This window comes from Dipteris shenzhenensis, chromosome 23, assembly GCF_047967505.1.
Source record: "Dipteris shenzhenensis isolate YYH24624 ecotype China chromosome 23, Dip_SZ_1.0, whole genome shotgun sequence".
Lineage (NCBI taxonomy): Eukaryota > Viridiplantae > Streptophyta > Polypodiopsida > Gleicheniales > Dipteridaceae > Dipteris > Dipteris shenzhenensis.
In genome coordinates, this window is record NC_141618.1 from 17,361,541 (window position 1) to 17,433,629 (window position 72,089).

Below are 72,089 nucleotides of genomic sequence, written 5' to 3' on the forward strand. Positions count from 1 at the left end.
TGGCACAGAGAAAGCATCTCTTTTTGCATGAACACAGTCACTGCAGACATAATTGCTGCATGGAATACATTTTTGCACCCATGAACTTGACACAATTGAAGAAAAGTTAAATCCCAAGGCATGTTATTGCTTCGACAACAATTGACAATTTCTCTTATCAGCTTAGTACAACAATCAAGCATACAAGCGTTGTGATGAAATGACCAAGGCATCTCTAGATACATCTTTTATCCTTCTTCTTTCTTTTTACTTAATTGATTTTCTTAAGTTGCACATGATGAGGTCACTATGAAAGAGAGGCTCTACTGCGGGGAATCTCTTTTGAACCACAAAGTTATCAGACCGATGATTGAATGGGCAGCAAAAGAAAGTTGATTGGGGCTCAACCAAGCAAGCAAAGATTTGGAAGGACAAAGGAGATATGTATATATATTCCCATATTTTTATTTTCCCATATTCTCATTTTTCTTACTCTCAAGAAGTACTCATATAGAGACAAGAAAGAATGGTATAGCAACGGAAGGGAAAATTTGAATCTGAAGAAGATTGATAGATCATATTAAAATATCATGAAAAGGAGAATAAAACATGATAGCCTATAAGGATATAGGATAATCTAGGTGAACTAAGAGTTTTTTATGATTAAATAAGCATGTATGTGCATTGATATGGATGAGAAGACGTATATCACGTGGTATGTATGAAATAATAAATATAGTCACTTAGAGGATTTTAACTCTAAGCTCTCTTTCAATCTCATGTTCCAATATGAACTTCTCTCCCTTTCAATCTCATGTTTCAATATGAAGCTCTCTCTCTCACTTCCTCTCTTGTTGTTATGTACACACTTCATTCGCTCAACATAGGAGAAAACAAGAGTCGACATAATGCACATATACCATTGTGCACAAAGCACATATTATATCATGAGGAAGGATGGAGGAGATTCAATGCAATTCTGCGATGGGCTATCCTTTTAGAGATAATGCCCTATACGTGTACCTTTTCCATACTTTAAAACGTGGGTTGCCACATAACCCTTGCCTCTTCATGGAGGTTAGTGGCAACTTAATCGGAAAAAGACCATGGCGCTTGTTGAACATACATGTTCCTACATCAACAATGTTAAAAGGCCAAATCAGGAGGGAAAGACCTCACATTGTAGACCATTAACACATATGCTCTTGCATCAGCAATGCTGAAGAGCCAAAGCAAGAGGCAAAGACCTCAGATTGTAGACCATTAACAACATTACTGGAATAGTTGAGGCTATAAGCAGGGTAGAGCACCCAAAGCAATAGCCTATAATACAAGCACATTGTGTAGAGACAATAATGTAAGGTTGCACCTCAAATCTATAGCCAGAGTTGAGATGACTTCAGATTACCCACCCCATCTTGCCATGGTGCAAACCCATCTTGATAAGTTTGCACCTCAAATCCGTAGGTAGAGCTAAGATCAATTCAGATTACCCAACCCATTGCTGGAGATATCATAGCCAAAGAGTGTGTTGTTGTGGTGTGTTGGTGTGTAGTACTAGGTGATCTAGTACTAGTTCCTGTGTGTGAGTCATGTGCGAGTGCCACGTGACATTATGGGACATATCCCATATGCACTAGGTGCTAGTTGCGAGTGAGTAGCCTATATAAGCCTTATACTTCTCATGATTATATATAAGATGGCTTTTCATTATGTTTTTATTCATGTATCATTTCCTCACACCCTAACCTTCTCTCCCTCTCTCTCCACCATGTTTCTCATCGTATCAGAGCAGGTTCACCCTACCATAGCACTCTGCCATGTCATCGTCTTCTTCACCTAACACTAACTCTGTTCAGTTGCCTCTTCTATGTAGCCTATTCACTTCCGCCTCTAGCTATCTCTTCCTTTCAGCTTATTTTGCCTCTATTCTGCCTTTGCTATAGCTAACCACCTCTTCTTTTCTGCTCTTTGTACCTGCCTACAGCTTCTCCATAGCCTGCCTCTTTCATAACCATCTCTGTTCCTATCTTTTAGAGTAGTACCCGGGCTTTGACAGCCCCTTGGAGGTACTAGTTGGTACCTAGTAGCCACAAATGCCTGCACAAATGTGGATATTCAATCCATCTTGCAGCCTTCAAGCTTAGCTATGGCAGATTCCAATTTTGTCAGTTTCATAGCAGCATCACGACTCATCATTTGCGTGGGTTGTGATTTAGACAAGCTACTCTCCAACCTATGACGGAACCTTGAATTATATCTCGATTCTTACCCGCATAGAAGGGAGAGTCGATGGAATGAGCTTAACATGTCAAAGTGGGCATGGCAAAGGAGCGAAGAGAAGACTAGTTCGTTAGAACTCTAGAAACAAAGGCTACATACCATTCGAATGGAGGGTCCAGAAGCTACTTATTAAGGTGTTGGCACTGCTTTCTTCCTCACCTTCACATTCATTCTCCTCGGCAATTATTGCATTCACAATTTCCTCTCTATGGTAATCATGACTTTACCTTTGTCGATTTCCTTCGTCTCTTTTCTCCGTTTATTCACAGTTAGCCACACGAAGGTTGTTGGTCTGGACCGGGTCATCAACGCACGTAGGTGAAAGGTCACCACTGGGACAACAATCTCTAGGCGAAGTTCTATGAGCAGAAAGGCACGTAATACAAGCACTCCATTTACGATGCTGCCTCTACCTTTGCCTCTTCCCAGCTTCAACATAGAGATCCACATTTGAAATATGTGGCCTCTCCAATCCATAAGCACTCTCTTCAGGGACTTATTTGCCTACATGATCAGGATGTAATTAATACAAAGAGATATGGGTAAAACAAGATGATTGCTGTTGTGCTGGTCTTGAAGACTCACAGCCTATGGAAAGCCAATTTAACATTCTTCATTTGAGTGTTGTGACACTGCCAAGACTTGTAGCATTGTCTGGGAGGAAGAATGTATGCCACACGCATTCTATTAATACTGTGGTTGAGCAACATGACAAAGTAGTGTCGCCCTCACTACTTCATCCAAGGATATTTATGTCACATCTATTGGACTTGAAGAGCAAGCTTTATCAGTTCTATTGAGGAGGAAGATGATGCTTAGTTCTATACATTGTGTTTGTGTTGAGTCAAATAAAGGTTCTCAGCCTTGAGTTGTCCCTCTAAAGTGAATGTATTTGGAGTCAATAAGAGGTACTCTACCCTGGGTTGTCCCCCAAAAATGATTGTATGGTGTTTTACTTTGGTTTGATGGTTTTGACTACCCAGTTCAGAGTAAGGGGGGGTGACGAGTGATGGTTTGCCTTTGCTGGTCACAAGTTGATTGAGAAGTCACTATCACACGGGAAGTGTTGGATGGTTGGACTTGCCCTTTGCAATATTGCAGTAGAGGGGGATTGTTTGACTCTTTGCGTGTTGGGTCTCACACTCTTTGCTCTGAAAGGGGGTGTTGGAGATATCATAGTAGTCAAAGAGTGTGTTGGTGTGTAGTACTAGGTGATCTAGTACTAGTTCATGTGTGTGAGTCATGTGTGAGTGCCACGTGTCATTATGGGATGTATCCCATATGCACTAGGTGCTAGTGTGTGAGTGAGTAGCCTATATAAGGCTTGTACTTCTCATGATTATATATAAAGATAGCCTTTCATTATGTTTTCATTCATGTATCATTTCCTCACACCCTTCTCTCCCTCTCCCCCCACCATGTTTCTAACACCCATCTCGCCAATGGTGGCCTTCTATGGCAACAATCTGATAGTCAAGCGTAAATTGCAGGGTAAAGGTGGCATAGTCGGGTCCTTATAGACCGCCAAAAGCCGCTCGAAGAGTGCCCATTGTTGGGGCACTTAAAAGATGGGACAAACGAGTTGTCATGGGCAGAGCCTTTACAGATGCACTGCCTGCCCAAGCATGCATAAAAAATTTGAAGAGCCCATTTATTGGATTCATATAACAGGAAAGCAACCCATTGGGGCCAAACTGGGATGGATAGATTTTAGGCTTGAAATGGCAACCAAGTAGAACACAAGGAGAAGAGTGTGATAGGAGGTGTGTAAAGCCCTAGTGCCCAACATTGCAAAGGCATTGCTCTCGTTACACTTTTTTTCAAAAGTATTCTTATGCCACGTCCTTGCCACTCATCCCATGCCCATGCCCATTCTAATGTTGCTCTTGTGTGAGCTATCTCTCTCTCTCTCTCTCTCTCTCTCTCTCTTCCGCAAGGTGAATTCATGAGCATCCTCCTCTTCTATCGAATAGGTACCCCCATATTGAATTGGGGGGCAATACTCTAAAGGTGGCATAATAGCCACATGGCAAGATACAAGGAAGCTGACACGTGCCAAGAGGAGACGGAGCCAAGTGGATCGATGGTGGATCTTGAGAGCTCAATGTATATTTCACCTAATATAAGGATCCTCTTTGTGCACAAACAGGGCAATTCCTATTACTGGGAACAGCATCGGGAAGATGATTCTTCTCCTTTCAGCTCTCGCCTTCCCCTTTGTTGCTGCTTTTTCGATCAGTTGGGTGCATGATTGGATCTGGACGCCCTTCTGCCTCGTCCAAACCTGTAAAAGACAGGGCATTTCCGGCTTCTCTGCTTTTACCGTATGCTCCTCATCTTCTTACTCACCTTTTGCGCGCTCATATGCCGTACTCTGGCATTACACGAAAGAAATATTTACCTTTGTGTTGCTTCCTTCATAGCTGGCTAGCTGGTAATTTCGTTGTGATTTTGTAGAGGTTCTAGAGGCTATATCTAGACTGGTCTGGATCATTCGTAAGTTCGCCATTGTGCAAGTGCTTACTTGTATATAGATGTGACGCTGATTTTCATAAATTCTAATTAAGAAAATCCTACGTGGGGTGAAAACCACTCCCTATTGAAAAACAATGGAGGCCACCATAAGCTCTGGAAACCAAGACCTTACAACCTTCAAGATACCTAATAAATACAGGCATGGATAGAGTAGAAGGGGGTTATCGAATGAGGTGAACAAAAGTCTTTTGAAATCGATCCCAGAGGGGCGGGCATGTTATTGAACACTTCATGCAACGTTACGGCTAAGCCTAAAGCAATGAATTAAATATTTCTTGCCGAAATAGACGCAGTTGCTCTGGATATGGAGTTCCATAAAGCATGCAACTCGGAGTTTATACTGAGATGAAGGTCGATACTGGAGAAATGGAATCGTTTCGTCCTTTTTGGTTAGTAGCCCTGGTTAAGGAGCGGAGGGCTGGCCTCCAAGGAGTTGTTGCTCTTGCCGAGGTATTTCTTGGTTAATGTTGTTTTCAAAGGTTGATGCTCTGCTTGATAGGTACATTTTGGGACTGTCATAAGACGCAAAATCTTCTGTTTTTCAGACTAGACAAGCGAAATATAGAAGCAATATTGAAGCCACTTTATACCATGTGGGATTCTTCGTAAGCTCAATATGATTAGTCAAACAGTCTTGAATACAAGGGTGGTGTAAATCCTCTTGGAAGTTGTTTATTCCCAGAGCTATTTACCCTTGAGAATTAAGACAATGTTCTGAAAGAAACATTATTTTCTTATCTCCTTGAATTGAGGCATGTTTAGGATGTCCGATCTGTGATAATAGCAGATGTTTTGGTCAACCAGCAGTACTACAAGGTCATTACTTGTGTGGATACTTTGAGAATGTTATCAAACATTTTCAAATTTATTGAGCTTCAGTGGTACAAGTTCATGGCTTGTTATCAACCGTTTTCAAAATTTAGTGAGCCCCATTCCTCCTCCACAACTATTTTTGGAATCAAGTTACCCTTCCTCAGACAAGGATAAGGAACCATTTTCAAAGCATGACGAACAACAACAAATGAAGAAGATAATGTCGAAACCTGTACCAAGGTATGGAACAACGTGATAATTACAATCAGTGCACAAGGTGGATTGAGTGAGTGATATTTTGGAAAGGAACCATATCTTTGTGAACAAGATGTGGCTTTACTGGGTTGGGATGGTATGGCCCACCAATCTAACTGTATCATTGTAGGGCGGTAGTGTTTTGGAGATGTCCACACGGAGTCCCGATTTGATAAGGGCAGTTATATATCGCAAAAACTCACAAGTGAGTGCAGTTAATAGGATATGGTTTAGAATAACTGGAGTTTTGCTAGAGGAACGATTTTGGATGGATTCACCTAGAGACATACTTTTGGACACACTAGTTCTTCCTTATCAAATTGTTGTGGCATTGGTTATTATTGAGAACTAGATTTGCAATTTGGAAAGAGGGCTTATATAGTTGCTGCTGTAGAATGACCAAAGAAAACTGTCTTTTTTGAGCTTGTCCAGGGTCGGAAGTTCAGATGATAGCTTGTGCATACTTTTTTTTTCTTGAAATAAATTCTATTAAGAAAAATAAGTTATGACCAGAGAAACTGGGCATGCTTTTTCAAAGTAAATAACGTAGCTAGTCAGACCAGAAACTATTGTGAGTTTCTCCCCATGAGGCTTCATGTCGTTGGGAGAGCCCTTTACATCTTGTTTCTTTTACTCCTTCAATTCTCATGGAACATATTTCCTCTGAGTCTCTCCTCTATTCATCGAAAGGTCATGCCATATGTTGCCTTGCAGTTATTGGCTTCTCTTCAACCTTGAACGTGTGAAGATTTGTTAAGGCCCTCTCTAGGAAAATCTTGGGATAACTGTTTGGGGCCGGGGAGCTGCAAGGGACCCCTAAACTGGCTTAGGCTGACCTGCTTTTTTATACTTGGCTGCTTTCTTTGTCATCTATCGGGAACTGAGTCTTTTTACCTCTAGCTTTCCTGAAAGTAGTCTTCTCCATGCACCCCTACATGTATTCGTTGGAGTTCTCTGTACCTGTTTTTGGCAAGTCATTAGCTCTATGCTTTGCGGCCTAAGCTTTTTGTTTGCCGAGCTTACCTTGGTTCTGACTTTTTAACCCTAGGCTCCTCATTGTCTTTTCTGATCTTTTGGTTCTTTCCTCACACTCCAATTGTGGGCGAGACCCAACTGATGCATTGTTAACACTTGTGCTGTCACATTGGTTATCTTGGATAAGAAGAAGAGAGGATAGGAGACAATTTGATGGGAGTATAGGACTTACCAAATTGGGACACTATATAAACGTACTAGTCAAATATTGGAATTGGAGAACACAGTAACTAGTGACATAGTCGGTGACCAAAGCTTGAAGTTGACTAGATGCTTCAGGATGAGCAATTTCTTTACTAGGAAACTGGGTGTGAGCTTGGTTGATTGTCGGGCATCCACTAAGCATAGATGATAATGGAGAATATCTCAAGGACATATGTCTATATGAAGAGGATCTTTTGAACTATGTGCTGCTTGAATGGCAAAGCTTTGGGAAAACGCAGGTCCAAAGAACTAAGAAGCAGCATGGTCAAATATTGAGGTGGATAAAAGTGGCCTGGAGGTGGTATTTTGGTAAAAAAAGAGCAAGACGGTGGAAGAGCGGGAGACAACAGATGTCCACAATGCCGAATGGCATGTACAAACAGGTGAATTCAGCAACCTAACAGAGTGAGGATGGAATGCAATCATCATACATTGGTGGGGCATATATTGGTGGGCTGGTGCTCTTTGCTTGCAAGCTCTAGAAGACTTTGATTGCTTTTATTGGGATTAAATTCGGTATAATCCTCAGAAACCACTCCTATTTGAAGCAAACGTAGCTATATAAGCCCATCTTCTAAAGAGGGAAGGGCAACAATGCTCCGATATTGATGTGGGAAGTGGCTTTCAGAAAAAAGACGCAAAATGGGAATGTAGCTTCATAGGGGAGTGCAAAAAGGCGTGCGGCGTCATAACCAAAAAAGCTGAAAACCTGAGAAACTTAAAGGTACCAATAAGATAGTTGCCATCTTTGTAAGCCTTGTCCGAAAGCTACTGAGCCATTTCTTCCCTTTAAAATGAGGGAGCATCTTACAGGAGGCAAAGAGAGAGACTAGGTGCCTTTTCACATACTAGACACTAAAGCATTACAGGTAGACCAAATCTCCATAAGAATGGGAGCCCTAAGCGCCATAGCCACTAGTGAGGAAAGAGTAAAGGCATTCCCAATAAGGCATCCGTACACCTAATCTGTGGAACACCTATGGTTGACTACCCCATACACTCCAGAGCTTCACCCGGATTCAAGTCTCCGGTAATATTCTCCAGGTCTGGATTTTTTCCTCCACAATCAGGTACTTCGGGACTCCAATTGGGCCCGCCAACTCTATATGTACTAGGGTGCAGTCACGAAAATCCCAAGGATGTAAAAGTGTAGATTAAAGGGGCCAGGATGCTGGGCACTCCAAATACCATCAAATCCTTCTCGAGTCTTTTTTCTTTGCAAATGGACCAGGCACTATGCCAAAATTTGCTCAAGGAAGATAGGTAAGCCGGAGAAAATGCCAATGAGTTTCGCTGAAGTCCTCACACTCTAGTAGTTAAGAGCAGTTACCGATGTCCCCATGATGGAGGTGACAATCTTAGGCTCACAAATCAACGCTGCAGCAATCCTAGACAGGCTAGAAGAAGTGTTCACTGCAGTAAGGAAAACGAGACTGACGGAAGGTGCATACTTGTGGAGAAACAAGGGTGCAGGTTGGAACGATGTCTGCAGACAATGCAAAACCTGGCTGTGCAGTAAATTAGTAAGGAAACCCCAATATATGAATGAAATATAGCATGTTTGAAGTGCTGGTTGTTAAGGAAAAGAGAGATAAATTACTGTAATGAATTCGCTGGGAAGCAAACTGGATGAAGATATTTCGCAGGTGCCTGTAGGGGTGTCCATGGGTGGTTGGATTGCTCAAACAGGTTTGGGGGGACTACATAAACTTATGCGAATGAAATATAGCATGAAGTGCTGGTTGTCAGGGAAAAGAGAGATAAATTGCTGTACTGAATTCAATCAGCAAACTGGATGAAGATATTTTGCAGCTACCTGTAGGGGTGCCGTGGGTGGTTGGATTGCTGAAACAGGTTCTAATTGATTGTTTGTCGTGAAGCATGTTGAAACCCCCTATTCAATAGTATATGCCATTCAATTTCCACATCTTTAAGAATAAAATCCACACTGTTGTTTGCACTATCAATAATTCCATCAACACACGACCAAGAAAATCAAACACAATCACATATTGCACAACTGGCAGTGCCTTCATCATCAAGGGCATTGCTGTTGGATTGTTTGAAAAGATTGGAGAACACGTTAGATAAAGGTTTCAATGTGCTTTCCTTCGATGAGCAAAACACTAGGCACGTGCTCACAATTTAGACACAGTACGACCAAGACTTAACCTCAATATTGATTGGACAAGACTAGGAGGCCTACTGAAGTTGTTCCACTTTTCCAGAAACAGATGATGAGAGTGTACATCACTTGGACAAAAGAGCACGAGGAGGAACTACTATTACTAATGGAGAAAAACAAAATTATTTTCGGAAGAGAATTTGCGTTAGCATACAACGGCCACTCTCAGCACAATAGATACACATTACAATGGATAATGAAAAAAATTTATAGCTTGCAACGACGAGGACGACGAGAACATCAACAATTGGAAGAAATGCAAGACCTATTTTTCTTTCGTGAACATACACACAAAGTGACTAAAGAATTAATGCCATGCAGCAATAAGGACCAGATGGCACTGAGTGGAAGCCTTGGTCTGAATCGCTGCTACTGATGACATTTTTTAGTTCTTCGTTCCATGAAGCTTTGAGGTTTAGGATCGTCCTTACCATGGAAGGGGGATGAGCATTTTTCGAGCAAAATCTTTCGAGCGTCTGAGCGAAGGGAAAAAAAAGCTTCCAACTATATAAAAATATGGCAAAAATAGATCTGAACAAAACATAGTTTCCCTTAGAAATATGCAAAGTACTATAGCAATGCCCATTTTATACAAAAATCTTTACATAAATCTTTGAGAATGGTGAGTAACATAATGGGATGACTTTTGAAGAAACCCACATGTAGAGTAGACTTCTTTATGAAAATTCCCTTATGATCCTTCTTACAACTTTTACTTAATAGGAGGTGACATTGAAAACCCTTTCATGAAAGGGTTTACCCAAAGAAACCTCATTGAAGCAAGCCATCAAGATAGTCTCGCCAGCGAAACCCCTTTGAAGTAGGCCTTCCATGGACAGTACTTTTAAAAGTGGCATAACTTTCACATCGAATGTCCAAATATAGTCGGAAAACCCCATTTGAGAACATCTATGGGGTTATATAAAATATTGCATATATAGTATTAAATATTAAATCTATTTTATAAGAGTGATATATAAGCCCAAGTTTAGTAATTTAAATTTCTTTAGAAACATATCCATAAATATCTTGTTATTTATGCTATTAAAACACTAGAAAGCTCTTATCATATTGATATAAATGTGTTTAATAAGTGATTATATATCCTCGAAGTCTATCCTTCACATACGCAGCAGCACCTCCCACCAACAGCCCCCTTGACCAGGACTCTCCAGTAGCTCCTATGAGAGATCCCCCCAGCTCGTCCGGTCTTCCCCCTCCTTCTAGCCGTCGCCTTCATCCAAAAGAGCCTCTCCTTCATGTGAAGCTTCTAAACCAGATCTCCCTCCGTTCATGTGTCCATCCTCCCGAGTGCCCACGTACTCCTTCCGGAATCCTCCTACAAGCTGTCCTCTCCGCGTACGTGACTTCCTGCCAGCTTGTCGACGAGAAGCCTCCTTTCTTTTTCACGTAGCATGCATGGCCTCCTTTGATTAAAGCCACGTCATGCATTTCCTTTTTCACCACTCTTCCCCCTTCCCTTCAAACTTTATACCAAGGGAACTAGTGCCTATATCCAACCTTAGGCACCAATGCACATAACCTGCTAACCAGCATTTAATGCTCAGTTCCCCGCAGACTATCACACAACCATGAAGCCAATCCTGACACACTGGAAGCAAGGCATTTCAACAAAAAACTCATGCTTTCTTGCACATATGGCATTGGACAACCATGAAGAACACATGTCATTCCTCAGCAAAACACCATCACACTGCTCTGGATTGCCTGCTGCAACCACACTGCACTTCATTATCTCCCAGAGTCCCTGTAGAAGTGTCTACCATCTCCAAAGTATATCATCAATGTGGAGTCCGTCATGAGGGTGTTCACAGCTCATTTCCACTACCAACTAGCTATGTACATAGCTATGCACTCACCCATCAACATGCAACAAGTGAAAAATATTTTTTCATTATAGTTCTGGCCCATTGTATAAACATATGATGTTACACGTGCACGATTTACCCACACACGTACACATACATGAACATCCATTCAAATAAGAGTCTCTATATAGTTAATGACAATGTAGATATAGACATACAAGAGAATGCATGAGTGTGTCCATCTACATACATAGATTTTTTACATGTGTGCATGCAGGCATACACCTGCATGCGTGCCTACATGCACGGTCATTTGCACCTGCTATTTAAATTCTACCGGACTCCTCAATGTCTGCAACTAAAACAGTCAACACATGTTATTACGGAGATTGGAAGTTATGTTGTTAAGAGTCTCTCTCTCTCTCTCTCTCTCTCTCTCTCTCTCCATGTCCTCCTCCGCACGTGCGCATCCACTCACGCCCCGCCCCACCCCACTTGATTTCTCCTCTTCCCTCTTTCTTGCACTGCTGTCAGTGTTCTCTGAACTGGAGACATGTATGGCTATATGGCTATGTAAATGGAAGATAGACATTTCATGGTCAACACTACTGAAAAAGGTTTTATACTTTGAGGCAATATTTTTTGGAACATTGCTATCATCAATATAGATGGCCGAATATTACAGGCCTAATGAGTTTATAGCTCACTTGGTGAAATTTGGCTTTTGGCAACTACTAAGTGTGGGACATTGTTATATTGTATGAATGCAATTTTTTCTGTTTGAATTATAACAAAAAGCAGAAAGTCATTACATGGTGAGGCAAAGAGTGCAGTGCACATCACTCCCTACATTTTATTGGATATTCTCTAAATTCCTTTGTATGATGGGGAATATCAAAGGCACACAGGAATTTGTTTTGATGGCTATCATTCGATTTTGGTGGTGTTATGTTTGTAGGCATCACACTTGGCCAAAAATGATTTTGCGTTGAGCTGGAACTTGCTTAACAGCATTCAAAAGCATGGGAAAACCTTTTACATCAGGTTTGGAAAATTTGTCAGATTAATAGTCCTTGATCCCGTCTTCATCCAGCAACTTCTTGCTCAAAATGCAGACTATTATGCAAAGCCTTCATTTGTCACTGCACTGGACATCCTGGGTACTGGTCTCTTTAGTGCAAGTGGCAAAGGGTGGGAAACCCAGAGGCAGGTTTTGGGTCAGTCGTTTCTTTTGAAAGAGCTGAAGGTATTCCCAAGTGTATACTCTATGTTGTCATTTTCTAGGACGCGTTCTGCTATTTTCTGCAGATTATTTTTTGCATTATTCAGAAAACTTGTGCTTTGGTATGAACGAAAACACAAAGTCTACATGAATATGACTAGAATCGACAGTTGCAGGTATGGGGCTGTCTTCTTGAGAGAATGTATTACGTACTGCTTGTGGCAAATAACATTAGGAAGCTATGAATCATGGAAAAGTGACATTTTAAAACTTGTTGCAATTTTGTATTGTACCCCCACTGATTTTACTTCTTTGGCAGAATCATTTTGAAGTTGTGAAGAAGGCTACAAAAGATGAATTGGAAAGTTGGGATGTATGCCTACATTTGCAGAAATCTAAAATAGACATCCACAAAAGGTTTCTCGGTTTGACAGTGACATTAATTGGCCATATAGCATTCGGTGAGACCATAGAACGGACTGTTGCAGAAGATATTTTTGGAAGATTTGCTCGGTATCTGTCCAATTATAGAAGCTTGCTTTGCAATGCATGCTTCGGTTTTCCTGGATACAGGTTGGTTGATGATTTCCCTACTTCGAAATTTTCTAATTCCATGACTTGAATCTTGATTTATCAATTCCCCCCCCCCCAAAAAAAGAAATCCATGTTACAGACGAGGATGTACAAACAAAGAGTCTATACCTGTGCAAGCGCTGGTTAAAGTCTGGATCAACTGGGCCAGAACAACATATGAAAATGGAAAAATATAGGAAACATCGCCTTGGTTATCTAGCATCACCCAAGAAGGTCAAAGCAAACTGAAGAAGGTGTAACATCAAAACCTAGGTGCAAAACGACCAGGCTTGGAGAGTAGTGTGCCACTTGATACTTGGCTCTGGTGACTGGATTTCAAACTAAATGACAGCAAGACACTTCCGGACAATGATGTCTATTTACAGATCCCCTATTTAAGGTTTCAGTGTGTTTCTTCCAATTATTTAGATAGACTACCTGAGAGCAAGACACGTCAGGAACTTGTAGACCTTTCGGTCTTCCACAGACTTTAATTTTCTTTCTTTCTTTCTTTTCTTTCTTTCCTGGCTTCTCTTGAGGACTTTCAGTAGGTGGATGTTGGATAACTAGACCTACCGTAAGGGAAGGAGCAATGCAACTCCAAGGTGACTAAGTATAAATGCAAGACTTATCTGAGTAGTTTTCTTTATTGATAATAGGCCCCCAGGGGGATCTAGACCTTCAATTCTCGGTTTTTGTGACCCTCAGGACTCAGCTTCAATTTCTGGATCTTAGATCCATCTGGCTGTACCTCTATCATAGGTCATACCACGGTTGATTTATGATTTGAAAGTTGGTTTGTCTGAAAGCAAGCTCAGCAACACTTGCCTCTTTGTTCATATTACGTGAGTTGAAGCTAATTAGACTCTCTGATGTGAAACGATCCATGCTTAATAAAAATGCTTATAGTGCTTGTTTTATTATATGGGTATCTTTGTGTGCATGTGCTTATCCATGGTATGCTTTGCAGAATGTTTTAATAAAATGTTTTATGTGACCTTCCCAGCTTTTTTCACATTGAGAGGAAGAAGCAGATTTTGGAAGACAAGAAAAAGCTGCTACAGAATATTGAGGGCTTTGTAAAGAGTCGCAAACTTCCAGCTGCCTCATCTTTTGAAGGCACTGAGCGAGAGCTACTTATTGATTCAATGATTAACGGAGAAGGCAGAAGTGTGGACTTCAGCCAGAAACTGATACTGGACAATAGTGTGACATTTCTTCTTGCAGGCCATGAGACTACAGCAAGCCTTCTCACATGGACAGTTTATCTGCTTGCTGTTCACCCAGTTTGGCAAGTAAAGGCACGGGCTGAAATTTCCCAAATCTTGGAACTACAAGAGGTGGATTGGAAGCAACTGAGCCATTTGAAGACACTGAACATGATTATCTGGGAATCACTTAGACTCTTCCCTCCACAATCTATTATTGGTCGTAGCTGTGTGCATGAAAATATAGTTCAAAACATCGTCATTCCTGAAAAAATGGAGCTTATCATTCCTGTTTCTGCACTCCATCGGGATAAGGAGCTGTGGGGAGAAGATTCAGACGAGTTTAGACCCTCTAGGTTTGCTAATGGCATCAATAAAGCATGCAAAACCCCTCTGGCATTCTTGCCTTTTGGTTCAGGGCCAAGGACTTGTGTTGGGCAGTCTCTGGCATTTTTGGAAGCAAGAATGATATTGTCTTTTATGATTCAAAAATACTCATGGGAGCTTAGCCCTACGTATCAACATTGTCCAGATGTGACCATAACATTGCAGCCAAGGTTTGGTATGCCCATTATTCTTGAGAAGCTGTGATATTTGGTGTACCATAGTGTAACGTACCATCATATAGGAATAACGTTTGGTGTATCATAATATAAAGTACTATTGTACATAATCCTATCCCTTGTTACTTACGTGCAGTCTCTTTTGATAGCAATTGAGATGTGGGAATTGATGATTCTCCAGGCCACCTTCTCAGAAACGGAGCTCACATGGTGGTGGAAACATCATTGAAATTCTTCAGGATTTATGGAAAGAGAGCACCATTGAGAGGGAAATTTTTACCTGTATGATAATGCCAATATGGAGTTGTGCCCTTGTATTTTGAAAGCTGTTGTAGTTTATTTTTGTTGATTTTAGTCTGGTGGATTTATGACTCACGAATTATTCAATGTTTATTAGCCATCTTCTGCTGATATTCTATATTCTGAGAGAGACACAGAGAAATGTCTTCTGGAAACCAGAGAATAAGGTGATTTAGTACTAGTCGCAGCTCACTGATGACTGTCTCAGTTTAGGTACATGCATCTAGAGTCATTGTGGCTATTCCTTGTTCCGTGTCTGGCCTTTCTCTCATATATAGCGTACCTTCTTTTTGAGTGCCAACAGTCAAAGACCATCACGGCTCATATGTGAAACAAGCACTAAGAGGCCCAAACCTAGTGCTCATGCATTTCTCCAACCACAACCACCTTACACTACCTACGAAGTTTTGGGCAATGAAGTTAGGAAATTGCTGCTGCAAAGATGTGACACTCTCTTAGGAGGCGTCATCATCATCTATCCCATACTTCCATTTGATAAGAAGCTCATGAACTACCACCCTGTTATCGAAAGGTCTTTCCTTACAATCAAAAACTGCTTGTGGCTGATGAGGGATGTGGGCTGAGAAGTCCACCAGCAAGAAGCTCCTCAATAAAAAAACAAACAAACAACATTATCAAACACCTCCCTCAATTGGCTAACATGAAAGATTGGATGCATCTGCACACTCACAAGCAACATTATTGATTTTGCAAACCACATGATAAGCCCCATTAGCTGGAAATGTAGAAGAGAAACACACAAAAATGGTGGATTTAGGCGTGTTTTTTAAATTTGAAAAAATAAGTGATCAAGAAGGGCAAAACACATTAAAGTTTGTAACATTGAAAATAGAAGTTTGTAAAATTTGTCCATAGTTTTATTAGATGCAACCAACAACATATGGAATCATGAAATTAACACATTACTCTTTGGAATATGTCTTGTTTTAATAAAGACCTTAAAAGGTTCTTTTGTTAAGGAATATTATGTATCAACAAACACCTATAACACCTTAATTGGGTAGCATTGCAACTTTGAACATAAACATTTCATTAAAATGTTTGAGACTCCAAGCAATCACTATCTAAAACCCAAAAAAAATGCGCAAGCAAGCACATTTAAAATACCCCTAAATTTAAAACTTTATATGATTGTTTGCCCCTCTTCCATATATACCATATGTGTACATACCATAATTATATTGAATGGATATTTATTCAACCTCTTCTTGTCCGTCGTAAATGGCTCGTAAGTCCCCCAAAGTAAAAAATTATCTTTCTTTAACAAGCCTATTATCTTACATTTTGTATTGAGTGACCCCTCAGGACCCTTGTGATCTATGAATGAAGACCAACGCATGTGCATGTCATTACGTTTGAAGAAGCAATTGGATTGAACCCATTAGTATGACGGCCTTTGTGCAAAACCAAATTCTCACATTTGCAACATATGAATTTACTTCTAGAGAAAAAGGTTGAGGAGAAACTTAATGAGACATATTTTAAGCCTTTGGATGCAAAGCGTATGCTTGAGCAAGCCCAAAATTCTATAGGAAACTAAGACAACAATAGGAAGACACTTTAAGGTATTTTGCCAAATAGCAAAGGCTATAGGCTATGTGGATATAACCAGTAACAAGGGTATAATGAGTCAAGATGTATTATTTCAAGACTTAGATGGAGGTGATTCAATAGATTTTAAAACATTAAAGTTTTAGAGATTCCTCGATGGTAGTATTGAAGTTGTGGCACATGAAGATGTAATGCATAGAGATTGAAGATATGCCACTAAGAGTAGATCCAACGATATTTTGGGTCAATTCGTCTTATTCTCGGGATTCACTCTTCACTTCAAGGAGAATAATTTGAGGAAAGGCTTTAAGGAGGCTAAAGCGGTGCATTGCTTCTTGGCAAATATCAATGAGAAGCAGCAGCTAATCAAGAAGTTAGTACTCAAGGAAGTGTGGAGCATGAAGGTTTTTTTAGGTTCTCTATTTCTTTCTCTTTTAGCCCCAGCATTTTGAGATTGAGGGCTTTTTGCTTCCTATTCCATTGCTTCTTCATAGAAGATGCAATCTTGTCTAGTTCACCAAATCATCTAGTTTGAATACGATTTGTTGCCTGCTGTGTACTCTTTTCCCTACATTGCCTTGCATTTTGTTTGTTTCACCTTGATCTTTTGTGCTATCCAACTCTTGCATTTTCCTTCTCCAAAATCTTCATTTTTGTGTAATCCTTGTCAAATTGATGGTGCTTAACAACTTGGTCCAAAGATGGGTGAGCAACTTGATCAAGTTGAGATGCTAGCAGAAGCAGTTGAAGAGTAGATGCACAAAGAGGATATTAAATCATGGATAGAAATGACTCAATATATTGAGTGTAGACGATTACCACCAAAGCACATGGAGACCATTATCTAAAGTGTTGAAAATTGAGTGTAAACCATTGCCATCAAGGACATGTAGACCATTTGCGAATGTGTTGGAAAATGTCTATTACTTATAGGTATCTCATGACAACTTGTTGGATTCACAATCCTATACAACTTGGATCTACAGATGATGAGTATAAGGCATTGTCAGTCACTAGCTAACCTAGGCTAGCTATGAATGTAACATTCTTTCCCCTTCAGATATTTGTCCTCAAAAATAAAGCTAGGAAAGATTACATTTAGTCAATAGTAATAATCATGTTCTTGACTTGTATCTTTTGTCTAGAACCTTTTCAATTCATGTTGAACATAGGTCAAATCTTTAGTTCTTTTGGAGATACCAAACTATCTCCATCCAAGTTTCTCCTTGAGTCTACTCACTTGCAAGACTAGATGAACCCTGACATTGAAGGGAGTTCTAACTTATAAATTGTATCATTGACCTTTTGAAAGAAATAGAAAGGACCGCAGTACCTATAGGAAATCTTTGGATATTTTCTCAATCCTTAAGGTCTTGGAAATTTTGGAATTTTGAGATACAACCATGTGATTCCTTAAGAATCCTAGGGCTATGGTTCTAGTTTGCATAAAACTTCAATCATCTTGAGTTGAGCACTTTTTTTGCTCGTAACATTTCTTGCATGTCTATCAAGAAATCTTTGGTTATCTGCACTTTCATGTTCTTAAGGCACAATTAATTAACTAGGGTGTATCCATAATGTAAATAAAGTAAAGTATAATAACGAAAGTTAATCCCATAGACAAATGCTTAGCACTGTGGAACTTGCACCAAATATGGTCATGATGAGTCCAAATGATAGTATCCAAAAAAGAGGACTCTAGATGTAAATCAAGTTGAACCCAAGTCCAAGGCTAAGGAAGTACGACCACCAAAACTTGAGCAAGGTAATGGTAAAGGTAAACAAAAGATGAAAACAACTCTGAAATAGGATTAGTAAATATCATATCAATTGGAAAGATAGGCCGAATGAAGATTCAACTTAGGAGAGGATTACTAAAAGAAGACATCCCTTGCTTTATTTTTGAGGATGTAAATATCTTGAAGGGGTGAGAATGTTACATCCCTAGCTCCAATTGGACCTATGGGCTAGGGGATACCCTAGTGGGTGTATTCAAAAGGTTAAGATGAGTAATCCTAACTAGTGTGCTATATATGGAAGGAGGTCTAGAAGGGAATGGGGTCTTTATGCTAATTGCAGCTATGGAGTGTAGCTATATATTAGCATTGGGGACTTCTTCTTGGATACCTTGAACTATACCTAGACAATGTTTCATGTAAGATGCATGGATGTAGCTAGCAAGCTAGGTGGATGCAACCTGGCTCTCATGGTATGACATAAAATTCCACTGACCTGAAATTGGGCCATGTGTTTCCTTGTGACATCTAGTGCTTGAGGGTTAGATAATGGCTCTATGGTTGGGTGGTGAGTTCAAAATTATGCACTCAACGGTTCAATTCCTAGTTTGTGGTTTGGTGCAAATGTTCTTGGCAATGGACTCATGAAGGAAACTTCAAGTCTCAATCATTGCATATGTCATTGATTAATGTTTATAGTGTTAGGTTGTGTCTTCCCTATGACCGCTAGTGCTCCAAGGTGAGTTGATGGCTCTATGGTTACATGGTGAGTTCTAGACTTAGTTCCTAGTTTGTAGCTGATCTTGGTAGCATACTCAAGTTGTAAACATCGTGTTTCGATCACTGTGTCACTCATAAAATCCAAAGAGTTGATCAATAAATTGTTGTGCTAATTTTGACATCGTTATGTTTGTCCTATATGTAGCTTATCACATTAACTTCACCAATCTTGATCCAATCATTGGCTACTTGATTTTGGGGCTGCCTTTATGATATCTAATATGGAAATCATATTATTGCAACATCTTTCCCATCTTTCCTTTTTTTCTCAAATCAAGTTGTTTACAAAAGTACTTAAGGGTTTCATGATAAACTAAAACCTATCGATAAATAATTTCTCCATACACATTAAGTCATGTATTACCGTATATAACAATTGGGTATCATTTTAATTTTTTACTTTCAAAGGCAATTGCTCTCCCGTCTTAGAATAGAGCAACATCTATAGCAACTAAAGAGGTTCATGATCAACTAAAACCTATCCATAAATAATTTCTCCATACCTTTTAGGTCATGTATTATTGCATATAACAATTGCAGATCATTTAATTTTTTACTTTCAAAGGCAATTGGTCCCCCATCTTGGAATAGGCAACATCTATAGCGAAATCCCTAGCAGATGTTTTAATTACAAATGATTTATTGGGATCCACAATAGCTACATAAGTGATGTAGTAACCTAATATTTCAGAGTCTTGGAACTATCCTTCACATTATTCCAACTTACAAGCTTGTTTCTCTTCTTTGTCATTCCCTTAAAAAGTTTTGTTAATAGGAGAGAGATCTTCATATAGTCTCAAATATGATTATAAAGAATAACATAAATCCTAAAAAGACAACCCTCTCTAACCATCTATGATGTAGGCCATTCCAATACCTTTCTAACCTTAGCACCGTCAATACGAACCCCACTAATAGAGATCATATGACTAAGATACAAGATCTAACATTTAAAATAGTAGCATGTAGGCTCTTTCACATATAATATCTCTTGAATTTAAAATATCACCATGCCATGTTAGCAATTTTGATGTGGACTTACACATGAATACATTGTGTCCACTCACTGATTGGGAAAGTGTCTCAAGGCATCTAATGGGATAGTCTTACTTTTTGTAAGGCCAGCCTCACAATCTAGGTGCCAATAATTTACATCCTCTCCATCTCTCCATGCTCACATTTTGCAATATTCTAAGGTTTGCAAAAAATCCTCATTTTAAAAAAGGTGATAGTTCAAGAATGCTAAAACCATGTTCTACATTACCTTCAATGAACCATCCTAAGAGACCATGCCATGCCTACATAACCTTTGCATCTATTTTTGGGCGATATTCCCACCAAGCAGGATCCAAAAAGTGTGGTGAAGTGCATTGTTATCTTGATATCACCATCACCATACGCATTCTCTCAAGTGTGCATGTTGATGCAAGGTGTGAGGCTCTTCTTTAAATAAATATTTCTCCCAAATGTCATGTTTTTATAGTCCACGAATCCATGTTCCAATTACCTATTCTTGGACCTTTTACATTGAGTTTGTGGATAACAAAACATATAGGCTTCATTATCTCCACTTCATTAGTTATCCTCTTTCCAAAGTCTCTTTCTCTCTCTCTCTCTCTCTCTCTCTCTCTCTCTCTCCAAATACACACACCATGGGTCATTAGTATGAATAGGGTTATTATGAGAAAGGCATTTTATGATAAAATCATTGTTAACAAATGCAAGGTCATCGATATAGTGAAATGATAAATAGAAAGACTTAAGCGTATCCCTTTGTTTTAGTTTAGAAAGTTTTTGAATAAACTGTAATTCAAACCATGCCAGATACAGATTACACCACAAGGGTGAACAAAATATCACATGGGGATACCCTTAGTTTGTATATAGATCCTATCCCCATGTTTAGAGAAGCAATTATCTAAAATAAAGGTATTTAAAGAAATGAAATTATTGAAAGTAAGACTATATTCTTTGATTTTTTTGGTTAACAAAAAAGATTTCCTATGTTTTTTGAAACCACAATAACCAAGGGTTTGTCTAATTTTAATAAAATTATGGAGTGATTCGATAAGACTATTGGGTCCTTGATATGGGATAGCTTCATAACATGAGGTAATATCAAATGTAAAAATAGAGTACATGTGTTTAGGCAAGTTTACAAGGAAATCATACTGGTTTTGGATAATCCAGTTCTAACCCGTGAAAACGTAAATAAATCTTTGTGTGGCCTTTCCGTGTATTCTTGTATACCAATATCTAAGGATTTAAGTAGTTTAGTAATACGATTAGTAATGTTTGAGAAAATGCAATTATGAGCATAAGTTAGCCATCTAAAGGAATTTTTGTGAATTTTATAAGTACTCATAATGTATGGGATAGAAGAGCAAGTAGGGATGTTAATATCAAAGGGTTGAGAAAACGTTGTAACACGATTAGCAATTTCCCCTTCATTAGTGGTGGAAAGCAAAAATTTAGAGGAATTAAGTCTTTGAAGGGCTAAGCTTCTAATGAGAGACTTATAGATGAAAGTAGGGGTTTGGGTTGATTTATCCAAGCCACAAATGAAAAGGTAGTCATTGAGATATCTAATTTCATCCATAATATTGGGGTCTTGGAACCACGGTTCTTGATTAAACCTACGATTGGGGAAAATGTTATTGAAGTCCCTTAGTACAATGTTTCTAATAAAACTATGGTGGTCAGTAATTTCATTTATGCACATCCAGTTGCATAGTTTTGACCAAGCAGTTTTTAATTCCTTAATGGCTAGATATGGGTTAATGGGAACTTGAGGAATGTGGTTCATACCTTTTCTCATAAAATCTTGTAGGCGAGGATGTCTACACAAGGTAGGGTCAGTTGATAAAATGTGGGTGCCAAATCCTTCAAATCCCTTAATAAAAGGTTTAAATATGTTTGAAGTAGAGCATATGCAACCTAGGGCTTTGGACTCCAAATTAGCAAATCTCTCAAAAGGTTTATAAAGTGAACAAGCTAAATTTTTAGAGCATTTCCAAATAAAGCCGATATTAAATGCAGAAAAAGTTTTATTAATGTTAAATTTCTCCAAGACTTCTAAAAACACCTTTTCAAGTGAAATGAAGTCAAAAATTTTATTTACAAAAAGAAGATGAATAAATCTTTTAGTTCTAGTTTTCTTTTTTTTCTTGAGCATAAGTAAGACATTAGGTTTTATAGTAAGAATTCTTACCTGCTCATCTTCAGTATTGAAGCCAAGTGCTTTAGTCGTATCATTGAACTCTTCAGACCCACAAAACATCCATGGCTTCTTTGATGTGGATGCCATAGAGCTAGAAGTAATGGAGAGTCTTTTAGAGTCATTGCCTTTGGTTGGTTTGAGAATTGACTCGATTTTATTGGAGATAGGGGTGTTGAGCAGCTGAGGGAGCAGGAGGGAGTTGGGGATATAAAGAGCTAAGTTGCGAGCTACCTCTAACATATATTTATGGAACCAGAAGTAAACCAAGAGAGCTATTCGAATTTCGGAAGGGAAAGAGGCAACCCAACCAATAAAAGCATAAACAAGAGCTGGTCTAGAAGAGAAAGGAAAAAAGTGGGGAAGGTTTTGAAAAATGTACCACAGAAGATGATCAAACCAAATGGAGGCCGAACAGGAGAAATTAGGGTTAGATTTTTTGCATTGACACTTGAGGAAGGTTCTAAAAGTGTTCCAACAATTTTTGAGATTTTTTTTGGGTTCACGGATTTTATCTTGATTGACAGGTTCTTTTGTTCTAGCAATGAGTGCCGAACTAGAACATTTTGATGGGTCTATGTCTGAGAGTTTAATTTGGATAAACTCAAAGAAAAACTCATTAGAAAGAAGGTGTTTAGCTTGGATGGCGGTAGATTTACAGTAGTCAGCAAATTCGGAGGGAAAGTTGGAAATCAGAGTAAGGGAAGTAATTAAAAAAAGGGGCTCTATGGTTTATAACCTCGAAATCCCATAATTTATGTTCTAAACGAATAGATTCCAATTCAAGTTGTCGAGGAGGGAGGAGAGGGATGGCTCCTGAAAAGGCTTGGGAAATACCTTTCTGTAATGAGGCAGTAAGTGGTTGGGAAGCCAAAGCTGAAAGGACCTCTTTTTCTTCGTTACCCAAGAGATCAAAATCAACAAGAGGATTAACAATATTAGGTACAGTTTTGCTTTCTATACGGATAGGAGGAATACCATTCAATTGAAAGAGTTTGTTCACAATGGAAGGAAGGGTTGAGAAATAGAAGTTAAGGTCGCATGCATCTTGGAAGTCAACAATAGGAAGGGAAGAAAGTAGTTTGTTGACAGCTTCTAGAAATTCAGATTGGTCTCTTTTTTATGCAACCAGTAAAGCAATCCAATCATTAATAGAAGCAATGGTAAAGGCAGAGGGAGTCTTTTCCAGAAAGGCTCTTTTTTCAAAGGCTAATAATTCCTTATGGAAATTTGGCCCTTTAAAACAAGACAGGATGCATTGAGTACCAATAGGTGGAATAGGTAAACTGACATTAGTTGCAGAGTACCCCAACTTAACCAAGGAAGGGATCCAAATAGTCTACACAAGAAGAGAGGGTTAGAATGATAATGCGGCAAAGCAAGATTAAGGAGAAATTTTAGAAATTATTTAATGGTAATAATTACTTTAGAAATAAATATATGGTAGTAGCCTAACCAAGGGCTACTTGGGAAAATAATGTGTGTAAATAATTCAGTATCCCATCATATAAATAAACCATATATTTAATTCCAAGTAATATTACCAATAACTGAAAAAGGATTTTATTAATGGAAAAAATTACATATAATTCAAACATTATATTGATCCTTTGCTGAAGTAGAAGGAAAAAAAAAAATTTATTGATATTTGATGAAATCCAAAAGAGATAACAATGTATCTTCAAGGGGTAGCCAAGGTAGACATGTACTTGATAACAATTATTCAAGGAGGGAAGAACTATACCTGCTAACCAACTAGACAATAATGAAAGTTAGAACTTTACTGTGGTTATTGAATGGGTGCCAGGTCTCCAAGCATTCTTCCCTTGCTTGTCATTGTAATATACATCAAACATGTAAGAACTAAGGCTAATAAATGTCATATACCATGAGCCAATTAGAAAAAAGTTATAGAGGAAAGGGTAAGAACATATTAGGTGCAAGAAAAAACTAAGTCAAATTATATGGAAAAAACATTTCCTAGCTTTCCATAAAGGAGGCATGATACAAGTTAGAGGGGGAAAAAGCCTAACATATAGGAGGCACAATAATTTAAAGGTTAGTGAAATAATATCCTAGCCTACCATAAAGGAGGCATTACAGATAATGTAATTGCTAAGCCTTTGATAGAGGAGGCACAATAAATGTTAGAAACAAATTAGAGAAATTGATCAAAGCTAGAATTTCATTGCATGGGTGTCCAGTGCATAAGCATTGCCATATTGCTTGTTATTTATAGAAAACGAGATTATTACGAAAATAGAAGAGATATATGCACTCAACAAATATTTTCAATAAAAAATTTATTCTAACAAAGGTGCTTCCCAATCAGAGTTCATCTACTTGTTTCTTGGCTTTTCTTGCCAAATATGGTTGAAGCCTACATTTAGGTTCTTCTTCACGGGCCTTCTGCATCTTATGATTGACAAAAGCTATATAACTAGGCTTTAGATTGGCATGAATTCTAGCAGTTTTTTTGTCCACAGGGGTTTTCATGCTTGATTCTTCCTATAAGACAAGAAATATTTTAGTGAAAAGAATAGGAAAAAGCATTGGAAGAGTGTTAGTTAGAACATTAGTAAATAATTAATCTCATAATAAGTGGTGGAAAATGTAAAGAGATGCAAGACCGACAAGGAACCAATTACTGAAATAATACATAAAGACCCAATAACTAGGAATTTCTCACTTAGCATTAATTATGCCCATGCAATAAGAAAGAAAGGGACAATCATAAAATGAAACGCCCGAGAAAGAGATGTCTAGCAAAGGTTAAAGGCTATCGATGTAATGCAATGGGTAACTATAGGTAACATGGTTATGTGCATGTGTCATATAGGCTGTACTAGGGTTAGGAGATAACTTGGATGAGTTCACAAGCAGGCCACTAGCATAGGATAAGATCAAAAGGAGGTACCAATATTAAGAACGCGTATTAAATGAGCAATAACTATGAAACGATAAATACCTGCTTGCCATTATACTCATCCATATGTTACCATAGAGAAGCCCATGCAATTGGAGGAAGCATAGAAGAGCAATCGTATTAAATGAGCAACAGTGCATTGGTAGTTCTAGGCCGATAGTGGCTCAAGGGCAGGTCAAGGGGTGAGGAAGGGCTAGTGTTCAGGAAGGTGAAGACGCCTGGAGAAGCAATAGCGAAAGAGGAAGAGGAAAGGGCTACTCAAGGATGGTTCACAACAAGTAGAGTACAACAGCGAGACAAAGCTGATGGATAAGAGAATGCATAAGAGATCTCCCTATGTAAACTTATGTTTCAAGAAGAGGCAAAGCTCGAGAAAATTTGCAGAGAGCATGCGCCAGCCGTAAGAACTCTGTGTAGAGCAAGTACATAGGGTAGATGATGCAAGAAAGTTTAGTATATGTAGAACAATATTCCATGCAGGCACGGGAGTACATAGAACCAAAGGTAGGCAACGACCTACACAACTATATTGCAGCATTCAAACGATTGACGCCAAAGCAATTAAAGAACCAAAAATCGAAGGTAGTCCCAGGGTAGATACGATCCCCAAAGCTTACTGTCAACCGTTCGAAAGAATGCGAAAATGCTTGCTAACAATAACCGAAGAGACGTTATTATGTAGGAACAAGATAAGTAGATATCGAGGGCGAGCAAGAAGTGAGAGCGCATGGCTAAAGTACCTGAGTCGATGCCATTGCATAAAGGTAGGCTACGACATTGGTTGAGCGTAGAGGGGGATGCAATATAGGCCAGGATTAGGAAGATAGGGACTAAAGGTAGCTAGAGGTAGCAATAGAAGCTACGAAGGGAAGGATAGAGGCAAGTTGGGGGTATTTAGATAGTTAGCTCGTGAACAAGTGATGGCACTGCAAAGTAGGTCCATCAACCTTATCCCATACTTAAAATGAGGGGGTAGATCAATATGAAAGCATACGGTATGTTTAAAGAGCCAAATAGATAAGGTAATTAAAGGTCAAAATACAGAGCATACTTGCTCTATGAAGCTTTGCAAAATAGCCATATTGATCTATAAGCACACCCTCAACTATTAAAGTTGTATGTTGGCATTGAGTCTTTGGAGCAATTATCCTGTCTAGAATTGTAAAGTACAGAAGATTTTGCAGTTTCAAAAATTGACAAGGCGCCAAACGTAAAGAGTTGGGGTAGATCAATTAAAGGTAGATACAAAAGGGATCCAACCAAAAGAAGTTTCATGTTACATTGATGTTTGAATACGGCAACCTTCTCTGTACAAAGAAATGCTGCTACCAAATCCACCAAGTAAGCTGCATCATACCAACCCAACAAGTTAATAAAATGTGTATTGTATTAGGAGTAACAATGTGCATGTGTGGTCATGTGACCAAATAATAAGCATGTGTGTGTGTGTGTGTGCGCGCACGCACGCACGCCTTATAAGTGTAAGTGTGTGTGTGCATGTGTGAGTAAATATGTGCATGTGTTTGTGTATGTAAGCATATGTAGCATGTGTGAGTGTGTGTGTGTGTGTGTGTGTTTTTGCATGTGTGTGTGCTTTATAAGTGTGTGTGTGCGTGCGTGTGTGTGTGTGTGTGAGTAAATATGTGGATGTGTTTGTGTATGTAAGCATATGTAGCCCCTCTGTGTCTGTGTGTGTGTGCGTAACAATAATACCAACGTATTGTTTTTTACACTTTTTTTTGAGTTGTATATTTATGGATTTACACTTTAAAACAAACCAATTCTTCACAAATTCCATTAGAATATGTGTCAATAAGGGCCAATATCTTGCATAGTGTAAGACATTGATATTAGAATTTCTTGCCATAAACTAATAGTCTAGCTACTTGTTTACTATATGGCCACTCGTAAATTCTTTATCAGAGTGAAAGGGATTTATCATCAAACAGAAGATCAAAGATATAATATTGAGAATTAAACTTTAGAGTATATAATGTTGAGAATCATTCTTTAGATTTATCATCTACCCAAATGTCAAAGACGTAATTTTGAGAATGACTCCTTATAGTATATTAATCTACAATAAAGGGATTGGGCCTCCATAATTAATTATTACTTCTAGTCTTATACATCCCATCTATGCTTTGTAAATGTGAATTGTCTTACTTTTGTCCAAGTTTACAAACTTTCATGAGTGTTATGTTTATTCTTACACCGACCTCCATTGCTTTTCCTTTAAAAATTCTATTCTAAGTTCCACTTTAGGATGAAATTTCATGCACAACTAAAACATGATGTATCAAGTTGTCTTTTTTACTTTTAAGACAAGTATAATTAGAAATGATACCCCTTTTTTGTTTGTACATAACACCAGAACAATGCAAATATAGACACATGATAATCCAATTTTCTTAACTAAATCATGTTGTTATGGTCCTTTGTAAATTATTCTCAAAGGTAAGCATAAATGATACTAAAAATAGGAAAATAATAATATTGTATATAAGTGGCCTTATGATTGGTCTTACCTAAGAAGTGCATTCAGATATGCCATGAAGTCACAAATTGGGCACACTCCAAAGCTTGTAACTTTTCAGATGGGCTACCATTATCATTATCAATATCAATAAGACAATATTTCATATATGATCTATTAAAAAATGAATGTTAGTTCTTTAAGTAAAAATTATTATGGCATATGACCTTTAAGGTTCCAAGAGTTGATGATCTAGTGTCCTAAAAGGCTTTTAAGTTGCATTATAAATTAATAATATGAGATGGAGAAAATGTGAAAATGGGCATTTTACAAGTTGTGATCCAGAAAATGGGTGATATAGTTTGTTTTGAAAAAATAGAATCTGACTTATATTTTGATAGAAATAAGGAAACTTACATTTTTATAGTAAGCTTTTTTAGCAAAATGATTTTCATTTTTAAAAACTCCAAACAACTTTATGATCAAATTGTATTCTAATATGATATAAAATGCAAAATATTTGGTGTTTTATATTTTCAAATGAAAACAACTCATTTTGAAAAACAAAAAACATGTAGAAAGACCACCTATGTCATGAGCAATTTTCTTGATTCATAAAGCATTTTATTTAAGAAAGTCATGTATGTGTAACAATATGAGAAAGTACATATATTGCTTGACTAAGAAAAGGATTAAATGAATTAAATTTTAACTCATGTGAACCAAATTTTAAAAAGTGAAATTATTCTATCTAATAGAAGCTATGTTCATCTTGGAAGCAAAAACATTTAGGCAACACGTCTACAACTTAGATTTGTCAAATCAGATACACAACTTTTGGTGAAACAAACTGCCTTGTCACTTAAGTAATCCTTTATAGTTCTCATGGGAGTTTCTTGGTGTTCTATGTAGATGAAATTTTGATCATGGACCACATGATTTACCATGGCAAGGAACCAAAAACATGTGAGTTTCAAACCCCTTAGAGCAAGCTTGTTTGGATTGCTTATTGGCTTGGTGACATTGGTAGAAACAAAAGAAAAGTGTGATAACTAAGTATGACACCTTGAGAGAGTCAACAACAACCACAAAGTTCAAGGGATGCATACTTCTTATGCATTATCTAATGTATCCACTATTTAAATGCTACTCCTTCGTTTTAATCATTAACATTGAATCCACTATTTTTAAGGAAGTAATCAAATCTAAAATTGTGCATTATTCCATCAATTAAAAGAATCTACATGGTGAAACTAAGGAAATATTTTATAATTTTTGGACTTATAGTAGAAATTACCATAAAAATTTTAACATGTACAATATTTGTGCGAATTTAAAGGGATTGATACTTGATGAATTTAGAAACTTGAACTTTGTGCATAAGAATGCTAGACTTCAATACATTTAAATATGTGCAGTTGTTTGAAGTTTGCCTTTAGGATTAGCTTACATGCACTAGTTGATTCTCATCAAAGTCCCCACCCTTTAAGTCTCGCCTTTACCCAAATAGCCTACATTGGGGTATTGTTTCCAAATAGTCTATAATTTTTTGTTTAATCAATGGTAATGGGACCCATTTGCATCCACACAGCTTGTTTGGTGAGGTGAGGCTTCAAGTGTAGTAGTGATTTGAACATAAGTGTAGTATTGATTTGAACGTAAAGGATGATTGTGTACTTGTAATTTATACGTTCTCGTTATCTCAAAGGCTTGATAGAAGTTCATGCTTGAATCATGTGATGTGAAGAAACAATTGTGGGCCTATGAATTACAAGAATAGATTGTTGTAGGCTTGAATGAAAAAAATAAGTTGATTTCCCATGTGTTGTGTGCTAGCAATGACATTAAATATATGGTTAGTGCTTGTGCATCAACTTGATTGAATTGTTTAAGTCCAAATGTAATTATGCACTATAAATGATGTTGTGTCAAGCACTCTATAAGATGGACCCACTTGTGTCCCTGAATAAGATGGGACACAATTGTAATTTTGTGCTATAAATGACATCATGTCAAGCACTTTATAAGATGGTCCCACTTGTATCCTTCTATATTACCTTTGGGCAAGTATCAATCAAGTGTGAAGGGATAGAGAAAAGTGTAATAGACAAGGATACTTAAAAATAATATGAAAGAGCCATGATGTTTTGGATTTGACAATTTTCTCGATGAAATTATGAAAGTTAAAGGTTGGTCTAGCTTTCTAGGCTGATCAAGTGTTAGTTCTAGGGGCCCTGTGGTCTCACAAAAGACAAGGCAGCTAGAGCTTTGTTAGGTTAAGTTGGTACATGGTTAAGTTTGTATGTACCGTTGCTTTTTCTACTTTGTTTTACTCTTTCTAAGATTTCATTCATTATCAATCCTTTATGCAGGTTTGGTAGATTTCACAATAGCCTAGGATGAAAGAGGGAGGAAAAGGGAAGGGGGAGTAGGGAGATAATATGTGAGCTTCATGAACCAAGACACCTATGTAATTTCTTCCACAATACCCTTTTTTTTAACCTCTCCTACGACATCAAGGTGGGCAAGAAGCCTCTGTGATAAGTATTACAAATTAATCTTTCACAAAACAATCAAAACTTTTCTCGCCTACCTTTTAGCATCACTTGAACCCACAAGCCTTGACAAAGAAGAAAGGGCAGCGTCTTCCTTTAACTCAAGACCGCGATCCTTATTTTATCACTAGTCACTATCTTCTTGGGAAATGTGTTCCCAATAGGATCACCTCCCCACAAGCCTTGACAAAGGAGAAAGGATGTCCTCCTAGGAAATGTACTACCAACATTGTTCACTCTAGGTAATCATTAAGATTTGGGGACCTATACTTTAAAACATTTGGGTTCTATACTATTTCCTCTCTTATATTAATATCCTTAAAGACTATCATCTCTTGACTTTTTGTGTATGTGAGGATTGTTTCACAGTTATACCATTAGCATCATCATCCTTAATCTTTTGTACTTTAATTCCATGTTTAGCTCATGGAAAATGCAAAGTTGGTTGGTGGCATTTTTCATAGCTTTTCCTATGAGCAAGCAAGAGTTTATTGTCTAGGAGGAGAGGGTAACCTTTGCCTCCACGACTTTACGACTTATTCCCATCGTAATTTTGCATATGTGCAATATGGAATTGTTTTGATAAGATGTGTGTGTTGCACACAAATGAAGCAAATGGACTAAAGAAATCAAGAAAAGGGACTTATGGCAAAAGGAGGTGAGGTGAGGCACAAAGAGAGAGAGAGAGAGGGGGGGGGAGATGTAGTGAATTTATAGATGAGATGTATTGACACCATACAAATACTGGTTGAAGCAAGTTAGACTACTCAAGGGGATTTTGGTGATCATGGACCAAGTAAAGAGAGAGAGCATCCTACAAAACATACAAATTGTCCAATCTATGTTAGTAAGATTCGTCGCTATGTTTCCCTTGCTTTGATTTTGGGAAGTTGCACTTGTTAGCATTGCCTCCTTAGAGGTAGTGCTATAGTGGAGACTGCTATAGTTCCTTTGTGAATTTCCAAGTGAAACTTTTTTAAAAGTTAATTGAGTTGGCATTTATAGAGATCATTCTACAAAGTTATTACCTTCACGTTATCTTCAAGGCTAAAATTGCCTTTTAATAGCCCAATGTACGTAAAAAGTCATTTGTTGCATCCAAAAGCATCGATTACCACTAGGTGGTAGTTATTTTTAGAAGTTGCAATGTATTCCTTGTGTGCACGTGTGTGTGTGTGTGTGAATGAGAGAGAGAGAGAGAGAGAGAGAGAGAGAGAGAGAGAACTTTCTTTGTTTTTGGGAAGTTGCACTGTCTTCCTATAGCACGTGTGAGAGAGAGAGAGAGAGAGAGGGAACTTTCTTTGTTTTTGGGAAGTTGCACATTGTCTTCCTAGCACGTATGTGTGTGTGTGTGTGTGCATGTGTGTGCGCTCTTTCTTTTGCCAGTCAAATTCAACACTATGTACATCGATAGCATATCACACACTGCAGGTGTTGTGTGTGTGTGTGTGTGCCCGCACGTGCGCTTCCTTTTGCCAGTCAATCCCAACACTATGTACATCGGTAGCATATCACACACTGCAGGTGCTCCCTCTATCCTCACCGAGCTTCTCTCATGTCTACTCAATTCAGTGTAACCATTAACACCCTCCCTAAGGACCAATATAAACTCCCTTGCTTTGTTTTTTGGGAACCTACACTTTGTCTACCTCTCATAAATGTGTGTGCATGCACGCGCATACACACACACATTTTTTTTGCATTTATGATGACATATATATAGAAGTTTTACTTGTTTCCTAGCATACATATATGCACGCGTGCACACACACAATCTTAGTTTGCATTTATGATACTCCTCCCACACACAACACACACACACAAATATATATATGCTAGGAGTACAAAGTGCAACTTCCCAAAAACAAAGCTAAGTATGTATGCACTAGTACGTATATATATATATATATATGCACTCACTCTCTCACACACCCTCTTTTTGTAAAGTCTATTTGCATTTATGATAAGCACACTCGTGCTTGTAAGGTTATGATACGCAAAACCCAACAAGAGAGACATATCATATATGCAAAGTGCAACATTCGAGAAACAAAGCAAGTGGAGAGAGAGAGAGAGAGAGAGAGAGAGAGAGAAAGAGTGGAAGCTCATGCATGCATGCTTGTTTTCTTTGTGTGTGCCACCCAACAAGTGCTTTTTGCAGCCTCGCACTCCCACACACACAACAAAGATAGAGACACACAAAAAAAACAAGGTACATAGGAAGAGACATCACACTTTGCATGTGCTCCCCTCTGCACAAACTCAGCTTTTTCGTCTCCTCAATAATTCTCTACAACACCCTCGTTTAACCACCATAATATCATTCATCCACAAACATGACCGTTTCTTCTTCTTCTTCTTCTTCTTCTTTCAAGCTTTTGCTTTGGCTCTCCTTGCTTCTCCTCCCTTGCTCTCTTCTTCATTCTTTTGATCAATCTCACCTCGTCTCCCACCTTCCTGGCCTGCCTCCTTCCCTCCATTTCACGCAGTTCTCAGGTTACATCCCCGTCGATCTCTCCCATGGTCGCTCCCTCTTCTACTGGTTCTTCCAGGCCGATCACCCCTCCTCCCCCCAGCTCCCCCTCGCTCTCTGGTTGAACGGAGGTAGCTTTCTCAACTTTTGATTCTCTTCTCTCTCGCACACATTCTTGTCATTAGATATTTAGACTATCGTTGCAGCTCTGGCGTTACTTTACCGCAGGCAAAACCGGCTCGGAGCTCCAATTTCCGGCACGCAACTACGGCCCTCCTGATCAGTCGAGAGGAATCGTCTCGATCGCTTTGCTTTGCGCCACCGACGTCTTTCCGTTCGATATTCCGCCAAAACTGTGCAAACAGAAGCATGAATCAGTCCCGGCATGAACTCGTTTCGTGAGCAAAGCGAGCGACTCATAATTCGACTTCTCGATTCACAACAATACGAATTCGATCGCGTTGCTTTGATGAAATTTAGGAGGTATTCGATCGCTTTGCTTTGAAACGAGGATTTGATTTTTGCTTCAGGCCCCGGATGTTCCTCCATTGGCAATGGAGCACTCGCCGAGCTCGGTCCGTTCTTCCCCAACGCCGCAGGCGATGGCCTCACCGTCAACACATTCTCCTGGACGAAAGGTAAACAAGATTTTCGGGTTTCAGAGTACCGATTCGTCGTTCGTTGCGCGATTGATCTCCGTGAGTCTCTGAAAAGAAAGTAGTTGCGTCCCAATTCTTCGCTCCTCTGATCGCGAATCTGCATCCATCAATCTCTAAACAGAAGGTGTAAACTTACTATTTTGCTTCACCTGTCATGACCGCGCAGCTGCCAACATCATCTTCTTGGAATCGCCTGTTTCGACGGGCTTCTCCTACTCCAACACCACGTCTGATTACGATCAGTTCAGCGATGCAGCTATCGGTAAATTTAATTCTGTTAATGCCTACCAGAATTGCATGCCGTCCCTGGCCGTTCTTCGACATCTGAGGCTTCGTTGATATCCGATGCAGCTCAGGATTCCTACTCGTTCCTCTTGGGCTGGTTCAACAAATTTCCGGAATATCAATCCAACGACTTTTACCTGCTCGGCGAGAGTTATGCAGGTACTCAGCAGTGCTTCCTCGTCTACTGGCGCATCCAATACTGTTACAGTTTTTCAATTAACAATCGTTTGACTGCGCGAAGGGCACTACATTCCAACTTTGGCGCGCGTGATAGTTCAAAACAACAAAAGCCCAAACGGATTCCGCATCAACTTCAAGGGATTCGCCGTATGCTACCTCTCCTTCACTTAGTATCGTCCCGCGATACTGCTTTTTCGCTGTACGGATTTGATAGTGAGGCTATTGCGTTTTCCCATTTTTCACCGTGCTACTGGATTGACGGTCAAGTCTCTAATTGCAGATTGGCAATCCATGGACTGATGCCTATTACGACAATTTAGGGACAACGGATTTTTATCATTCGCACTCTCTTATATCTGACGAAACCTTCGACGCTATCTTAGCCAATTGTGATTTTGCGAAAGACTTGCCAGTGGATGCCGCATCAGGCAACCAAAGTTGCACCAGAGCAGTCGAACAGGTGCAGAGAGACATAGCTCAGATCAACGTGTACGATATCTACGCAACGTCATGCAATTCCAATGGCTCTGGCACTCCAATAAAGGTTTGTCTCCCTAGATCTAAAATGCAGACACAAGAAAACAACTTTTCTGTTACGGCAGTTGTAGGCGCATGCCGACATTCTGGCAACAACTCATATTGAAGACGGAAACTAAAGGATTCATTTGCAGAAAGCCTACGAATTGACGGCGGCTTACAATCCATGTCTCGACTCTGTAACTCCATACCTGAACTTACCAGAAGTTCAATCGGCTCTCCATGTTACTCCTCCGGTCTCGTGGTCTAGTTGCAGGTAAGCTAAGCACACGACTATCTTTCACAACCGGTTATACGTAAGGGTTTCACTCTCTTGACGATCCCCAAACCTTGGAACTGTGGCAGCCCTGCAGTGTACAGCCACTACAAGAGGGAAGATATAGTGCGATCAATGCTTCCCGTATATCGGGAGCTTCTCGAAGAAGGACTTAAAATATGGATCTACAGGTTACCGTATGGATCTTATATTTCAAAAACTTAAAAGAATGCGTACGATCATCCGCTCCTTGCCGGTTTGCTCAGTCTGGTATATCTGCTTGAATGGTATTTTAACAGTGGCGACATAGATGGAGTTGTGGCTACTTCAGCTACAAGAAGGTGGATCAAAGAACTAAATCTCACAGTTGAAACGCCATGGTACGCATGGAATTACCAAAACCAGGTGCGGACAGACAAACAGACATTGAAACTCTCTTGCATTAACGTTTAATCTTCCAGGTATCTGTAACGGAGAATTGCAAATCAAGTGAAAACTTCGTGCAATGCCATCCCAAAAACGGTTTATGTGCCTGCTGTTGTTGTCAATGGTTTTGCTCGCTGACAAGTTTTCTGTTCAATTGCAATCAACAACAATGGTGTGGCAGCTGGCTTGACAAGATTTTCTGTTCACTTGTGATTGATCACAGGTGGGAGGTTGGACGCAAACTTACTCTGGCTTGACATTCTCTACAGTGCGTGGAGCTGGGCACATGGTACCAGCAACAAAGCCAGCACAGGCGCTTGCATTGTTTAAGAGCTTTTTAGCAGGAGATATCTTACCGAGCTTTTAGGAAAAACTCAGTTTGGTACCAAATTAGGTATGTGGACTTCTTCAAGAATAGGGGCACATCAATTGATCTCAAAAATCAGAATTCATTGTAAGACTAGTTCCATGCTCTTGGTTGTAGTTCCATGGAAAATTTCAACAAAATCTCTCTCTCTTTCCCTCATGCTCTTGGTTGTTCATATCCCTCCATGCATTGCAATCTTTATTTCCATGGAAATTTTCAACAAAATCTTTCTCTTTCTCATACCCTTGGTTATCCCTCCAGGAACTGCAAATTTCTCCTATATTGACCCATCTGTTTGAGTAGATGGATGCAAAGGTCTTGTATAGTTTTTTTTTCCCAAAAAGAGATTAAATTAAAAATAAAAGGAGATACAAGAAAGAAAAAACCAGCTAATTTTGCTGATACTATAGGCAATCCGAATGTCGAGGGACCTATGACCAAAAAACTCGAGCATGCGAAGGGGCCCATTTGTAAAGGCCTATGGTTTTAGATTACAATACAATGATCCCATCATAGAGCCTTAAGAGAACAATGTAGCAAAGTCTATACTTATTGCACATGAGATTGTGTGCATGTGTGTAGATATGTCTACAACTCATGGAGGATTTCATAATGCCTGTCCCACTATAGGGTTTTGAATGGCTAAACAGATTTCAATGTTGATGGGGTCTCGCACACATACCACTATTTGTGTGTGGAGTTTATTTATGCTAAAAAGTAGCCAATGAGGAGCTTCTTAGTCCACTTTATATGCTTACCCTATGAAGAACTAGGCTAAAGTGATAACTATCACATGGAACCTTAGGATACTAATTTGTAAGCTTGTAAATAGTCTCTGATAATAATGGGGCCTCCTTGCATATATTTTAATTATAAAGATTGAAATTTCCATGGCTTAACTCGATTTGTTAACCTAATGTATGGAAATTATAGGTCCGTAGGGTGCAAACCACATCCACCAATGCATGGAGCTGATTATAAATGGTAAAACAAACATTATTATAAGGTCCTATGATCATAAATGGGGCTAATTATAAATGGTTGAACAAACATTATTATAAGGTCCTATGTGACTAAGCACATGAATATTATAAATAGCATGATGTACCATGCTTTAACACAAAATTTCAAAGGCAAATAAAATCAAAGGACCACTGAAAAGCGTTGTAGCGGTTGTAAGTGTCGATATAACTGACAGTTATTAATGGTTTAATTCCTTTATCCTCACTATGGAAAATAATAAAACATTATGCTTTGATCCTTCTCAAATAAGAGAAATATTATTTATCATTTCATTATTCATTCTCAGTATGAGAAAAAATAGAACTTATTCATTCATTCTCAATAGATGAGAAAGATTGTTTATTATTTCATTCTTCATTCTCAATATGGAAAAGAGAAATATTTTTTCATCCTCATTCATTATCATTATATAACATATGAGAAAGAAATTCTTCATTCTCAAAGAAGCCTAGGGAGGTCGATTGTAACTAGCAAAGAAGGATATTTTAAAATTGGGTGACTTAAATGGTATATGCGTGTTTGAGGCAATCAAATAAATACTCATCAAATAAGATTAATTTATGTGAATGTGAGGAGGGCATATTTATACTCAAAATTTAAATTCCATACATTGTATTACTTAAAATCAAATTTGAAATTGTAGACTATAGAAGGGGAGTCAACAAATTTGTTAAAACATGTATAATTTTCAAATATAGGGGTAATATATGCTATATGCACTTTACGATAATGACCCCCAAGGAAAAGAATAAGATTGAATCATCAAGTTTCCTTTTTCTCAATATATGAGAATTATTGTTACTCAACTCATTAAAAGAACTTTACATTTTTTTAAAATTTAAAAAATTTCCTTCTATCTATAAGTAATCCTAATAAGGTATTTTTTTCCCTATCTTTTCCTAGATATTCTGCCAAATCCTAATGCTCGAGGATTCAGAGTATGTAAACACTAGATATGATCACATTTGTTCAAGGCCTATTTTTTAAATCCATTAACTGTGAACATTGTATAATTAAAAGACATTATTTTCTATAGAAGTCAATACCTTTTTTCCAAAACACTTTTTATAATGCCCTTGTGTAAATATATTTTTATGATACCCTTGTGTAAATATATTTTTGTTAAAAATGTGAATAAAAATGTCCTCCTGTTGAATGCACATGATAGTTATACGTTTCTACATGACCCCCTCTTCGAATTCCTAATGTCAATATAATCACACTCACAAAGTAAAGCTACAAAAGTATAATTTTATAATGCAGACATACAAATCAGCCCATAAATGTGATGGAATGCACACAAATGTGTATATATGTATATGTATATGTATATGTATATGTATATGTATATGTATATGTATGTGTATATGTATATGTATATGTATGTGTATATGTATGTGTATATGTATATGTATATGTATATGTATATGTATGTGTATATGTATATGTATATGTATATGTATATGTATATGTATATGTATATGTATATGTATATATGTATATGTATATGTATATATGTATGTATATATGTTGAGTATTGTGTACATAAGCGTGGTTAAGGAACAGTGGCCTTTAATCCACACAACCTCTCTTAAAGGACAATGTGCCTTTAAGGGAGAACAACTAGTGGACATACTATACAATGCCCATCAGGTCATGCCAATACTCAAATCGCTGACTAGCTAGACTGTCCGTCTGCATATATGCAGTGTATGAACCTTGACAAGCTCTATGCACTTGTCTTTAAGTACCTCCCTGATGAAATGGTACCTGACCTCAATGTTTTTTGTCTTTGCATGAAAGATTGGATTCCATGCTAGTTGAATAGCACTCATAGAATCACTAGATATGTCGGTACACCTGTATGAATCCCCAAGTCTCCCACTAGCTGATAAAGCCGTATAGCCTCCTTGCAAACCTCTGTGGCTACTATTGAGATATCGAGCTCCACTCATGATATGCCAAGGTGACCATTGTGCATTTATGTCACCGACTTGCTAGCTGCAGATGCGGTTGGTACACCACCCATGAATAATAGCTGGATGACAGCTATCCTTATGTACTCTAGTTTGTGGCTCAGTTAGTATGCCACCTTTGTGTGGCTTAGTTAGTACAGCTATCCTTATGTACTCTAGTTTGTGGCTCAGTTAGTATGCCTCCACCTTTGTGTGTATTCCCCCATTGTGTATGTGAGAAAGCCGCAAGTGAGACTCCTTCCTTCTCTCCCACTATCTTCACATGGTATCAGAGCCTGGTTCATGGTAAGGAGCTCAAGAAAGCAAACCAAGTTCGCGGTGTCCTAGTAAGAGGACCAGTGTTGCTTTCCTTTTTCGAGTTTGGGAGCAAATATCAGCAGGTAGCACAGCCAGAAAGTGCAAGAGTGCATTGTCTCAGATTGAGACGCCTTTCGCAGTGTGGCGAGAGGGCAGTATATGCTGCGAGATAGGGCGAAGCCCTAGGTGACTTTATTTTTCTAATTCGAGGCCATTTCGGGGCCCATTTTGGAGGCGGAAGTTCTCCGCAAGCACTGAGAAAAAGGCCCTGTTTTTGTTGTGCAACCACTGCTCTGCAGGTCGGTGAAAAGTTACCGCAGAAATTGCATTGTATGCCTGTGCGCAGAGATATTGAGAATCATCCTTATTGCTTGTTCATGCAAAATCGTCACTAGGAAGTGACTGTGTGGTCAAATACCACTTTCGTCAGTTTTGCAAATTTGCCCTTGTGAGGCAGAAGCTGTGTTTTTTGCAGTGACATAATATTTTGCAGTGTTCTGTGATGGTGTCTGATTCTCTTTCACAGATTGTCACTGAAAATCTTGACAAGAACAACTTCCAAGCATGGAAGTTTAGAATGACGAATTTCCTTATGGGAAAAGGCTATTGGGAGTTCATTACAGGAAATGAAGAAGAATCAATTCTTCCTAATGTTCCCAATCAACAGGAAATGCAGGCATTTAAAGGATGGCATGAGAGAGCCAGAAAAGTTATGTACTGGCTGTCTATAGGTATTTCGGATTCTATGATTGTGTATATTCAGGATGCAAGTACGCCAAAGGAGGCATGGGATACTTTGGCAAAAATGTACAGCACAAATACGCAAGCCAGGAAAATGTAGCTCAAGCAGGAGTTGCGCAATGTGCAGAGAGAAAATATGAGCATCGATGACTACCAGATGAAGGTGAAGAAAATTGCAGATGCACTTGCTTCCATTGGGTCGCCAGTGGAAGATGATGATTTAGTTTCTGTGACCTTGAATGGTCTAGGAAAGGATTATGCACAGTTCCGGACATCCATTGCCGTCCGTGAAAAATTTCTTGATTTTGAGGAGTTGTTTGCTCTTCTAATTTCTGAAGAGCAGAGAAATGGTGGTGCATCTTCTTCAAGAGGAACTTCAAAAGAAACTATCTTCTACTCAAATGCTGGAAGAGGTAGAGGCAGAGGTAGAGCAGGCTGATCTGGAGGCCGTGGTAGAAATCAGAATATGCAGCAAACTCAAGAAAACCAATCCTATGGAGGAGGATGTGGTAACTCTAGAGACAGGGGGAGCCAAAGAGGTCGTGGTGGATGGCAGAGAGGCCAAAATGCAAACAGCAATGTTGAATGCTACTACTGTGGTAAAAGGGGTCATATGCTCAAGACTGCTATAAAAAGCAGAATGACATCATGAATGGAAAATTGCAGCAAGGGAATTATGCATCTTCTAGTAGATAGGGTGATGACAGAAATGAGCATCTGTTTATGGTGCAGCACATGACCAATTCTATGACAAGTGTAGAAGAAAGCAATGATGTGTGTTATGTTGACTCAGGTGTGTCAAACCACATGACAGGTCATGCAGAATGGATGCAGGATGCAAGGAAAATGGAAAGACCAGGATTTGTGGAGACTGGTGATGATACTGCACATCCTATTGTGCAGATTGGTAAAATTCCTTTGTCTATGTAGGATGGGAAAAAGAAATACGTGTCTGATGTATTTCATGTCCCGAATATCACCAAGAACCTAGTTTCTATTGGCCAAATGGTTGAGCAGGTCTTGCAGGTCAGATTTAATCCTCATGGATGCTTTGTTGAGGATATGAAAAATAACGGTCGCTTGATAGCAAAAGGAAAGAAGAAGGGCAGGATGTTTACGTTGGATGTGGACATGCATGAATTGAGTGCAGCAATGTTTGCACATGGGACCGGTGTAGTTGCAGATATTGATATCTGGCATAAACGCATTGGTCATGTTAATGTACAACGACTTAAATCAATGCAAGCCCAAAATATTGTTGCAGGATTGCCTAAATTCAAGGTTGCAGAAATGCATAAGGCATGTGAAGCCTGTCAATTTGGAAAACAGGCAAGGAAACCATTTCCTAGACATGTTCAAGAGAGTAAGAAGCCATTGGAATTAATCCACTCTAATGTGTGGACTACTAAAGCTGCATCTATTGGAGGTTGTCATTATTTTGTCACTTTATGACTACAGCAGAAAAGTTTGGGTGTATAGTTTGGGTGTATTTTATGAAAAAGAAAAGTGAAGAGTTTGGGCATTTCAAAGCTTTTAAAGCTATGGTTGAAAAAGAAATAGGCCTGCAAATAAAATGCCTAAGGTCAGATGGAGGGGGAGAGTACCTCTCAAATGAGTTTGCAAGGTCCCTACAGGAGCATGGCATAAAGTAGCAATATTCATGCAGTCATACCCCACAGCAAAATGGACTTGCAGAAAGGAAAAACAGGCATATTGGAGAGGTATCTTGGGCCATGCTAAATGAAAAAGACCTACCAGATTATTATTGGGCTGAAGCAATTGCTACAGAAGTTTACATAATGAACAGGACTCCCACTGTAGCAATACATGGCATGACACCAGAGGAGATGTATACTAGTAGGAAACCAGATATTTCTCATTTGAAAATTTTTGGTTGCATTGCCTATGTTCATGTGCCAGATGAGTTGAGGTCCAAGTTGGATCCAAAAGCTGAGAAGTGCATCTTTATTGGTTATTCTCTGCAGCAGAAAGGGTATAGATGCTATAACCCTTCTACTCGTAAGTTTACAGTGAGCAGAGATGTTGTTTTTAATGAGATGAGCAGCTGGTATAAACCAGTAAATGTGATTGATGATGTACATGCACAAAATGGTAATGCTGCACAGAATTCACAGCAGCAATCACAAAATATTAGTGGACCTGTAGTGTCCTTTAGCAATGGTTCACATACTTCCCCATGGACAGGCAGATTGAGATCAGGAGAATCTCCTCAAAGCAATGCAGATATAGTGGTATGCAGGTATCACGAAAAGGAAAAGAGAAGGTAGATCAGCCCATGTTTCATGTGAATGCAGGTTATTCTTATGTGGATGGTGAATCCAGTGGCTCAGAATAGAGCATTGATGATGAGTTGGGTATTCCTTCTGTTGTTACACCTGGAGTAAAGGAAGACCAGGGATGTTTTGAGAGCACCAGGAAGTGAACCTATTTTGCGCAGGTCTACTAGAGCTAGGTATCCTATGGATAGGCTGAAATATGATAGATTTATAGCCATTCACTATGCCTATATGGTCAAAGTGATACAGGAACCAGAACCCACTTCTTTTGAGCAAGCCATGGGAAAAGAAAAATGCTATTGAAGCAAAAGTCTGAGATGAAGGATTTGGGAGAGTTGCATTATTTCTTGGGCATTGAGGTGATTAGATCACCAAGTGGGATACGGCTCTTGCAGAGGCAGTATGGATTGGACATGCTATCCAAATATGGGATGACATGCTGTAAGCCTATTTCAGTTCCTTTGGAGCAGAATGTGAAGCTGAGCGCAGATGCAGGTGAGCTTCTGGAAGACCCTACTATGTACAGGCGCATAGTAGGAAGTTTGATTTATATGACTATTACCAGGCCAGATTTGAGCTTTGCTGTTGGATTGGTAAGTCAGTTTATGCAGGCTCCAAGGAAACCGCATTTGGATGTGGCTAGACGCATACTCAGGTATGTGAAGTCCACATTGCAGTATGGACTATTTTATGAGACTGGGGTTCAGATATACAGTTGCATGGATACACTGATGCTGATTGGGCTGGTAGTATTTTTGATAGACGATCTACCAGTGGATATGTGTTCTCTTTTGGGAGTGCTGCAGTCACTTGGAGTAGCAAGAAACAGCCCACAGCTGCCTTGTTGAGCACAGAGGCTGAGTACAGGGGTGCAACAATGGCTGCATGTGAGGTAGCTTGGTTGCATAAGCTACTTTATGATATACATCAGTCTACAAATGGGCCAGTTGTCATTTATTATGACAACATGAGCAGTATACATTTGGCAAATAACCGAGTCTATCATGCTAGAACAAAGCACATTGAGGTGCATTATCACTATGTGTGGGAGAAGGTTTTACTAGGTCTTATTGATCTAGTTTATGTCAGCACAGAGGATCAGGTAGCTGACATATTCACGAAGGCATTGGGCATAGAGAAGCTGCGCAAGTACAGAGACCTGCTTGGTGTGCAAGAATTGGGATTGAGCTCGAGGGGGAGTGTTGAGATATCGAGCTCCACTCGTGATATGCCAGGGTGACCATTGTGCATTTATGTCACCGACTTGTTAGCTGCAGATGCGGTTGGTACACCGCCCATGAATAATAGCTGGATGACAGCTATCCTTATGTACTCTAGTTCGTGGCTCAGTTAGTATGCTACCTTAGTTAGCTGAGTTTGGTTTGAGACCCACATATAGGGTTCTTCTATTTCTTTGTACTAGAGTTCTTTTGACTTTCACAACTAAGAAGAGGAAAACTGTTTTCAGCCTCCACCTTTTTGTCTATTCCCCCATTGTGTATGTGAGAAAGCCGCAAGTGAGACTCCTTCCTTCTCTCCCATTATCTTCACAGCTACAAACATACTCAGCTTCTGTGATAGACAAAGCAATGCACTTTAGTGCGCGAGACATACACGACACTGCTCCACCTGCAAAGGTGCACACATAACCAGAAGTGGATCTCCTGCTATCCACATGCCCTACATAGTTTGAATCTATGTACCCAAGTACACACAAAGCAGATGTACATCTTCTTGGTACCCTCCATATACCTCATGATGCACTTAACTGCCTCCCAAAATCTTTTCAAGCTCTTTCTTTCCCCTTCTTTTATGGGCCACTGATTTAGTCTACTTCCCATAGAGACAGTGCTCATAAAATTCAAAGTAAAAAAAACTCAAATGCGGTACATAACCCAAACGGCATAAGAGTTTCATTCCATTTTGTCTCATATGGCCCAACCAACAATGCCACAAAGAAGTACTTAGCTTCTTGGTTAGCAACGACATGATCAGAGATCCTTGATACATGTAAGGGATAAAGAGTCCCACACTTGGCACCCCTGGCCAAATGCAAAGAGCCCTTCTGAATTTTCCAACTCCCAAAACCAAAGATGGTCTGAAAACCAACATCATCAAACTAACCCGTTGAAATGAAAACCTTGGTCACAGCTTAGGCACATGTCTCACATTTTTCAAAACAAAATCGGACCCATTTGCAAAAGAAAACTTTATGTCACCTACTCCCACTGTCACATGCATAGTTATTCCCAAGATGCAGACAACCTGTCTTTCCACTATCATAAGTGGAGAACCATTCGCTATGGGGAGTAACATGGAATGAAGCACCAGAATCCAAAATCCAATCCTCAAACCAAAAAAAGTTTTAGCAAACAGATTTGTTTGTAAACACTACCAGAATGCAAATGATGAGCAACATAGACGTTTTAGGATCTCTTGAGTCCACCGGAACTAACAAATTTGCGAATGGTTGCTTCAAACTCAAGTTCCAACAAATTTGGAGTTGCTATCCAAAAATATATCAACTCCGTTGTTTGCAAAACAGAGACCCATACGCGTTATAAAATGCAAGATGTAACTACCTAGGTGTGTAGAGATTGATGTGCTCTTTGATCTGAGCACTAGAACTCCCTAATCTAGTATTGAATGCAAAACTTATGGCAAAAATGGTGAAGGATTGTCAAGCTGCCATTTTTGTATGACTTCTGTAGAGAAGCTTCTTCACCTCAAAGATAGCTTACAGATCCAATAATGGCTCTCCCTCTTGTGGATAAAAGGGTATTCACACACCATGCAAGCTCCTCCTTGCTCTAAGGCTCGATCTCTGCTCTCCAATGGCCGATCTAAGCTCAATCTCTGCCGTGTGGCTATGGCAGCCCCATACAATTCAAGAAGTATCTCAATCTAAAGCTCCTCTCCCACACAACACCACAGGCCCGATGCTGTGGTGCTATGATATCCATTGTGAGTTCACAACAAAAGAGAAAATAAGAGAGAGTGAGATCCATAGAGGAACACACAGATTTGTGGGTGCTAAAGCCACCCGTATCTTCTATATCATTCATATATATATATATATATATATATATGTTGAGTATTGTGTACATAACCGAGGTAAAGGCACAGTGGCCTTCAATCCCCACACTATGTGTGCTTTTTATGGATATGATACTTTTTGTGTGCCTTGAACATTTTCACATTAAGACCCATGAAATATTTTCACATTAAGATCCATGAAAAGAACTAGAGAGATATGGAATCAAGAGTCTCTATAAGAGGATATCTACAAGAGGGACAGAGAGGGCTCATGGAAGAGTCTTGAGGAGACTAGAGCTACAGTAGCATGAGGCCCAATGGTGGAAGAAATTTTGAACAAGGGAGAAGAGGGCCTCTTTTATAGAGATTTTGACACCCTCCTTCACCCATTTACAATTGTTGCTTGTATATTCCTTTCCCCATCAATCACATAAGCCCATATATGACCATCCATGTCCTTTTTTTCTACTCTTGACATATGTCCCGTCAAAAGATGCTCTTGAGAAAGTCAAGAGTCTCCCCACATGGAGCCCATGGGGACCCTCTCTTTTCCATATGATTCTGTTCACATTATTTTTATATTACTATTTAGAGAAGAACAAGAGGTATGCATCTTCCTCATATTGTCAAGATATCTTCTTTGTTACCAGAGAGGATCTGCTGAGAGGGGAAAGATGTGAAGCTAAAAATTGATATCTTTTATTTGGAATTCGTGTTGCTTTTCTCTATGTTTGATAAAGTGTGAGTATCAAGTGATAGCCCACTCTCACTTATTTCCCATTTTCTAAGATATTGTATGGGATTGAGAGGATGAGAGGAATGGGTCATTGTAAATACCATGTGTATGAATTATAAATACCTTGGTATGGGGTGAGAGTTATTTGTGTATGGGATATTATGGGGTTTTTAGAAAATAGGAAGAGTGAGTCATATAAGGAGGTGGGCCTCATGTCTATGTGTGCTCTCAATAATCTAAGAAAGATCACATGCCAAGCATGTCGAACGCATGTGGGGGAGTGTGGACTCAAGAGGAATCCTTCTAGATTAATGTGGAATAAGGAGGATGTGGACATATTACTCGTTGGTGCATCCAAGTATCACCATGCTGTCAAAATCCTTAAGTTGATAGGTTCCATTGGTGAACTTATTCTTGACTTGATATGGTCCCTCCCATTGGCCGATAAACTTTTGTTCTAGCTGCTTGTCCAAATAGCTACCAAATCTCCTTCTACAATATCCTTCTTCTTGCATAATTTGGTGTCAAAAAGGGCCTTGCACCCTTTTTTAAAAGCTTCCAAGTTTTGTAAATCTTGTAATCTACATTCATCCAAGCCTTCTAACTATACCAAGAATTGAGCATAGGCATTTTCATGTCCTTCTATTCTTGCAACAGTAGTGCAAAGACTATGTCCCTCCAATTCAATGGGCAAAATGGCTTCTATCCCATACACTAGTTGGAATGGTATAAAACCAATAGCTAGCTTGTATGTGGTCCTATAAACCCATAAAACTTCTGCCAAGTTCCTATCCCAATGCCTCTTCTTGGTGTCTACAAAGCTTTCCCATTGAATTGCACAACAATCCATTTGTTTTCTCAGCCAAGCGATTACATTGGGGATAGTATGGCATGAATATGATTTATCTTTAGCTTATGCACCACATCTTCAATTATTTCATTTCTAAAAGAGTTCCTCCATCAGTGAGAATTTACAAAGGACATCAAAGAGAAATTTTGCAACTGTGCTTGCCTTGTTGTTGATTATGACCTTGGCCTCTGCCCACCAAGTAGCATAATCTGTGGCCACCAATAAATAATGATTGTCCTAAGATGAGCGAGGGAGTGGTCCACAAAGTCCAGCCCACCTCTCAAAAGGTCCATATTCTAGAATTGGCTTCAAGGGCCTAGGGACCAACTATCGCCTTCCAACCTTTTGGCACATTGTACAACTTCGACACCATTCATATACATCCTTATGGAGGTGTGGCCAAAAGAAACTTGCATTCAGAATTCTCCTAGTTATGCTTGCTGAAGCAAAATGACCGGAGCATTCATGACACATCTCTAGGATTCTCCTAGTTTCCGTGGGATGGACCACCCGATGAAGCACCTTATCTTTTCCTAAATTATAAAGAATGCCATCAATAATAGTATAAGGGCAAGCCTTCCTTACCAATCTCTTCTTTTGTTGTGGAGTTAACCCTTGAAGAAACATTCCTTCTTCCACATATTGCTGAACATCTTGCAATTCTGGCCATCTAGTGTCTTCCAAAGAAACCACCCCCCTCGTCTTGTAATATAGTGGGTTGCTAACTCATCTGCCCTTTGATTTTCTTTTCTGTTTATATGAACAAACTTGCAAAAATCAAACTAACTATATAGTGCCATAGCCTTCTGATTAAGCTCCTTCAAATGAGGACTTCTTGTCTTGTAATGCCCTTGCATTTGCTTCATAATAAGTTGAGAAATTCCTCTTACTTCCAATTCTTTAACTTGACTTTGAAGACAACCCTCCAAATCAAGAATCAAAGCATTATACTCAATTGCATTATTGGTTGTGATACTTGGAAGCTCTTATCATCTTTCCCATACCTTTTGACCTTTAGAATTCATCAAGACCATCCCCCCGGCTCCTTGTTACATTTCTTTTCTTCTCCTAGATGCTCCCATCCTATGAGCAAATCTGCCATAGTGGACCTAGTGGTATTTCCAGTGACAAAAGAGAAAGAGAACTCCTGAAGCTCTGACAACCATTTTGCAAATCTCCCCCTAGGATTAGGCTTGCAAACTAGATATGCTAATATGGACTGAGAGGTAAGGAAGAAATTAGGTTGAGTCAATAAATAGGAGCGAACTTTCTGACTGAAAACACCAAAGAGAGAGCTTGTTGCTCCATTTCCTCATACCTTGTTTCCACCTCTGTAAGCTGTTAGCTGGCATAATAGATGGGTTTCATTCTACTTGCCTCTCCTTTTTGTAGCAATACAGCACTAATTGAATGCAAAGATACACTTGGATTCACATAAAAGTCTTGGGACCAATTTGATGGCTTCAATATTGGGCCCTTAAGTTGTTGAAAAGACTCCTATTACTCATGGCCTCCTTAAGTTGTTGAAAAGACTCCTGTTGCTCTACACCCAATTGGAAAGAAACTCTTTTTCTTGTCAACAAGTTCATTGGATGCACTATCTCTATGAAATCATCACAAAAGCATTGATAATAGTTGCTCTTTTCTAGAATTCTGCAAACACCAGTCACACTGTCAAGACTTGGCAATGACATGATTGCTAGAACCTTGTTAGGATCCATTTGCAAGCCTTCTTTAGACACAATACTTGCTAGGATTTAGATACCCTTTTGCTTCATAAATCCTTGCTAAGGGCATCTTTAACTTCTCCATGTCATCTATGCGCCGAGAATAAATGCAGAAATCATACAAAAACACCCTTATGAACTTGCCCAAGTAAGGCAAGGTGTGACAAATGATGTCTTCTTTTGATCTTCCTCCCGAATATGAATTTTAAAGTACCCAAAATACCCATCACATAAAAAATATCTCTCATGCCCGACTACTTGGTCTAGTATTTCATCTTGGAATGGCAAAGGAAAATGATCCCTCTTGGTGCATGAATTCAAAGGACAAAAGTCTACACAAAAGTGAAACTTATTTCCTTTCTTTGGTGTGACAACTACAGGAGATATCCATTCTAAATCATCAACAGGAAAGATGAATCCAGCCTCAAGTAGTTGTATTACCTCTTTCTTTAGTGCCTTAGCTTGGATCACCCCAAATCACCTTAAGCATTGCACAAATGGATTGCTTTCTAGCTTCAATTCAATCTTGTGCTCCACAAGCCAGACTGATCGAACCCATGCAGCTTGTTGCAAAGAGATATGGGAAATTATCTAACATATCCAAGTACTGGAGCTTCTCACTACATGATAGAGAAGCTTTTCATTGCATCGGTGCCATTCAGTGTGCTCCACATCCTAGAGTGTCTCTGCATAATCCTCTTATACCACCACCTTGTTCCCTTCTGACTCCTCTTGATCAGCACCAAGACAAAGATCAAAGGACACTTCTTTCAACTCACCTCTGAGTTGGACTCCTCAAAGCTAAACGTTATCTCTTCTTCTTCATTAGTTAATTCAGAGCTCAAACTTTCTAATGTTGAAGACTCCTCCTTTACAACTTGCTTTTTGTGGCTTTTGATGTTGTAGCGCACCTTCTTATCTTTCCCCTGCAAAATCAATTCCCCAGTATCCTACTTTTGAATAGCTTTCACCTTGTGTAGCCAAGGCCCTCCCAGAATTAATGGATAGGCTCTTGGTAGGAATCACCTGAAAAGCAATTGGCACAAAAATTCCACATACATCCACTTCTAGATTCTTCACAACTCCCAAGGTCTTTACCCTAGTGTTGTCAGCCAATTTGATGCGATGAAGTGTGGTAGTACTAGAGTATTTTAAATTAGCATCTATCATGGTCTTCTCACTCATGACATTAACCGATGCACCTCCATCAATGTAGACATTAGAAAAAAATTGACCATTAATGATCACATAAGCCACAGGTACATCATCTAACATCTATATCTACCTTTTGAACAATAGGAATGGCACCTTTCTTCTTTTTCTTCTTTGACATCCTTGTGCTTGCTAGCTTTCCCCATTCTTTCTGTAGTTTTGGAGACAAATCAAGTAACTGACTTAAGGTGATATGGGCTTTCCTTTCTTTAAGCTTGGACAACAAGTCATAGCTTCCAATGCCTTGTCTTAAAGGAAAGTCTGACTAGCTAATTCTCCTTCTAGATGCCTTCTTTTTCTTACTACAGTGTTTCTCTTCCCGATGTCCCTCATCTTTTGCTTTACCACGCCCTCGTTTAGCCATCATTACCTTCTTTCCTCATCCCCTAAAGAAGCTCCTATTAAGGATACATCCTTTTCTTCTTTCTGTCTCAATCTAGGACACTCTGGGTGATAGTGAACTTTTTTATTACATTTATAAATAGTGACCCCACTCTTATCTCGAGGCCTATCCTCATTCTTGGGACTCTTGACTGCCGTGCATTAACCAAATGCAATTTTAAATCAGCAAACTCTACCATCAATTGGGAGATATTATGATCTAACTCAAAGGACTTTGGTACCTAAGGAGTGCCCATTACCTCCACCTTAGAAGGTTAAGCTGGTGAAGACACAAAAGATGATTAGATCTTTAGAGAAGATTCCTTCTTGGTCGCAATGTGGAGTGCCTCCACGTATGTTGTTGGATCTTTACTCATTAATTTTGAGCAAAGAAGAGGTCCAAAGCCCTCACAAATTTGCTCACCTTTAAGTGCCCCATCCCTGATAGACTTTGAGGGAACAATGATGCAGATGCCATATCTCGCAAAGCTACCCTTTCATATTTTGTCGACAAAGCTTCACATTGGATTACCAAACTATCTCACCCTCTCCTTTATAGAATCGGTGCAACTGCAGCATCTGACCTCCTTATATGACTCACTCTGCCTATTTTCTAAAACCCCCATAATATCCCATACACAAATAACTCTTAGCCCATACGAAGGTATTTATCATTCATACACATGGTATTTCCTTTTTCTCTATGTTTCTGCAAAACTCTGTTTTTCTGACAGGAAATTAACTGACAGCAGATAAGTGGAAACTGGTGGCCAAAAAAACTCTCCTTTTTTCTTTTCTTTTCTTTTTTTTACAGTAATTGGATGGATAACTGTCTGGTTACACTAACTGGACCAACTGGCTCTAGTTTGGTGAACAGGTTGGTACCAGATGAATTATCTGCAGTTAGCTAGACCAGGGTTACACTAACCAAAGGTCTGCCACACCAACACTTGCACATCAGGCGCGTCGTCACCTTCCTTGTGCAGAATTTTTAGGAAATGGCGAAGGGGATGATGACCTTCTTCCTGTAATTTTTCTGCTAGCCCCTTCCGAAATAGCTAACTCTTGTTCTGTTACGTCACACGTGTGCCTACGTGACGGTAATCTGTGCCTTCATCAAATGCGATCAATGCCTACAGCTTCTCAGAGTACCTCATATCATCCATCAGGTGCCTCTCAGGTCTACCCCGTCGCATGGAGGCCACGAGCCCCTGGAGTCACCATCACGTCTCTCATGAGCCCTTTGTTCACAAACACCCCCTGACGTGCCTTCGACAATACCATCTGTCACCCATCTCATTGCCTGGCGAGTTCAGCCGTTTGTGCGCTCTTGCTGCCCATCGTTAGCCTCATGCGCCACCGTTCCCTGGCTCCAAATCCTTTGCCAACGGCAAGCGGAAGTCCGTCAGGGATGCCCCCTTGCTCCTTTCCTTTTTTTGAAGCTATGAGTATCTATGTTAGATCTCAAGCTGACATCTTTGGGCTGAGACTTCCCATCAGAAGGGAAGAGGAGCTACTTGACAGTGAGTTGGCAGATGACACAGCAGTTTACTTGGATGCCACTCCACAGATGCTCACTTCTTTCAGGACAGCATTGGATTTATTTTGCTTGGCGGCAGGGGCGCAGATAAATTGGCATAAATCCAATGGCTTTTGGATCAGTGATGAGGACACTCCAGTTTGGGGGCTTAACATAGGATTCACTTGGGTTCAGAGGGGTGAGCCTATCAGGTATTTGGGCTGCCAGGTCGGCTTGGATATTTCTACCACGCAGCAGTTTGCTCCCGTTTTGGAGAGCATCAGAAGGAAGCTTCTTTTTGGAGCTCAGCCAAGCTGGATCTTGCCTCTATTGTTGTGGTGGTCAACCAGGTCCTCTTGACCACACCCTGGTTTGTTTGTTCATGTTGGTGCCATTCTAGGGACTACATCATTCAGCTCAGAAGACCGATCAGAAACTTTCTCTGGAGTGGGCTTGATGGCATAGCAGATGCCTTAGCCAGGGTGGCTTGGGAGACCCTCATCCTCCCTACACAGGAAGGGGGTCTCAATATTATTGATCCAGATTTACAGTGCAAAGCTTTACTCTGCAAGATGGTGGTGCGGGGACTTATGCCAGGGCAGGAACTGTGGAAGGACTTTCTTATCAGCAGCTCACTTGATACTCACACTCTTATCAAACATAGAGAAAAGCAACACCAATGCCAAATCAAAGATATCATTTTTTAGCTTCACAACACTCATAGAATAGGGATTGTGGCGGCACCCATGTTTGAGCCACATGGTGGGAGGTTCGAGCTACTCCCGTGATAGATTCTAGAAGTTGTTGCCAATTCTCACTCACCAACTTGGGCTGTTGGATAGGTCCTCAGAGTAGAAGAGGGGGTTGATACCCTCACCTGGTAGCATAGTTGAAGGATGGGGTAAGTAGGGCACTTGTTGAGAGTTGCCTATGGAGAGAGGAACCTAGGAATCATCGAGCTAGCAGTTGGTCTACTTCCACATCTAAGATTTGGATCTTCTTCCCCTTATCAACTTCTACTTATTTGGAGAATCTCTTGATGCAATTAGGACTTCTGAGTTCATTGCCCCCTAGGGTAGACTTTCTTATCATGGAGCCTGCGAGTCCATGGCCACATTGTGGAACTCAGTGTGGCCACATGGTTTACTCGAGTGACCACTATCTCTACATAAATTGGGGTTATGATCCCCATGTTAGAGCCCAAGTTGTTGAAAAGCATTAGTATTGTCCTAGACTTTCATTGCCAATTCAACTGCTATCCTATGGATTTCTACTATAGCTTCCTCCAAGCTTGTGTGCACAATAGTCACAATTGCCAGGGTAGACTCTACATTGCACTTGAGGATGTTCTTACTTGCTCTAATTTTCTATGGGTAGTCACTGAACCTCTGTTGTGTCTCAAGAAATCTCAACGGCAGGCTGCTCTCCTCTGGTATAGGGCTCAGGGTTGGGCTGCTTCTCCATGATCTCCTTGGCAATCTTCTCCTAAGCTTCTCTACTAGTCTCCCCTATACCAGTGGACTCTACCCCATTCCCTGCATTCTTTGATTTTGCTATGGCCTCCTGATGATTAATAAAGCTGGCATATGGAGACTTGTTGAATGCATCGGTGAAGACCTCGAGCCAATCGATCTGTACTGTATCCTCATAGGTCGTGAGTGCCTTTTGGTCGGGATGCATCTTGGACTTTGTTTGAAACCTATAGAAGGGCTGCCCATTAGCATCCCTTGCCTTACTGATGAGATATCCCTATGTCTGATGAGATGTATTCTCCTCAAGCTTTCGATCTCAGTGGACTTATTGAGAGTGCTCTCAACGGAAGCAAGAACGGAAGAGGGAGAGAGAGAAACAGAGAGCCACACAAGTTTTGGTGGGTGCAAAACCACCCTAATCTTCTTTTTCATTCATTTATATATGTGTTTGAGTATTGTACATAATCGGGGTAAAGGCATAGTGATGTTTTAAACCCCACAACCTCCCACTTAAAGGACAATGTGCCTTTAAGGGAGAATAACCAGTGAGCATACTATCCAATGCCCATCAATACACAACAATACTCAAACCGCTGACTAGATAGACTCTTCGTCAGCATATCTGCAGGGTTATCATCTGTATGAACCTTGACAAGCTCTATGCGCTTGTCCTCAAGTACCTCCCTGATGAAATGGTACCTGACCTCAATGTGTTTCGTCTTTGCATGAAAGACCGGATTCCGTGCTAGCTGAATAGCACTCATGGAATCACTATGCAATGTCGGTACACCTGTATGAATCCCCAAATCTCCCACTAGCCGATCAAGCCATATAGCCTCCTTGCAACCCTCTATGGCTGCAACATACTCAGCCTCTATGGTAGACAAAGCAATGCCCTTCTGTGCACGAGACATCCACAACACTGCACCACCTGCAAAGGTGAACACATAACCAGAAGTGGATCTCCTACTATCCACATGCCCTGCATAGTCTGAATCTGTGTACCCAAGTACACGCATGTCTCCTCTACCAAAGCAGATGCACATCTCCTTGGTACCCTTCATGTACCTCATGATGCACTTAACTACCTCCCAATGCCTCTTTCCTGGATTAGCCATATACCGGCTAATAACTCCCACTGCAAATGCAATGTCTGGTCTAGTAGCTATCATAGCATACATAAGACTCCCAACCGCTGATGCATAAGGAACCTTGGCCATCATGGCCCTTTCCTCATCTGATTTGGGACTATCTGTATGACTCAATTTCACATATGGAGGCAATGGAGTACTCACTACCTTCCCCCCCTCCATATTGAAATGCTGCAATACTTTTGTAACATACTTTTTTTGTGAAAGCCAAAGAAGTTTCCTACTCCGATCATGCGTGATGCGCATACCAAGAATATGACCTGCAGGTCCTAAATCCTTCATATCAAAGGCCTCATGCAACTTGGCCTTTAATGCATCTAGCTCATAAGTATTCTTGCTAGCCAATAGCATATCATCCACATATAGTGCCAAGATTATCAGGCTATTATCCTTAGCCCTTTTAGTCTAGAGGCAGTGACCAATTTCACTCCTTCTAAAGCCCTGGGACCGAATGAAAGCATCAAACTTCTGATACCATTCTCTAGGCGCTTGCTTAAGACCATAGAGTCTCTTCTTCAGCTTGCAAACTAAATGCTCTTTGCCCTTTTCTTCAAAGCCTTCCGGCTGCACCATGTAAATTTCCTCATGCAAATCCCCATGCAAGAAAGTTGTCTTGACATCCATCTGCATAAGCTCCATATCCTCTAATGCCACTAGTACAAGCATGCATCTAAGTGTGGTCATCTTCACAACCGAAGAGAATATCTCATCAAAGTCCACACCCTTCTCTTGCTTGAACCCTTTAGCGACCAAATGAGCCTTGTACCTAGGCACATCATCACCTGTGACCTTCATTTTGTAGACCCATTTACATGGCAATGCTTTCTTTCCATGTGACAAAGAAACCAAGTCCCAAGTCTTATTCTTCATAAGTGAACTCATCTCTGATTGCATAGCATACTCCCACTTGCATTGATCCTCGTGCATCATAGCCTCTCTGTAGCAAGAAGGCTCCCCCCAATCAATAAGCATCACATAGTCTACCCCTAGAACAAACCTATCAGGTGGTCTAGACACTCTAGATGATCTTCTCAAGGGCATTTCAGCTTGCTGTCCCACCTGCATTATCAGCCACATTTGGCTCATCATTTCCACCAATAGATGATCCATCATCTACCCTTGATTGTATACCTGTGGGAGTACTTGGTGGTACCATTTCTTGCACATTTGGTGCATGGACTGCTTGCTGTCTATCAACATATGCAGGTGGATTCACATCCTAGAAAGTGATTCTCCTCATTTCCACATCCCTCATGGGTGCCTTATGCATCTTCTTCTCATTGAAGACTACATCATGGCTGCGTATGATCTTCTTTGCTTCTGGATCCCAGAGACGATAGCCCATCTCTCCACTTTCACCATAACCCAGAAAGATGCATTTCCTAGACTTAGGATCTAGCTTCTTTCGAAGCTCTTTTGGCACATGTGCATATGCCTCACACCCAAATATACCCAAATGAGAGTAAGAGGGCTTCTTGCCACTCCATGCCTCTTCAGGAATACCACCATCCAAACTCTTACTAGGTGATCTATTGATCACATGCACTGCAGTCTTCATTGCCTCAGCCCAAAAACCACCAGAAAGACTTGCATTGGAAAGCATGCATTGCAGCCTTTCTTGAATGGTACGGTTCATCTTTTCTGCAACTAGATTTTGCTCTGGAGTATGAGGGGATGTGAGCTCCCTCTTAATCCCACGTGTATCATAGAAATGCTGAAAGTCATGAGAGAGATACTCTCCACCATTGTCGGTCCGTAGGCATTTAAGTGTTCTACTTGACTGATTCTCAACTAAGGCCAGCCATCTCTGAAATACCTGGAACACATCACTCTTCCGAGCTATAGCATAAGCCCACACTTTCCTAGTTGCATCATCAATGAATGTCATATATTATTCAGCCCTGCCTAATGACCGTGTAGGCATGGGACCACATACGTCTGAATGCACCAAATCAAGCTTTTCAAACTCTTTCTTTCCCCTTCTTTTATGGGCTGATTTAGTCTGCTTCCCATAGAGATAGTGCTCACAAAATTTAAAATCAGAGAAACTCAAATCCGGTACATAACCCAAATGGCATAAGAGTTTCATTCCATTCTGGCTCACATGCCCCAACCTGCAATGCCACAAAGAAGTGCTTGGCTGCTCGGTTATTGCAACAACATGATCAAATACCCTTGATACATGTAAGGGATATAAAGTCCCACACTTGGCACCCCTGGCCAAAAGCATAGAGCCCTTTTGAATTTTCCAACTTTGAAAGCCAAAAGTGGTGTGAAAACCAGCATCATCTAGCTGACCCACTGAAATAAGACTCTTGGTCAGCTTAGGCACATGTCTCACATGTTTCAAAACAAATGCAGACCCATTTGCAAAAGAAAACTTTATGTCACCTGCTCCCACTATGTCACATGCATAGTCATTTCCAAGATGCACACAACCTGTCTTTCCACTATCATAAGTGGAGAACCATTCCCTATGGGGAGTAACATGGAATGAAGCACCAGAATCCAAAATCCAATCCTGGGAATATGCATCATCTGAAGTGGTAAGCAACTCTATAGATAAACTAGACATGAAGAGAATGTCATTGTCACTATCATGTGTGACTGCATTGATCTCCTCGATCTTCACTTTTCCTTTGTCCTCCCTTGGACTCTCTTCCTTCTTATTTGCACCCCAATTTGCATTCTTTTTCTTATCCTTTTGCTCTTTTTTCAGCTTGTAGCAATCCTTTTTCATATGGCCCTTCTTGCCACAGTGGTAACACTCAATGTTTCGTGCCCTAGATTTGCTATGAGACTTCCCTCTTTCTTGGGACTTCCCCCTGAACTGTGATCTACCCCTTTGCACATTTAAGGCTGCATCCTGCTTATTGTCATCCATAGAATTCTGTCTAATCTCCTCGGCCAACAAGCTACCCACAACATCATCAAATTTTAGTACTCCACCAGGTGCAGAGTAACTGACAGCAGCTGTACGGAAGGTATCCCATGAGGATGGCAATGAACATAAGAGAAATATTGCCTTAGTCTCCGCATCAAAATTCATCTTCGAGCCTGAAGCTGGCTGAAAATAATATTGAATTCATTCAAGTGAGAAGCAATGGAGACCCCTTCCTTCATCTGTAGCTCAAACAACCTCTTCATGAGGTAAAATTTATTAGAGGCAGTTGCCTTCTCATAAGTGGCACACAGTTTCTTCCACGAAAATTCCGTAGTTTGCTCATTTACTACTGTGAAATAAACTGACTCTGCAAGATGAAGTCTAATAGTAGACTTTGCTAATGCATCCAACTGATTCCAATCATCCTTAGACATATTTGCAAGCTTAACTTCAATCCCTGCCAAGGGTTTAATCTGCTTCTTTTGAATAAGCACATCCCTTATTTGTTCTTTCCACAAAGAAAAGTTTGTCCCATCAAACTTTTTAATGCTAAAAAACTCCTTTTCAGACATGGAAGAGGATGCCATGATGCAAATGAAGCAAAAATCCCAAATGCTAGTGCCTACAAGAGAGAATCACACCAAATACTAGGTGCACCCAAATGTGTATGCCACAATAGAGTGAAATATCACCAAAACTCATGTCTCAAAGCATTTGACTCATGTGCATATACTATGCATCCATATGAGCAAATCTGGCCCAAAAGAAAATGCCAACTGCAATGGCAATCCAAAATGCTAATAAGTGCCAAATGACTCAACCATAAACACCGTCCACTAGCATATACATTAATAATATCTCATCCAAGAGAGCATAGCACTATTAGTGCATCACCTACAATGTGTCAAAGTTGTCCCTCAGCATAAAATAACATCCATGTGCAAAGCGTCCATAAAAAATAGCATCCCACAAGGCAATTTGGGCCTATCAGCGCATCCAATAAGGACCACAATGCATCCAAATGGCTTATAAATCATCCACTGCAACCCAATGCACACCACAAATGAGCGCACACTACTCAAACTACAACCATAGAGTGATCTGCATAAGGTATGCTCAAGAAATCATAGTCCCACGGTAATGACCGCTACTAAAAATAGAACCTGAGATGCCTCAAAACATGGGCGCCATTGCATAATCGGACTCAGCAACAAAATTTGCAAATATCTCTCTTCTGCCAGAACTCCAAAATCCCAACCAATGAGTGAGAAATGGGAGTCAACACTTATCCACTACCATGTGGCATAAATCTAAGGTTTCAAAACCTTAGAATGAAAAATGCATAACAGAGAGACGAAATCGAATACACAGAGATCTATAACTCTGAAAATCCTCCATCGCAATGGGAATCTCATAGTAGAATTGGAGCCATTTTCAGAGACGGATTGGAGGGCCTCTCCAGACACCTATTGCCTTTTCAAAGAGCGGCCGAGCAGAGGGGATACCTAGAGAGAGTCGTAGTGGTACAGGAGCCATAAGCGTGCACGCGGTAGAGGTAAGTGATAGTTTGAAACGCCGCATCTAATTGCAGTGGGGATGCCTTGAACACAGCTTGAATGATCCGATGAGGGACAGTAAGAAAGCAAAGTTCCTAACGAATTTCCTATAGTAACGACATAAGCCTAAAAATGATCTTAGCTCATGTATATCTTTAGGCTTGGCCAGGTTTCAATACATTCCACTTTCTTTGGGTCTACTTGAATACCTTGACTTGAAACAATATGACCCAAGTATTCAATGTGATCTTGAAAGAATAGACTCTTCTCAGAATTGATGTACAATTGATTTTCTTTTAAAAGAGAAAAAGTCAATTTCAAATGTTCCTTCTAATCCTCGGTAATCTTGCTAAAAATCAATATGTCATCAACGAACACCACTACACAATCTTGATACTTTAGAAAGATTCGGTTCATCATTCTACTAAAAGTAGTTGGAGCATTGGTCAAACCAAATGGCATAACCAAAAACTCGTAATGACCCATTTACGTTACACTAAGACAAAAACGGTGTATTATGCTTGATTCACAATGCAACGCATATCCGATGGGCACAATACTTTGCACACATCGTCAACTAGATGGAATTGAATTACATGCATAGTAGCATTCCCATCGCATAAGTACTTGATCGGATAACACACCTAGCAACGTGTTTTTTTACGGATGTGCATGACACTAAGGCAAAAATGGTATTTAATGCTCGATCGACCATGCAAAGCATATCCAATGGGCACAATAATTTTCCTACACCTTAACCTAGGTGGTATTGAAATGTTCTCAAAGCGGCACACCCATCCGATAAGTACTTGGTCAGATAACATACCTAAGGGCATGTTTTTTTGCAGATGTGCATATCACTACTGGGAAAACGTTGTATAATGTGTAATCGACCATGCAGAGCATATTCGATGGTGACAATACTTTGCATGCATCTCAACCTAGTTGGAACGGACTTGCATGCAAAGTGGAGCACCCATCCTATAAGTACTTCTTTGATTAACACACCTAGGACTGTGTTTTTTCATGGTTGTGCATGACACTAAGGCAAAAACGGTGTTTTATGCTTGATCGACAATGCAAAGCATATCCGATGGGCACGACACTTTGCACACACCTTAATCTAGGTGGAATTGACTTACATGCAAAGTGGCACTCCCATCCCATAAGTGCTTGATTGGATAACATACCTAGCAGCGTGTTTTCTTACGGATATGAATGACACGAGCAAAAATAGTATTTAATGCTCGATCGACCATGCAAAGGATATCCGATGGGCACAACACTTTTCCTACGCCTCAACCTAGGTGGTATTGAAATGTTTACAAAGAGGCACACCCATCCGATAAGTACTTGGTCAGATAACACACCTAAGGGCGTGTTTTTTTACAGATGTGCATATCACTAGGGAAAAAACGGTGTATAATGCGTGATCGACCATGCAAAGCATATCTGATGGTGACAATACACTAGGTGCACCTCAACGTAGTTGAAAATTGTGTAAGAACTAACAGGTTGGGATTTTTGGGCGTCCAGAACGCAATGGGACAGACGGTTTTGGAAACCATGGTCTCAATCACTGGGTCCAACACACGGACTGAAAAACGTTTTTGGAAATAGAGCTGTTTGTAAACTCCACCGGAGTGCGAATGATGAGCAACATAGAAGTTTTAGGACCTCCTGAGTCCACCGAAACTGACAGATCTGCAAATGGTTGCTCTAAACTTGAGTTCCAACACCCGGGAAAAACGTAAAAATTGACACAGTGAGTCAGAAATCCAATGGAATGATCCCAGATTCAAGAATGAAGGTGTTTCCAAGCTCTTGAAGTGAAGTGGACACCAAAAGCAAGCAATAGTTGCCTCTACAAGTCAATACGGAATCTCTATCATCGAACGAAACAGGGAAAGCTCAAAAAATGACTTTTTCTTTAAAAACACTTAACAGGCTCTCAAAACCACTTCGCAAAACCAAAGTGACTTTTCCAAAGGTTCCTCCAAGGTCTCTACACACTTGGATGCAGGTAAAGTCACCCAGAAAGCTTCCCACAGAGCTTCTCCTTCCTCCCACAGAGGTCCTGAGCTTCAAGCATTCACGCACGCTCAGCTAGATCACCCGAGCTCTGATACCAGTTGAGAGTGCTCTCAACGGAAGCAAGAACAGAAGAGGGAGAGAGAGAAACAGAGAGCCACACAAGTTTTGGTGGGTGCAAAATCACCCTAATCTTCTTTTTCATTCATTTATATATGTGTTTGAGTATTATACATAACCGGGGTAAAGGCACAGTGACCTTTAACCCCCACACTTATTGGCAAGATGTCACCATTGCCTACTACTCCTTCTTTGAGTGACTTATTGGCATCAGAGCCTTCATAAATGTTTTTTGCATAGAGCCACTTGTTGAGGTGGATCCTCCATTCCTACACTCTAATGCTGTGCATATCCACTTCATAAGAGTTTCTAGAAGCTCTTGTGCCACCTTAAGGCTCCACATATCATCCCATGGCAAGTTTTCCATGTCAAGTAGCTTATTTTTTCTTCAACATCTACACCTACAAAGCCACTCATTGGAGCTTCATGGCTCGTTCACCTCTGTTGCATGTAGATGAAGCCATGGCTATGATAGAAACATAAAAAGAATGGACATAGAGATAGCTCAGAGATAGCAAGGTAGCCGAGTTTGTGAAGGGAATTGCAAGGAAAGATGGGGGCTCGAAGACGAAGAGTGCACACGATGAAGATGACAGAACGGCTCATTACTGATGATTTGCTACCAATTCAAGGATCCATGTGACTTATCAGTTGGAACCCACCAGCTATAGCCCTCATGATTAGTTCCAGTAGTGGTGGTGATTTTAAGAGACTCAGTGCCATATGGCACTCGATCAGGCCATTGTGCACTGTGACTAAACTCACTGTGATGCTTTGGTAAGGCTTGACTCGGCTCCCGTTGATCAACTTAAGAATACATTTGCCTTCCTGAACAACCAATTCAATAGTACTATTATCATGAACTTCCACCAACTTTTATGGACCATCCTAGCAAAATTTGAAATTAGGCTTCATCTTACCATGTCTTTCATTGTATAACAACATAAGCATACCCTTTTTCAAATTTTTGGACACAATATACCTGTCATGCCATGCCTTCCTCCTTTTTTTAATTATGTGATGTGTTGACATAGCTTGTAATCTTAGTTCCTCCAATTTGTTGAGTTGTTCCAATTTCCGATGTACTACCTCAGGTTCACCAGGATGATATTCAACAACAACAACCACACTCAAAATCAGGACTAGGAATTCTATTGGGACAATAGCTTCCAATCCAAAGGTTATGCAAAATGGAGTAAAATTGGTTGTGACCTTATAAGAGGTTCTATATGCCTATAATGTGGCATGTAATTTGGTATCCCAATCATTATGATAGAATTAACAGTCTTTGTCAATACCAACTTTAGAGTCTTATTGGTGGACTCAGCTTGTCCATTACACTTGGGGTAGTAGGTAGTAGCATTCTAATGAACTATCATGAATTTCTTTATCAAAATTTCAAAGAAATCATTCAGAGAATTTCCTTGATCACTTACAAACTTACTAGGGCCACCATATCTGCAGATAATATTTGCAAAGAGAAACTTTTTGATGTAGTGCAGGCCACATTATCTTTGATAGCTTTTGCTTCAGCCCACTTAGTAGCATAATCAGTTGCTAAAATAATATATTTATTTTGACTTTTAGTTGTCTTGAAAGGACCAATGAAAGTGTGGATTTTGTACCTTTGACTTTGCTAGGTTCAATCTCGGTTCCATCCTTAGATATGACATGGCGAACCAAGATACCAACTTGGACATAAAAAACATGCTTTGCTGGATTTAAAGAAATACCAACTGTCTACACCTATCAAAGGGTCTTTGGAAGGTAGACGGTGCATTTTTTAGTCTAAAAAGCATAACCTTAGTGGCATACACACCCCATTCAGTGATGAAGGAAATTTTGTGTGATCTTCTAATTCCATAGAAATTCGATTGTAGCCACACTATAGCCATGCATGAGTACATCTCATGTCTACAACCTAGTCAAGTATACCATCTCTAAATGGGATAGGAAAATTGAACATTTAGCTTCTTGTAATCCAAATAAGCTTGGAGTTTTCCAATTTTTTAAAGAACTATCACAATTAGGAAAGGTCCAATCACTTCTATCAATAGGACTCTGTGATCGGCATGTCATCTGTGTCTATCCACTCTACCAGAATGGTTGCCTCTATCTGTTGTATCCTGACTACACTCCCTCTGAGGTGGCCAACTGCTAAGAGTATCTGATCCTTTGGAAGTCTCCTAAATGCCTGCCAGGTGCCTACTATAGAAGAAGGTCTGCTTTCCCATCTAGACCACTACATATAGTGTGACATTCCAAGTGGCCTGCCATGGTCATCTAATATCGAGTCATTCCACATGACTAGCTGCCTGTGAATTTCTTCACGAGAGGTGGGTGGATCTCTATGAAGAGTGTTTCTAAAGCTGCCCCAAGCTTTTAGAATAGTAGCCATGAGAGGGGAAGGGGGAGATTTGAGATGGGCTGAAGTAAAGATTCCTTTGATGCTATCCATCCAATCTCCCCCATGAGATGGAGTACAAGATTGAATGCTACGTGAGAAGAAATCTTTCTAGGGCTCCTGTCCAGGCATCAATCAAAAGCTATTGTCCTTGCCTCAATAGAGGATTTGATGCATCAAAGATGACCCTAAGAACCCACTTAAATAGGAAGTCTACTCCTCTCGAGCCACACTCTAAATGAATAGCCCCTCCCAGCAAACACCATCAACACACCTCTAGCCAGATATGCACAATTGGTGATACACTCTCCTTCAAGGAGTGGCTAGAGCATGTCCCCCAAGACAACCTATGAGGACACAACTCAAAATAAGTTGAGATGAATGTTAACCTCTTAGGAAGCCAGGGTTGGCTAACTTAGTAGCAAGGGACTTGATGTGGTAAGCTCGCATGGAAGCAAAGTGGAAGCGATAACAGATCTGAATGGTACCAACAAACATAATGGTGAATCTCCACATATTCAAGACGATCTTAGGGAACCAATAGCAGTAACAACCAACAATGGGGTGTGATTTACTAGGCTAGATAAGAAGGCGGTGAGATTACATGTGTTAGAGTTAACAAAGCTCTTACTTAGTGGTAGAAAGCAGAGGTTAAAATCAGTAGACTGCTATCGAGTGACTCTAGAGAGACTACTTTTGTGTAGACTAGTTGAGGCAAGGGAATGTGAGTCCATGTTAGAGTTTGATTGGAGATGTCAAGAAATTTGCTTCTATAATACAATTGACATTGGTTTCTTATTGTATCTCTTTGTGTTTCACTTAAGTACTTTGTACCTGTCTTGGATTACAGGGGACGATTTCAACATGGCTGAAATGCCCTCAAACAAAAGGGGTGGTAGGGAAGGTGGTGGTATCCACTCCCTAGAGAGAGCATCTTGGGATGCCTTCCTTTCTCAATACATTAGTAGGGATGCTTGGCACAATGGTGCTTTTCATATTCGGCCACATTCTCTCCTATTTACTTGGTCGAACATGAGATTGCAGATGCCTATCCATGCATGGATTGACATGTTTTATGTGGTGGTACAGTTAGCATTACAATTGGGGTGTCCACTTCAGATCATTTTCCAGTGATTCTAATGGTTATCTTTCAGCTGCTCATATCAAGAGGGGTGAGATCCACATGCATGAGATAGGTATCCATCAGCGGTTGGCTGCCCTCTAGAGGGAGGAGTAGAAGGGACCTACAAATGCTTGGATTCAAGAGCGCCTTGCTGCAGCAGTAGCGAGGGTGCAGTAGCATTCACTTTTAGATCAGAGAGCAGAGTATGCCTTTCATGCCAGAGAGTCATTTTGGACTCAGACAAAAATAGGGTCAACAAGCAGTTTTCTCTACTCTTGGCCAGACATAGTAAGGAGAGCATCGCACAACTTGTCGACTCATGCAGAGTTCTTCAGACACATTCAGATGCTATCTTGTAGATTGCCATCGATTTCTATGCCTCCCTTCTTACAACAAATCCTGACACTCATGCCATAGATGATGCTAGAGTGGTTATTTCTTAGCACTTACTTGTGTTGGTGACTGGGGATATGACTGTCTCACTTGATGCACCCTTCACCAACATAGAGTTCAGGACTGCTCTCTCTACCCTTCACAAGGGCAAGTGTCCTGGTCCAGATGGACTTACCCCTTATTTTTAATTACTTTTTGGAATCAGATTGGGGATCACATTACTTTAGCCCTGTAGGGTGTTTGAAACTCGGGTGAGATGCCAGACTCACTTATGGAGGGTCTCATTCATTTGATTCTGAAAGGGGGCTGCAAGAATTTAGTGTCTCAGTGGAGACTGATTACTTTGCTGGGAACTTTGTATAAAATCAGATAAAATCTTAGCAAAAGCTATTAGCCTTCGTCTGTAGCCCTTTTTGCCAGATCTTATCGATGATATGCAGATGGGCTCTATGCATGGCAGGAGCATCTTTGACAACATCTTCTCATTTTGGGAGGCTTCTGACTAGGCCATGCATAATGGCCATAGGCTGGCCATTCTATTTGTGGACCTTGAGAAAGCTTATGATAGGGTAGACTAGGGCTTTCTGGAGGGCACACTTACTCGCTTTGGTTTCTCAAATTCATGGATCAGAGGGGTGTCAGCCCTCTGCTATAGATCAACCCACAACTAGGTTCTTATTGGTGGAGTTAGGGGGGATAGATTTGAGATTTACCAGAATAGTCTGCCAGGGATGCCCTCTAACCCCCTATCTATTCTTATTTGTGACTGAAGCTATGAGCTATTACATAAGAGCTCAAGCTGATATTGTAGGGCTTAGGCTTCCATTGAGGCAGGAGGATGAACTCTTAGATAGTGAGTTGGCAGATGATACGACTATTTTTTTGGATGCCACTCCACAGAAACTGACTTCATTCAGGACGGCATTGGATTTTGTTTTGCATTGCGGTAGGTGCACACATTACTTGGAACAAATACAATGGCTTTTGGATCAGTGGATGAGGACACTCCAAACTGGGGGAATGACATAGGGTTTACTTGGATTCAGAGGGGTGTTTTCGTGAGATATCTAGGATGCCAGGTTGGGGTGGGCATCTCTCCAACACAGTATTTTGCTCCCATGTTGGAGTATCAAGAGGAAATTCATTTTTTGGAACTCTGCTAGACTAGACCTTGCATCCAAAGTTGTGGTTGTGAACCAGGTATTATTGGCCATTGCCTGGTTTGTTTTCTCTTATTGGTGCAAGTCTAGAGGTTGTATCGCTCAGCTCATGAGACCTGCCAAGAACTTCCTATGGAGCAGTTTAGATGGCACCTCAGATGTTGTAGCCAAGGTGGCTTGGGAGACCCTCATTCTCCCCACAAGAGAAGGAGGTCTCAATATTATTAACCCAAACTTGCAGTGTATGGCCTTGCTCTTCTGCTCCTCAGGAGGTTTGTTTGGTGGTGTAGGCCGTGGTGGTAGTGTAGCCCATGGTGTATACCAAGGATCTACTAATCAATTTCTATCTGGAAACTTGGAGACTTTGGGGGCCATGAGCACATCCCTCTGATATCAATTGGTGAGACTACTGGTGCTACTTCCCATGCATCAATCCATATGCATACCAGTTCACCATGGCCTTCTCATTAAAGGTGAGGGCACCGCTACTGTGGCTGGGACCAGATTGCTTTTTTGACCCCATAAAAATTTCCGGATGCAAGCCCATCCAATTATAAAATCAGTGAGCTGCTATTTAATCTCATGCCACCATGGTGACTGGTAGTTAATTGCACTAAAAATAATCAATAATTGTTTTGCCCCAAAAAAAATTGCATGCAAGCTTGGCATGCAATCACATGCCACCACAGTGACTAATAATTAACTATACTAAACTTAATCAAGATGCCCAAATAATCATGGAGGAGCCGCCATGCCAGTGACTAGTCGTAATTAAATTGCATACATGTCGATGCACCGTATGGACATTCTGGTTTAAATCAGCTCTTTAGGGAGAGCTCTATCCCATTGATGTGTAGTATCCCACTATAATTGCTTTATCTTTGGGGAAACAGCTCTTAGGGCACATTTTGGTTGAGCTAGGCAATGCTTGTGAAAGCTCCCTGAAAGGTAGAGCATTAACTAGTGGATAGAATTCTTTTTAATTGGGATAACCAATATCTCACTGTATAATGACTACCACCAATGGTACGAACATAAGAAAGCATGCCGATTGGTTCCATAGGTCTTTGATTTGCTATTTGAACTCAAAATGGAGAAGGCTTCATATTATTTATTTGCAATTTATTCACCACAATTGTAGATATGATGTGGAATCTAGAACCACCATCCACAACTAATTCTAAGACCTTCTACTTTTTAATCTTGACGGTATTCACTTGTACTTCATCATCCACCATTGAAGTGTCAATTACAGTAATAGTAACCAATGAATCCACAGTTTTGGTAGGTGGTGCTTCAATCTGAAGTTGTTGCAACAAAGGTCCTTAGAATAAGGTGTAGTTTTGAGCAACTCTACTATTGTAAGACTGACCTTCATTTGCTAAGGTGTAGTTTTGAGCAACTCTGCTATTGTAAGACTGACCTTCATTTGCTAGAAAATTTCCCATGCTTTTGCCATCTCTAGATTGGGGTATTCTTCATAACTCGATATTTTTTTAGACTAATTTGTAGAAGCTTCTGCCAAGTTATCAATTACCAACACTTTACTTAAATCAGGAGATAAATCCACAAATGGGGCTTTTGAAGAGATCTAGTAGCTAGCTAGGAACAGAATGGAAATGTGGAAAGCATAATGAAAAGAAAAATGGAAAGGAAAATGAAAGAACAAGTGCTAGGCAATGATAACCAAAATACTCACATGATATAAAGCTTGATGTTGACTGATTTTGTAGACAATAGACAAGTACAACACTATACAATGTGACACTAGACTCTAGAAAGCCATAGTGTATATGGGATAACTCCTAATATGACACATGGTAGTTCTAGGACTCACTAGACTATAAAACACACCTAGAACACTCATTTTAGTCTCACTTTGGCTTCATATTCCAACACCCCCCCATGAAGGCAAGGTGAGAGACTACTGGAATAGAACCAAGAACAGAACATGACAATGACGGTCTAAGGTGAGGGACTATTGGAATGGAACCAAGAACAGAACATGACAATGAGGGTCATCAAACTGTGCACCCTATGTAACTCAAAGACTAAAGTCTGAGCGTCTTCAGAGGTTGATCCAAGCACTCTCATGGCTTGAGACTCATGCTCAGAGGCTCACGTTATAGCATCGCTACATGACTAGCTCATAGGTCTAGGAATACACCACCATCCTAGAACTCGGCTAGGCCTGATAACGAGACCTATCAAAGCCAATACATGGCTCCCACAGTACATCCCCCCTTGGCTTCATAACAAGACATGTTAGGAAGCCACACACCAAAATAGGAAAAACAATATATCTTTTTAGGAGGACTATCCAAGCAGAGGACCTTTAGACTCAATGAAAATCAAACACTCAATACATATCATTTTAGGGGGACTGCCCAAGTAGAGGACCCCAAAATACATCAAGCATGTAGTAATAAACAAAAATATCTCTTTGTGAAAGAGATGTCCTCCAAGCAGCAAATGCACATGTGTGCACATCCTTGTGAGTTGATGATGATGTCAATGAAGTGCTAGGCAGGAATGCCCCAAAATATGTGTCGGTGAAGTCCATGGGTAGCTACAAGGAGCAATTACATGATGACTCTCAAAATGCATGAAGGAAAGTCATCAATGTCGAAGTAGAAGCCTCAGGCACCACGACCAATCGAGAAGTCAATCAATGCGAAGTACCTCAGGGACCAATCGAATAAGCAATGTTGAAGAAGTCACTTGCTGATGTAGAGTGGTCTACATCAAGCTCATACATCAAGCTCAATGTAATGCACTAATCAAAGAGATCACTATAGTGGAGTGTGTTGGAGTAGTATCAGAGAACTCACATTTAGTTTGGGAAGTATTCACCAAAGTTTAGAGTAGTCACATGAAGGAGTCACCGCAATGTAATGTCAAGAGCTCACAGCTACATGGGCAGCAGAGCTACATGGAGCAGAATGGCGAGCATAATACGGGCACCAACTTGTGGGCAATAGCTCCAAGAGAATGTCAGGAAGAAGGAGCAAATGGTGGGCTAGAGCAGAGTTCAATGATGAAGAGGATGGACAGCTTCACGTTGAGCTGGTTGCATCATGCTTGGGCTGTCAAATCATTGAGCTCCAGAACAAAATTCACGCGGAGAAATAAATTTTGTCACTTCTTGCAAGGGCTGTAACTTTTCACAGAAAACTCGGATTGCAATGATGTAAAAACAAAATTTGTAGTACTCAAGATCCTCTACAACTTTGCTAAAGACAGAAAGCTGTGATTCTGCTTCTAGATTTAGATAGAAGTGTCACATTGTCCGCAGGTCACAGAAAGATGTAGCTGAAGGAAGGAGAAGAGAGGTGGCAGATCATGGCATGGAGAAGAGAGCTCAAGGAAGGAGAGAAGAGGGCAGCCTTTCAAGGAGGAGGAGGTAGAGTAGCTTCATTGGCCTCCCTCACCTCAACCTCTTAGAAGGGAAAGGGAAAGAGATGGTAGGGCTAGGAACATGGCTCTAATACCACATGAAGAGATTTAGTAGCTAGCTAGGAACGGAATGGAAATGTGGAAAGCATAATGAAAAGAAAAATGGAAAGGAAAATGAAAGAACAAGCACTAGGCAATGATAACCAAAATACTCACATGATATAAGGCTTGATGTTGACTGATTTTGTAGACAATAGACAAGTACAACACTATATAGTGTGACACTAGACTCTAGAAAGCCATAGTGTATATGGGATGACTCCCAATATGACACGTGGAAGTTCTAGGACTCACTAGACTATAAAACACACCTAGAACACTCATTTTAGACTCACTTTGGCTTCATATTCCAAGAGCTTTACCTTTTTATTCTCGATTAATTTAGGAAGCAATCTACTTTCATGCCTTCCAGGGAGGTTGATCCATCCTCATTAGTGACTTGTTGTTGTGAGTGAGTTACTGTATGGGCATTAACTACACTCAAGAGCTTGGCCAATATTTCCTAGCAACTAGGGTTGACCTCTTGCCTTTCCCTATTACTTTGTAGTAGCTTCAAATTCTCTTGCCACAGTGGGCACTTAGCCTTGGTATGTTTGCCATTACAAAAGTAATAATGAATTTGTAAAGGGACTTGATTCTTGTCTTTCCCATTTTTGCCTTAACCCTTATCCTACTCCAACTTTGGCGGTTGTCTTTCCCATTTCTGCCTTGACCCTTATGTTGCTCCAAATTCGGTGGTTGTTTTTCCTTAGTTTTTGACTAAGGTTTGATTGGATTCACTTATGGTGTCTTCTTTTTATCTTACTAGCAAGTAGACTCATCATGCCCAAATTTAGAATAGATCCATAGTATTTTGTCCTGCAACCACATCTTCTATATGTCCCTTCTTGCAGCACTTATTATACAATTTCTCCTCTAGATTAGGCTTCTCTTTGAAGCCCATTTCTTTTAAGTCCTTCTTTACAGTTTATTTCATCTTATCAAGCTTGCTCAAAACATCCTCATCGTCAATGGATTTAGTTTAGTTTTCTTTTTGGTATTCTTTTTGGAGGGTGCACTTTTCTCCAGTGCAATGGCTGGGTTTAACAACTCTTCATATGTTTTTGTTGGATTGAAAATATATGGAGATTGAAGATAAATTTGAGTACATCTTATGATCAACCAAGCTCATAACCACTTATCATCTAGAGTGGTGTTGAGTTGATTGATCAGAGCTCGCTGCCTGAGCACAAAATCTTGAATAGACTCATGCTCCTTCTACTTCAATTCACTGAATTTAGTATGTACATCCTCCTCATTGATCTCTTGTTAGAACCTCTTAGGAAAAGACCAGATAGTTGTTGTATTAATCCTTAAAATAACCAACAAGAAATTGGTTGAACCAATGCTGAGCTATCTGAGTAAGTGTACACAAAAACCGACTTTGGTTGGAGTGTCAGTTTGACCTTAAGAATAGGCAACTCAGGTTTCACTGGTGCTTCCTTAGTTTTTTTATCATCTTCATGGTGACATTCTCCTATGTGGACATCATCATGGTGGTGTCCCTTGGTAGATGAAGATGTTGGCACCCATCTACTGGCCACACTAGAAGCTTTAGGATTGCCGGCCTCAATCTTTGATGATGCATATGGCTGCACCCTTGTAGTACAGGCATAGGACTCGATGTGCAATTTCTTGATGGTGAGATAGGACTAGCTATTCCTCATCTTGACAGTGACTAACATCGTGACACCTTGCTTCCATGGCTCTATTTTGTGGCTTGATTAGAAGGTTAGCTATGACTATGTTTAGTCTCCCGCTCTTTTGTCTTTGACACATGTGTAGATATTTGTTGTTATCCTTAGCTAGAAGTATGCCCAACATCATAACTAGATTTATTGTGTCATCTTGGAGAACCGTGCTTGTAGATTGGTCTCCATCATGACCTATCGGATTCCACAGAGTGGAGACCCTCTATGTATGATTTCTCTGAATCTTCTTGCTAGAGCTTGAATGCTCCTTCCGTATCGAAAGGTTCAAGTCATTGTGAATGTACATTTGGTATTAGCTCACTTTTAGTGTCCATATGGTATCCTAGAATAGCTTGTCTCTGTGTGTCTCTGAGTCTTTGGCTCATCGTTACAGCTGGTTCCTTGGATCCTCTTACCAAGTGTGGGAACCAAAGAGTGAAGTGTTCCATTCATTTGAGCGGAAAGCCTCCCATTTTATAGAAAGAGAGAGAGGGTGGCCTAAATCATAAGCACCTCTCCTACATCAAAGGAGATCATCATAGGAACTCCTAACCTCCTGAAGTGGGGGCCTTGCATTACATCATCACTTGTGTCATGGTCCAGACACCTCATAGCACTAAGTGTGCTTACACAATCTCCCTCTCTCTCTCTCTCTCTCTCTCTCTCTCTCTCTCTCTCTCACACACACACACATCCTATATTTCTCTCCCCCCCCCCCCCCCCCCACACACTTCCTACACCTTCCTCTCTTTTGTTTAGACCCTGGCCCCCCTCTCTCTCTCTCTCTCTCTCTCTCTCTCACACACACACACACACACATGCATGCACACTCTTGTTCACATTCCTCTCTGTTGGTCAGACCCTAGCCCCCTTGTCTCTCTCTATCTCGCTTCCTCTCTCTCTCTCTCTCTCTCTCTCTCTCTCTCTCTCTCTCTCTCTCTCTCTCTCTCTCTCTCTCTCTCTCACTTTCTGTCTTTCTCTCTTGGGTTTTTTTAAATTTTATTTTTTAATATTCCTTAATTTTGCTTCAACTTTCCTTTTTAGTTTTCTTTTTAAAAAGTTTTTAAGTCTTCATTTTTTCCTTTTAATTTTCTTTAATTTATTTATTTATTATTATTTCCTTCTCTCTTTTCTTTCTCAATCTTTTCCTCTAGACCCCCTTTCTTTAATCTACTTTTTGTTTTTAATTACTCTGGCTATATCCTAGTTTACCTTCTATAGATATATATATACTTACACTTAATTCTTGCATTCTAAATATCCTATTTTTCTTTTTTACTAACTCTACCTAATTAACTATAATATCTTAATAAAATTCCTAGTTCCCTAACCTTATCAAGCTCAACTAAACTATTTTCCCCTAGATTAGTTACTCCTAATTCCTT

The 72,089-nt window shown here is 40.0% G+C and overlaps 2 protein-coding genes across 2 annotated transcripts; both read left to right on the forward strand.

Annotated features, from left to right (window-relative positions):
- Nucleotides 1-4,320: 4,320 nt before the first annotated feature.
- LOC147887072 (cytochrome P450 CYP72A616-like) lies at nucleotides 4,321-15,023 on the forward strand. Its single transcript, XM_087395016.1, has 4 exons — nucleotides 4,321-4,586; nucleotides 12,077-12,364; nucleotides 12,660-12,913; nucleotides 13,920-15,023. The coding sequence occupies exons 1-4, from the start codon at nucleotides 4,446-4,448 to the stop codon at nucleotides 14,710-14,712; spliced, it is 1,476 nt and encodes a 491-aa protein (XP_087251142.1). The 5' UTR covers nucleotides 4,321-4,445; the 3' UTR covers nucleotides 14,713-15,023.
- A 17,506-nt stretch (nucleotides 15,024-32,529) lies between these two features.
- LOC147887073 (putative serine carboxypeptidase-like 23) lies at nucleotides 32,530-35,581 on the forward strand. The gene is made up of 10 exons (XM_087394771.1): nucleotides 32,530-32,850; nucleotides 33,250-33,357; nucleotides 33,545-33,640; nucleotides 33,730-33,822; nucleotides 33,905-33,990; nucleotides 34,124-34,387; nucleotides 34,515-34,636; nucleotides 34,726-34,827; nucleotides 34,936-35,041; nucleotides 35,286-35,581. The coding sequence occupies exons 1-10, from the start codon at nucleotides 32,583-32,585 to the stop codon at nucleotides 35,427-35,429; spliced, it is 1,389 nt and encodes a 462-aa protein (XP_087250897.1). The 5' UTR covers nucleotides 32,530-32,582; the 3' UTR covers nucleotides 35,430-35,581.
- The last annotated feature ends 36,508 nt before the right edge of the window (nucleotides 35,582-72,089 follow it).

Excerpts from the sequence above, each read along its gene's own strand:
- LOC147887072 (XM_087395016.1), top strand. The coding sequence starts at position 4,446 with ATGATTCTTCTCCTTTCAGCTCTCGCCTTCCCCTTTGTTGCTGCTTTT. Across the intron at positions 4,587-12,076 it reads CCGGCTTCTCTGCTTTTACC|GCATCACACTTGGCCAAAAA; the intron begins GTATGCTCCTCA and ends TTATGTTTGTAG. Across the intron at positions 12,365-12,659 it reads TTCTTTTGAAAGAGCTGAAG|AATCATTTTGAAGTTGTGAA; the intron begins GTATTCCCAAGT and ends CTTCTTTGGCAG.
- LOC147887073 (XM_087394771.1), top strand. The coding sequence starts at position 32,583 with ATGACCGTTTCTTCTTCTTCTTCTTCTTCTTCTTTCAAGCTTTTGCTT. Across the intron at positions 33,358-33,544 it reads CACATTCTCCTGGACGAAAG|CTGCCAACATCATCTTCTTG; the intron begins GTAAACAAGATT and ends ATGACCGCGCAG. Across the intron at positions 33,823-33,904 it reads GCTCGGCGAGAGTTATGCAG|GGCACTACATTCCAACTTTG; the intron begins GTACTCAGCAGT and ends GACTGCGCGAAG.